Below are 62,159 nucleotides of genomic sequence, written 5' to 3'. Positions count from 1 at the left end.
AGATTTCGATAGACTTAAACTATGACAGAACATTTAATATTAAAATGGAAGGATGAATTGGAATAATAAATATAATCACAGCAATAGTAATGATCTAGCAATTACTGAAAGTATTATAATGAAATTTCTAATGGTAAACATATCTATTTCAATAACACTATATAATCTGTGCTTACACGATTTCTACTGAATTATTCAGCAATTACTAAAAATAATTGTACTCTATTAATGTAAAATTATGAAGTACTATTAATATATTCTACATTACTAATTTATGTTAGTGTAATATAACACACAATGACAATAAAACTTTAACAGAATGTTTTCTAAGTTTCTCAGAAATATTTATATAGAAGTTACGTGAGGTTTTGTTTGGCCAACAAAGAAAGTGATTTTTTTAAAGTGTTGGCATTTTCTGGTTCACTTTTTAAGTATTTGTTTAGAGCAGTTTCAGGTTTACAACAAAATTGATGGGAAGGAACAGAGACCTCCCATCTCCTGCCTGCCTGTGCACATGCACGCCCTCCCCCACTATTAGCATCTCTCACCAGAGGGGCAGGTGCACCTGCACTGACATGTCATTACCACCCACAGCCCACAGCTTACCTCAGGGTTCACTCTTGCTGTTGTACGTTCTGTGGGTCTGGACAAATATTTAATGACATAAATCCATCATTACAACACATCATTCAGATTATTTTAAGTGCCCTAAAAATCCTCTGTGCTGATTAACTTTTTAAAAAACTGTGTATTTTCAAAAAAATGGAATTATCTGGAAGTTATAAAGTCCTTTCATTTTCCACATAATAAAATCATTATGATTCACTTTATATTTATGAAGGATTCTTAATACTGGTGAATGTTCTCACTTGAAATGTTAAGTGGTCCACATTATGGCATACTGTAAATATATCATTTTCTGGTAAAGAGTACTTTATTTGAGTATTCAAGTTACTATCCACTAGACTATTTTAATCAACATCTGGCCTATGCTGTAAAAATATGTATTGTGTTTATACTACTGACTTCAAGTTTCATAATAATTGCAATCATTCAACTTTAATTGTTTTGGAAAAGTTTCCCTAAACATTCCCTAAACAGCTCTTCTGGGGCTGTGGCTCCTCTCACGGGTCTTCACTCCCCATCCTCAGTCCTCCGTTACATTTCCTGCCTAATCTCAAGTGAGGGGTTAATTCCAGCTGCACTCATGGAGTCTGGGATGGGGTCTCATAGAGCCAAAAAAAGGAACCTCGAAGCAGCTGCCCATGGTGGAGGTGACAGACGGATCAGTGAGTCACATTTCTGTGGAACTGTTAGACTCCGCTTGCATCCGTATTATATTTCTGCAGAAGTAGACGTGCACCTTCCACAAGAAAGCAGCCAAAAGGTGTGTCTGTCATGACTGCTTCTCTATTTGGTAGCAAATCACATAAAAGTACCACGGTTTTCAACATTTTCCACCCCGGTTCCACACATCATGGTATTACGAACTTCCTCTCTGGTACTGTGTTCCCTTCTGGCCAACAATGAAAGGAAATAGGCCAAGGAAAGTTGTTCGGAGTCACCACCTATTTTACGCATTTCTCTCATTTGTGAAGAGGAGCATCTAGAGGAAAGTCAGAAATAAAGATTTCAAGAATGAGAGAAGTAACTCTTCAGGGAACCCCTGAAACAAACTCCTAAAATTAGGAGGGCAAGGCTGGATGCAGAGGGGCCAACATTGCTGCCTCGATGTTCCTGGGCCCCAAATCCATGGGCAAGCTGAGGGAGCCGCTGCTTTTGTCTGTGGCCATGGGGACATTCTGTATCCTGTGGAGCTCTCCCAGCTCCGAGTTCATTTCTCCTTTGATCACAGGGCACATGTCACACCAGGAGTCTGGTTCTTTAGCTGGTGTCATCTTTTTCCATTGAGTTACAATTCACATTCCATAAAATTCACCCTTTAAACTGTGACTTTTTTTTTTTTTAGTATATTCACAAGGTTCTGTTAGCACCATCACTAATTACAGAACATTTTTATCATCCGCCAAGAAACCCTGTGCACATTCACAGTCATTCACTACTCCCTCCCTCCTCCCAGTCCCTGGCAGCCACTCCGTCTCTATGGACCTATCTGGACATTTCATATGAACTGAAGTACATGATATGTATGTTTTGTGTCTGGCCTCTTTCACTTAATATAATGTTTTCAATCTTTATCAGTATAGGAACACATACTCAGCATTTCATATTTTTTAAAATATTATTTGAGAGTGAGAGAGCACAAGCAGGGGTGCAGTAGGCAGAGGGAGAGAGAGAAGCAGGCTCCCCGCAGAGCAGGGAGCCTGACCCAGGGCTTGATCCCAGGACCCTGAGATCATGACCTGAGCTAGAGGTAGATGCTTAACCACGCAGGTGCCCCTCGACATTTCATTCTTGTTTTAATAACTGAGTAACATTCTTTTGTATGAATATGGCACATTTTGCTGATTCGTTCATCAATTTATGGACATTTAGGTTGTTTCCACTTTTTGGCTCTATGAACCTACTAAGAACACTTACATATATATTTTTGTGTGAATGTATTCTCAATTATGGATAGGTCAGTAGAAAATGAATTGCTGAGTATATGGTAACTTTTATCTTTTTGAGGGACTGCCAGGCTGCTTTCCAAATCAGCTACACCATTTTACACTCCTACCTGGAGTGCGTGAGAGCTCCAGTTTTTCCATGTTCTCTCATTCGCCTACCATCTGTCTTGTATCAGCCATCCCAGTGGCAGCATGAAGGTATCTCACTGTAGTTCTGATTTGCACTTCCCTAATGAATATCGATTCTGAGCATCTTTTTTGTATTCTTACTGGTCACTTTTAGATTGGAAAACGATCTGTGCAAGTTTTTTGCCTGTTTTTAAATTTGGATTATTATTTCAACAATTTTGAGTTGTAAGAATTCTTTATGCATTCCGGATACTATGCTCTCTTCAGATCTTTGATTTGCAATTATTCTCTCCCATTATGTAAGCAGTCTTTCAACCTTGTTAGTGGCCTTTGAAGCACAAACATTTCACTGTGATGAACCCAATTTATTAATTTTTTTCTTTGGTTGCATGTGCTATGGTATTGCCTAATCCAAGAACAAACAAATATCTGTATCTATCTATCTATCTATTTATTTTTTTTAAATTAATCTCTACACCCAACATGAAACTTGAACTCATGACACTGAGATCAAATCACACACCATTCTGACAGAGCCAGCCAGGCACCCTCAAGAACACAAATATTTGTGTCCTTGTTTTCTTCTAAGAGTTTTGTGATGTTAGCTTTTATATTTAGCTATTTTACCCATTTGAGGTTTGGTTTTTTTTAAGATTTTATTTATTTATTTGACACAGAGAGAGAGATCACAAGTAGGAAGAGCAGCAGGCAGAGAGAGGGGGGGAAGTAGGCTCCCTGCTGAGCAGAGCCAGATGCGGGTCTCAATCCCAGGACCCTGAGATCATGACCTGAGCTGAAGGCAGAGGCTTAATCCACTGAGCCACCCAGGTGCCCCACCCATTTAAGGGTTTTTAAAATATGTTGGATAGGGGTACAATTTCTTTTCTTCCTATGTGGATACCCAGTTGCTCCAGTACCATTTGTTAAAATAACTACTGTATCTCCTACTGAACATTCTTGGCACCCTTGTCAAAATTAAATTGACTATGAGGATTTATTTCTGCACTCTCAATTCTAGTTCATTTATCCAGAAGTCTATTCTTATTCCAGTACCGCAGTCATGATTGATGTACTTTGTGGTAAGATCTGAAAGTGAGACATGTTCGTACTCAATTTAATTTTTCCTTTCAAGGTTGTTTTGTTTATTCTGGGTCCTTGCACTTCCACATACATTTTATGGTCAGCTGGATTTGTTCGTTTTTGTTTTTTTTTTAAAAATTTATTTATTTGTTAGAGAGAGAGCGAGCGAGCGAGCACAGGCAGACAGAGTTGTAGGCAGAGGCAGACGGAGAAGCAGGCTCCCCGCCAAGCAAGGAGCCCGATGTGGGACTCGATCCCAGGACGCTGGGATCATGACCTGAGCTGAAGGCAGCCGCCTAACCAACTGAGCCACCCAGGCGTCCCGGTCAGCTGGATTTGTGATACAGATTACACTGAATCTGCTGGTCACACTGGGATTACTGCCATCTAATAAATTTTCAAATCCATAATCATTTTCATTTCACAAGTACTTTTTTATGGTATAGGTAATTTCTTTCAAAATATTTTGTTGTTTTCAGAGTACAGATCTACCTATGTTTAAATGTATTTTCAGTATTTTATTCTTTTTGATGCTATTAATTTTTTACTCTCTAGGATCCTATTCTGGATCATACATTGCTTTTAGCTGTCTTATCTTGATACTTTCTTGGGTTCTAGAACATGCTTCAGTTTTGTCTTCCATGAAATTGCCATTTTTGCAGAGTTTGAGTCAGTTGTTTACCACAATTCCCCTAAATGGTATTTCCTTCTGTTTTCTTATTGTGAGATTTAGTTCATGTATTAACATCATTCTTTTTTTTTTTTTTCCTCCACTTCCATTTTTCAGGAACACTACATAGTGATGTTTGGTCTTTCTCAGTAATTTACACCAGGAGCTGCAGGATGTCAATATTTTTTCCTTATGATGTTAATTTCTTCATGGAGGGTAAAAACTTCAATTAAATGCTTAAAGCATTTACCTAACATTAACCTTTCACTATGGTGGTTTCAAGTGGTGATGTTTTTCCTACCATTCCCTCTGCTTTTAGTTGATTTCTACTATAAAGAGTGTTTCATTTCTCTCCACATAAAGAGGCATGTATGTTTATGAATATATTAATCTTTTTATTTTTTATGTTTTATTTTATGTTAGTTACCATACAGCACATCATCAGTTTTTGATGTAGCATTCCATGATTCAATTTTTGGGTATAACATCTAATGTTCCATGCAATAGGTGTCCTCCTTAATACCCATCACCAGGCTAACACATCCCCCCACACCCCCGAAAAATCCTGTTTGCTTTTCAGAATCCACAGTATTTCATGGCTCATCTCCCCCCTCCGATTTCCCTCCCTTCATTTTTCACTTCCTTCTCCTAATGTCCTCCATGCTATTCCTTATGTTCCACAAATAAGTGAAACCATATGATAATTGACTCTCTCTGCTTGACTTATTTCACTTAGCATAATCTCCTCCATTCCCATCCATGTTGATGCAGAAGCTGGGTATTCATCCTTTCTGATGGCTGAGTGATATTCTATTGTATATATGGACCACCTCTTCTTTATCCAGTTGTCTGCTGAAGGGCATTTCAGCTCTTTCCATAGTTTGGCTGTTGTGGGGACATTGCTGCAATGAACACTGGGGTGCATGTGGCCCTTCTTTTCACTACATCTGTATGTTTTCCAAAGTGACTGTACCAACTTGAGTTCCCACCAACAGTGTAAGAGGGTTGGTTCCCCTTTCTCCACAGCCTAACACTTGTTGTTTCTTGTGTTGTCAATTTTGGCCATTCTAACTGCTGTAAGGTGGTATCTCAATGTGTTTTTTTTTTTGTTGTTGTTGTTCTCTAATTTTTTTTTTATAAACACGTTATGTATTATTAGCCCCAGGGGTACAGGTCTGTGAATCGCCAGGTTTACACACTTAACAGCACTCACCATAGCACATTCTCAATGTGGTTTTGATTTGAATTTCCCTGATGGCTAATGAAGATGGACATTTTTTCATGTGTTTGCTAGCCATTTGTATGTCTTCTTTGGGTAAGTGTCTGTTCATGTCTTCTGCCCATATTTTGACTTATTTGTTTTTGGGTGTTGAGTTTGAGAAGTCCTTTATAGATCTTGGATATCAGCCCTTTGTCTGTAGTGTCTTTTGCAAACATCTTCTCCCATTCCGCGGGTTGCCACTTAATTTTGCTGTTTCCTTTGCTGTGCAGAAGCTTTTTATCTTGATGATGTCCCAAAAGTTCATTTTTGCTTTTGTTTCCCTTGCCTTTGGAGACATGTCTTGAAAGAAGTTTCTGTGGCTGATATCAAAGAGGTTACTGCCTACATTCCCCTCTAGGATTTTGATGGGATTCCTGTCCACATTGAAGTCTTTCACCCATTTTGAGTTTATCTTTGTGTATGGTGTAATAGAACGGTCAAGCTTCATTCTTCTCTATGTAGCTGTCCAATTTTCCCAGCACCATTTATTGAAGAGACTGTCTTTTTCCCATTGGATATTTTTTCCTGTTGAGGGTCCATATCTAAGCTCTCTACTCTGTTCTAGTCCATGTGTCTGTTTTTGTGTTAGTACCATGCTGTCTTGTCGATTACAGCTTTGTGAGATAGCTTGAAATGAGGCAATGTTATACTCCCAGCTTTTTTTTTTTTTTTTCAACATTTCCTTGGTGATTTGGGGTCTTTTCTGGTTCCATACAAATTTTAGGATTGTTTGCTCCCAACTTTGAAAAATGTTATTGGTATTTTGATCAGGATGACCCTGAAAGTATAGATTGCTTTGGGCAATACAGACATTTTAACAATGTTTATTCTTTCAATCCATGAGCATAGAATGTTTTTCCATCATTTTGTGTCTTCTTCAATTTCTTTCATGAGTGTTCTGTAGTTCCTAGAGTATAGATCCTTTGTCTCTATGGTTAGGTTTATTCCAAGGTATCTTATGGTTTTTGGTGCTATTGTAAATGAAATCGATTCTCTAATTTCTCTTTCTACAGTTTCATTTTTAGTGTTTAGGAAAGCAACTGATTTCTGTGCATTGATTTTGTATCCTGCCACATTATTATATTGCTGTATGAGTTCTAGTAATTTGGGGATGGCGTCTTTTGGGTTTTCCACATCAAGTGTAATGTGAACTGCGAAGAGAAAGTGTTTGACCTCTTTGCCAATTTGAATACCTTTTATTTCTTCTTCTTGTCTGATTGCTAAGGCTACGACTTCCCGTACTATGTTGAACAATAGTGGCAAGAGTGGCATCCTTGTTGTGTTCCTGATCTTAAGGGAAAGGCTCTCAGATTTTCCCAATTGAGAATGATATTGGCTGTGAGTTTTTCAGAGATGGATTTTATGAAATTGAGGAATGTTCCCTCTATCCTTATACTCTGAAGAGTTTTAATCAGGGAAGGATGCTGTATTGTGTCAAATGCTTTTTCTCCATCAACTGAGAGGACCATGCAGTTCTCTCTTCTTAATGTGTTTTAACACATTGATTTGTAAGTGCCAAATCACCCTTGCATCCCCAGATGAATCCCACCTGGTCATGGTGGATAATCTTTTTAATGTACTATTGGATCCTATTGGCTAAGATCTTGTTGAGAATTTTGGCATCCATATTCCTCAGGGATATTGGTTTCATATTCTCCTTTTTGTTGGGGTCTTTGCCTGGTTCAGGGATCAAGGTAATGCTGGTTTCATATAAAGGGTCTGGATCCTTTCCTTCTGTTTCTATTTTTTGAAACCGCTTCAGCAGAATAGGTATTATTTCTTCTTCGAATGTTTGGTAGAATCCCCCAGGGAATCCATCAGGTCCTGGACTTCTGTTTTTTGGGAGGTTTTGATCATTGCTTCAATCTCGTTACTGGTTATTGGTCTATTCAGGTTGTCAATTTCATCCTATTTCAGTCTTGGAAGTTTATACGTTTATAGCTGCATCCATTTCTTCTAGTTTGCTCAACTTATTGGCATATAGCTGCTAATAATAATTTCTGATTATTGTTTCTATTTCCTAGGTGTTAGCCATGATCTCTCCTCTTTCTTTCATAATCTTATTAATTTGGGTCCTTTCTCTTTTCTTTTGGATAAGTCTGGCCAGTGGTTTATCGATCTTATTCTTTCAAAGAACCAGCTGTGTTCTACTGTATTTCTGGTTTCTGATTCATTGATCTCTGCTCTAATCATAATTATTTCCCTTCTTGTGCATGGGTTAGGCTTTATTCGTTGTTGATTCTCCAGTTCTTTAAGGTGTAAAGAGAGTTTGTGTATTCATGATTTTTCTATTTTTTTGAGTGAGGCTTGGATGGCTATGTATTTCCCCCTTAGGACTGCCTTTGCCATATCCCAGAAGTTTTGGGCCAATGTTTTTTCATTCTCACTGGTTTTCATGAATTGTTTAAGTTCTTCTTTGATTTCCTGGTTGACCCAAACATTCTTCAGCAGGATAGTCTTTAGCTTCCAAGCAGTAGAATTTCTTCCAAATCTTTTCTTGTGTTTGAGTTCCAGTTTCAAAGCACTGTGATCTGAGAATATGCAGGGAATAATTTCAATCTTTTGATATCAGTTGAGATTTGACTTGTGACCCAGTATGTGGTCTATTCTGGAGAAAGTTTCATGTGTGCTTGAGAAGAATGAGTATTCTATTGTATTAGAGTGGAATGTTCTGCATATATCTATGAGGTCCACCTGGTCCAGTGTGTCATTCAAAGCTCTTATTTGTTGATTTTCTGATTAGATATCTGTCTACTGCTGAGAGTAGAGTGTTAAGGTTTCCTACAAGTAATGTGTTATTATCAATACGTCTCTTTATTTTGGTTAACAGTTGGCTTATGTAGTTGGCTGTTCCCATGTTGGGATCATAGATATTTACAATTGTTAGATCTTCTTGTTGGATAGACTCTTCAATCTTTAGCTTAAAATCTAATTTATCTGATATGAGAATTGCTACCCCAGTTTTCTTTCGCAGTCTGTTGGCATGAAAGATGGTTCTCTAACTCTTCACTTTCAGTCTGGATGTATCTTTAGGTTCAAAATGAGTCTCTTGTAGACAGCATATGAATCAGTCCTTTTTATCCAATCTGCAACCCTGTGCCATTTTATGGGAGCATTTAGGCTGTTTGTGTTGACAGTGATTATTTAAAGATATGATTTTATTGTCATCATGTTGTCTGTGAGATCCTTGTTTCTATAGATTATCTCTAAATTTCTGTCCTATATCATTCTTGGGGTATTTCTCCTTTCATAGAATGCCCCTCCCTTAATATTTCCTGCAGGGTCAGCTTAGTGATCACATATTCTTTCAGTTTTTGCTGGTATTGGAAGCTCTGTATCTCTCCATCCATTCTAAATGACAGCCTTGCCAGGAAAAGTATTCTTCGCTGCATGTTATTCTCATGTAGTACCCTGATTCTGTCTTGCCAGCACTCTCTGGCTTGCCACGTGTCTGTGAACAGGTCTGCCATTACTCTGATGTTCCTCCCTCTGTAGGTAAGGCCTCTCTTCCCCCTAACTGTCCTCAACATGTTTTCCTTGGTTTTAGGATTTGCAAGTTTTACTATTACATGCCTGGGGATTTGTTTATTCTCCTTGATCTTGGGAGGCGTTCTGCCTCTAGGACATGAATGCTTGTTTCATCCCACATTAGGGAAGTTGTCAGCTAGAATTTACTCAAATATAACTTCTAGTCTTCTCTCTCTCTCTCCACCTTCTCAGGGATCCCAATAATTCTGACATTGGAAAGTTTTATGGCATCATTTATTTCTCTGTTTTCATGGATCCTGAGTTGTTTTTTCCAAGTCCTACTTGTTCCTTCTTTTCTATCAGTTTGTCTTCTAGATCACTAATTCATTCTTGTGCCTTGTGTACCCTAGCTGTTAAGAGTGTCTAGATTAGATTAGATCTCATTGATAGCATTTTTAAGTTCTGCCAGATTAGCTCTCAACCCTGCCCTCAGAGAATCTATGTTGCCATTAATGGTTTTCTCCAACCTAGCTATTGTCTGCATAAGTGTTACCCTGAAGTCTATTTCCAACCTTTTGCTTATATCCATACCCATTAGTTCTGTGGCAGAGGTCACAGTATTTAAATTTTTCCTGTGTTGGGTGTTCCTCCTCTTACTCATTCTGTTGAGGGGTGGTTGAGGGAATGTACAGAGCCCAGATTATTGACCACAGCCAAAGCAAGATGCACCTATTTTATAGGGACCTAAGGGTTGTTGGCCTCTTGATCTTTCTCCTGTCTTCTGGGGGAGGGGTCGGCTATCCTGTTACTCAGGTAACCCTGTTTGGGCAGAGTTGCCCTGCCCCCTGTGGGGGGCTGGGCTTAGTGAAAACCGGTTTTGGGGGGCTTTTGTTCTCTGGGGTCTTTCCCTGGTGGCTTTCTGTGTGTCTTCCAAGAGTCAGAGCAGAAGTGACATTAACCAAACTTTTGTCTCAGAACAGAGATCGCAGTCTGTTCTCCAATGAGTCCTCGAGGACACACTGCCTCTGTTTTTGTCTGTGCTGCTAAAAACCAGTGTCTTTGCTGTGTGACTCACAGCAGCATTCCCAGCCTCACTTCCAGGTCCAGGCACTTCTCTGTTCTCTGTTCTACTAAAACCTCCATCTGCCCCCATTTTGTACAGGTGCCCCCACAGATCCAGGTTTCAGTCTTGTGGGCTGCCCTAAAGTCCTTTTCCTGGCACTAACAGTCTGCAAGTCTGTGCCCAGTCTCAGTGAGGGAGGCTTTTGCACTCTGATGGTTCAGGATCCTGGAAGCTACCTCCCCCTTCTGTTTATCTTCCAATATCTGTCTGCAGAATCATGGCTCCCTGCTTCATACCATGAAACCAGCTGCCAGAGATATTCTGTTGGTATAGATCTGGATATATCTTCTTATATCTCAAGCTGATTTCATGGGTGTTCAGAGTGGCCTGGTAGATATCCAGCTTAATTCAGGGGACAAGTTGAAATAGGGTCCCCTAGTCCTCTGCCATCTTGCCCCGCCATTATTTTTATTCTTTATTTTGATGATATGGTTGTCCCAATTGGGCCATAGGGGTCCCTTTGATCTGCCCCATTTTCTTTTCACCTGTCTACCTCTCCTTTTGTGAATACTTCCTTACTTTCTAGCAAAAGATACCTTAGATACTTTCCCTACCCAAAACCAATGTTGTATTTTCTTGCCTCAATCAACCTTTCCTCCAAGAAAGTCTAGTTCCTATTATTGAGAATGAAATTTAGAATCCATTTGAGTGATATTTGTCATTGCAGTGAGGTGTCCCCGCTTCTAGGCCATTTCAGAGGACAGGACCAGGAAGCACAAGAACATACATCATTAATTCATATTAATTAAGTCTATTTCCAATCCAACGAGACTTATCTTCTCCTTCTTCCAGTATTTGTGTCTCCATTTTCCATTACTAGGTAAAATTTTGGCTGAACAAACTAAATATATTTAATCACATACTCAGTCATACAATACACAAAAAAAAACTTCAAAAACTGCTACACTCACACCACTTCAAAAAAAAAAATCAAGTAGGCATAAGGATAATTTGCAAGTATTTTTGTACTTCACTTAAGTGTATATAGTAAAAACAGTGTTAAGAATTACTAGAATTTATTTTACGGTTATGGTAGTTATTTGATATAAAGTTAGGCTCATTTGTTTTTCAATTTTTTCTTACTCATCCTTGTTGGCCTTAATTTTATTGTGGAGTGCACCAAGTGTTCCCAAACCAAAACCATACAAAGGGTAGTCTCAGAAAGCATCCTCCTCATATCACATCCTCAATACTGTGCTCCACCCTCTGGAGTTTATATTTATTGCTTATCCTCCCTTTGCTTTTTCAAGGTCAGCAGCAGACTGACTCTGGCTTCACATATCTCTCACATTCTCTGTTTCTGACCTGCAGATCCTCTTCAAAATGCCTCGCCTGATTAGGTTATGCTTATTCTGGAAAAACTCCCCTGTGATTATCTTACAATTAACCAATTAGAGACCTTAATGACATCTGCAAACCCCCTTCCCTATTGCCATATAATGAAGAGAATGATATTCCATCACATCCAAAGGTCCAAAACAGAAGCAAAGAGAGGAAATTATACAGGTGTAACCCCAGGGGACATAATCTTAGGGGCAAACTTAGAATATTGCCTAGCAAAATTACCCAGTCTGAGGTTCCAATTTATATGGAATAACTGTTTGGAGGTTTAAGGAAAGTGCTGGAAAGAAGAAAAAGACTTATTCCACCCACACCCTCTACCATTGTCCCAACCCCTTGCCTCAATCTGGACTCCTATGTCCCCTCAGTGTACCCCATATTCCCCTATCCTGTCCTTTAACATAAAATAACCCTCCCTACCTGGACCCTCTTCTTGAGGCCTGTGCACATCCTGGATCAGCAGTACCTGTCCCAAAGCCCTGTTCTTCCTCTGCTCAAGTTGCTTCTAGTAGTGTGGCCTCTCTATGATCTTGAGTCCACTTCCACATACCTCCTTCTGCATCCTCATTAAGTAACTTGTCTCCTATTCCTTTCCCTCCTTTCTGCTTTTGTCAGTCCCTAAGGTCACCAAATGCTCCCTTCAATCTATCCCTGCTCCAACTACCTGGTGTCTCATATGACAGTCATGTACTTGCTTCCTCCCCTACTTGCACTCACTTCACCCTCTGGCCCATTTTTTTCATACTCCAATGGGGTCCTGGTCTCCTGGCTTTCCATCCCCCCTCTTTTCCTCTCACCTGTTTAGACAGGAATGACTGTGGCTGTGTAAATAAGAAAATGTGGACAGGTTGGACATTTTAAAAAGAGGAGTATTATTTTAACATTGGACTTTATTTACAAACCAAATGTTTATTCTTCCATGTTTGTATTAATTTATACCACAGATTTATATATTTTAATACTGATATGATATTTAAATCACATTATTTTATATTATGGCCTTTCACTTTATTTAGGTTATTCTGTGATTGACTCAAGTCTCTGTAATTATGATTAAAGGTGCATAAAAATATACTGAACAACATTATTAGACTTTTGAGGAACAACCTGTACTGATTTCAAGTACTAATCTATTGAAATAATTTAATGTTTTAGCAATTGTTACAAATTCTTCACTAAATATTCTTGGATCACAGTGCAAATCTACAAATCTCTATTTTCATCTTACATTATTTATAATAGGTCATTTGGCAAAGTCCTGAAGACTCTGAAGTGTGAATTTCAGGAGTCTCAACAGAGTTTGTAATCTTTGCTGTAGAGTCTGCTCATGGTCCTTAAAGGGTAAATTATAAATGATGGCACTCTATGAAAGCATGGGACTGTACACATACAATTTCTCCCTATGTGAGCCCTTCGGTGTCTATTAGAGCAGATCATGAAGACCATAGGGGTCCCTTTGGTCCCTTTCTTCCTTATATTTATAATACGAGTTCTTTCATGCAAACTAAGGTTAGAGACTAATGAAGGCTTTTCCATTCTATGTGATTATTTTAAAAAGGATAGGATATTTATCTAGCATTCTAGACCCATTCATTTCATAAACAGGGTTCCTCTCTGGTGTAAAATTTCTCACACTTTAAAGCTGGAGTTTTGACTAAAAAATTCCTATGGTTTTTCTTCAGTGTGACTTCTTTTATGTTGACTACAGGAGGATGATCGAAACCTTTTCCATGTTTATCACAGATGTAGGATTTCTCTCCCTTGTGACTTCTTTTGTGTGAATGGAAGCTAGCATTTTGGCTGAAGTATTTCCCACATTCATTGCATTTACAGGGCTTCTCTCTGGTGTGCGTTCTTTGGTGCATATACAAGCTGAGTGCTCTGATGGAATCCCTTCCCACAATCATTACATTTATAGGGTTCCTCTGCTGCGTGAGTTCTTTGGTGTGAATTTAAGCTAGTTCTTTGTCTCAAGTGTTTCCCACATTCATTACATTTATAAGGTTTCTCTCCAGTGTGAGTTCTCTGGTGTATATAAAGCTGAGTACTCCAAAGGAATCCTTTCCCACAGTTCTTATATTTATAAGGGTTCTCTTCTGTGTGCAATCTTTGGTGTGAGTAAAAAATAGTTCTCTGGATGAAGCATTTCCCATATTCACATTTGTAGGGTTTTTCTCCAGTGTGTGTCCTTTTGTGTATAGAAAGCTTAGTGCTCTGGCGGAACTCCTTCCCACCTTCCTTACTTTTATAGGGTTCCCCCCATGTGAGTCAGCACATGTTGAATCACTGTGGATCTGTAAGTGAAAACCTCCCCATTTTCATTATATTCACAGGCATCCTATCCCATGTGAGATCTTAGCTGTTTAAAGGAGATGAAGAGGCTGTTAAAGAATTTCGCATATACATTAATTCATTTCTCTACTTGACTCGTACTTTGATCATGCAGTGAACATCTCCTGTTAACATCTTCCCTGTTATTTACACATGCCATGCATGTGATTTTTCTATAACACAAAGAGATTTCCTTTTTCATAACATCTCAACTGCAGAACTACCTGATTTACTTGAAAGATTTCAATAGTTTTAAAGACTAGATGCATGAGCCATGTTTATGTGGCTGTCCTTTTATAAGAAAGCAGGTGATGGTTTTGAGCAACATCTTGATTTTCTCCCTAAATTCAAACCATCCAAAGCTTTCTGCTGAGACAGAATTTATGCCCAAGTGAAATCACAGTCCTGTGCTGTGTTCTAAAATTTGTTGGCTCACATGTTTTTACTGTTGAGGAAGGGTTCACCCCCTGAAACCTACCATTGACATGCAGTTAGATGGGTCCTTTTTGCAGATGTCTTCTTGTCTCTTAAGGCTACTTTTCCTGTCTAAAATAATGTAAACAAAATGAACTGCTAGTGTGCATGAAAGGATGAAAACTGTTGAAAACATACAAAGCCTGTGTATGGTTCAAATACTGATCTTTACACAGGGGAAAATGTGAGAAGAAATGTATCAGTGAGTTGAAGTATATTTCAGGAAAGTGAAAATTATGAAGTGTTTTCAGGATTGAAATAAGATGTCTGCTGTGGACATTCCCCTGGTCCTGCTCTCCCCATAACAGGATCTTCCTGGTGCCGTGCACACAAAACCTGGAGCTCACCTGGATTCAGGCCCTGGAGAAATCCTCTTCCATCCCTCCACAGCTCCACTCCTTGTTCCAACTGGGAAATCACATCTGATTTGCAGAGATGATATCCTGTTTGCAGGAGTAAAAGGTTTATCAATTTTGGATTCTGTGCAGAGAAACATGAATAATCTTTAATTCCAAGGCATAATACCAAGAAAGAATAAGGTGAATAGTGGAGGAGAGCTCAGGGAAGAGTACCTTGAACACTGAAAATACCAAAGTCCTTCCTCAGAGCAGAAAGAACATCCTGACACTATGCCAACACAGGTAGATTTTCTTGTTGTTGATGTGCAGGGCCAAGGTCAAAAACAGAGTGAACAATCTTTAATGTTTTCAGCAGAGGAGAAATTATATGCTCCCACAGTAGGGTGATGTTAATTTTTTAAAATATTAAGTACACAGAAACTGTACCAGAACACTTAATTTCTCTTTGGAAATAGATAATAGGTATAATTTTCACAAATGGATATTTAATTACTGGTTGAGTATAGAGAACAAAGTAGTTATTTAGTAATATTTAGTGCTTTCATTCATATAAAATATTCATTGAATTCCCAGCACAGTCCTGGGCACGGGAGGTACAGAAGCAAGAAAGACATGAAAGAGGGGTCAGGAAAACTACATATTCTTTTGGGGTGACAAAATATGTGTAAGTAAGTAAGTAAATACATAAATTGAATTCAAGTAGTTTTAAGAACCATGAAAGAATTTGAATGAGGAATGAGAGGAGAGGGGGAATATGCGAAAGCTGGATACTTGCTGAATAAATAAATTAATTTTGACAGACTCACCAACAGAGACCAGATGACTGATGTTCTCCAGCATCACATCTCTGTACAGCTGTCTCTGGGATGTGTCCAGCAAGGCCCACTCTTCTTGGGTGAAATCTATAGCTATATCCTTGAAGGTCACTAATTCCTAAAACATCACAGACATTTTGATGCAGCCAGGCTCCTCCCTATCAAGAGTCATGGGAGTATACTAGACATGATGGTGCTGAGGATGGGTTGCTGTATACACAGAAAGCTTAAATTCTGTCTGGGGTCACAGTCAAATGTTTCTCTATGCTGCCTTGCCATGTGTCTTTCACACGGACTCACAGAAATAAACACACTTTGTAAACATAACTTCATTATAAATGATTATCTCATGAGCTGTGATAGAAATATCCAGGACACAGCACTGCCCAACTTCCTGCAGGACTGAATGGGGCTCCTACACAGCTTGGATAAGCAAGTGTGGCTTTGCATATCTCTACACAACGCACACGTTCATGATAAGACTTAAGACATACAGTCCAGAAGCAAAACCCCAGGGGCCCTAAGTACATAAGGAATGTCCTAGCCTGCCCCTCCATTTCAATTTTCTTAGGCACCTCTGAGCATTGCTTATCACTATCCCTCCTATAGCATCAACCTCTCAATTGAACCTGATCTTTTTAGTCCTGCAAAATATGCTACAGGACCCTAGGTTTTATTCCATTATAATCCTTCTCAATGCACAGCTCATGTTAGGAAAATAATACTTACCAGACATTTCTTAGTTTTCAAATTTGAATGAAGTTTAATTACAAAGAAGGAAATTGGATTGTTGGGAATAGGAGTGGTAAGGAGAATTTTTCTTTAAGTTAAAATTAAAATGCTCAAGCATATTGTATAAAAACTTTAGTAAGTTTAAAACTGGGAAAAATAAATTAATTATTCCTTACTGGTCTCTTGCTCCCTACCCCCAGTCTCAATGCTGCCCTGCAGCATCTGAAACACTGGATGGACTGAACTCACTTGAAGGAACCTCTACCTCACTACAGGACTGTAAGCTTCTGCTTGTTCCCATTTCTATTACCTGTGCTCACCACAGGCCTAAGCCCACTGCAGACACTAACCTGGTTAATGAGTGAGTCACTTAGCTGGGGCCATGGAATGGATTAGAAGAAATAACTATTCTGCAAGGATACCCTTAGGGGAATGGGGAATGGAACAGAGTAATACTGGATATCAGATTATTTCTCGATCAAACCCTGAACTCCCACAAGCCTCCCTGAATACTGGTGAAGTGTGACTGACACTAATATTTCATGGGGACACAAAGAAAATCCAGGCCATGAAGATAAATCTGCTCCTGCTCTAGAAAAACAGGTAACCATGAGAAAGAGCAAGTCCTACTCACCTGTGCTTGCATTGTCTAGAACTCAGTTGCCCCTTTCTTCCTGTGTATTCTCACCAAGGGACACTCCAATAACTAAGCAGACAAGGCTGAGGAAAGAGAAAGAACCCATGAGACTCATCTTTTCCAATATTCCTAGATATGCCTATCTTGAATCTGCAAATCTTCATATGGTAGTGACTACCTGCCGTAGTCCAACTCACATGTACTGGCAGAGTAAACAAGGACAAACAGGTAGGGGGGCTCCCCTCTCCCAGGATCAACAATAAGAAGTCTTTGGCTATTATGCTCATAAAGAAGATATTAATGTCCCTATTAAAGAGATAGCAAAAGCACAGAGGTATCATTTAATTAGATCTGGTATTCAGAGTTCCTACTTATTTACATCCCTGGCACCAAAATCTTAGGAAAACCTGACTCCTGGCACATGGATATTCTTGTAACAATAACTCAGGACACCATTTTGGAATTTCATAATTTATCACTCTTGGGTGAAGTCTGTTAGCATTGTTTTCCAACATCCATCCCAGTTCATGAATGACCCATGCTCTCCCTCAAGCAACACCTGCCCTCAGTCACACTGGCTCCTCCATATGTGGCATTCAGGCAGTGTTACTGCCTCAACCCAACTGTATACCTCATGGCCAAGCAACTATGGAATCTCTTTAAAGTTGGGTTGGAACATTTCGAAGACCCAACCCTTGCTCAAATGTTCAGTGGCTTTCATCATGTAAGTCTAGTACATACAATCCCTTGCACAGGAAAGGAGTACATATGTCATAATGCTATACATTAAGGATTGCTACACAATCCCCACAGAGCGGACAGGCTCATGAAATATAGAGCAAAGAGGTTCAGTTTTTAAGGTAATTTATTGATTTCTTGGAGTATGGAGTTCTAGTTATTTTAATCAACAAGATTATACCTGCATTTCATATTTTAAGCATATAAAAGAATTTGTTATCTCTACAGTAGTATCTCAGTGTTTATAAATAAATATACTGTAACATACACTGATAATGTGTCCAGAACAGGATGATTAAAACACACTAATTTTGAGGACCTGGAAAGAGGAAAAAAAACTACGGGTATTAACTGAGACTCTGTGAGTGGATGTACATATATGTGGACATACACACTGCACTTTATACTGAACAATAATCCTGCCTTTGTGGATTACTTACACATTTGAGTGATGTTAACTAGGTTCAGAAAACTATAGAACAAAACTACATGGCTAAAAATTGACAGCTAGAATTTGAAATTAGCTCTGCCTGTCTCTAAATGTCAAATAACTAACGAATTTCATCTTGAAGGACATTAGACACCAGAACCACTTTACCTGCATATCTCCAGTCACATCTATGACCAGAGACTCCTCCCTCAAAACCTCTTCCTTTCAGCCTGTTCACACAATTTCTCCCCATGTTCAGGATCTCCAGCTACATGGGAACCTACAGTTCAGTGACATCAATTTCCCAATTCAGCCCCCACATCTAATTTCTACTGATCAGTATAACATACACTTAACTCATTCCAAAACATACACACCAAGACCAACAGTTCTGATGCCCCTTAGTCCTTTCTAACATCTGCTAATCAAAACTCCAAAACTAGATGATGCCAATATCTCATTTTCCCATTGGCTGTATCTGTCACAGCTCAGAATGAAGTATTGAGCTGGTCTAATTACAGTGCCACAAATCTCCCAAAAGCTTTTGCTAAATATCTGGCATCTCACTATGACTTAACACTCACTCTGCTATGCTTAATTAATATGTTAATATTCCCTGTGCCTTTCTAATTTTCTAATCTCACAAATTCTCACCTTTTCCATTAGTTTTCTTTTTTTTTAAGATTTTATTTTTTTATTCCCTTCGTTTTCAAAAATAGCTTCACTTTTTACTGCAGAGATGGACCTGATGATTTGAAGAAATATTTCAGGTCACTAGCAAGAAAACTACAATTACTCCCGATTTCCAGTCCATCAGAGTATCTGCTCTTGTAAATACTGAAAAGTAATCTCTATTCCTAATTAAATCCTAAATTAAATCTGCTCTTGTAAACACTGAAAAGTAATCCCTATTCTTAATTAAATCCAACTTCTCCAATTGTATCTGTTTCTTTCCTCCTCCCTCAAATGTTTTGTTACTGATTATAAACCAAACTGCTTTTTACCAGTAACCCCTTCATCATTTCCCCATTCACCTCCTTAAATTCATTTAGTCTCTCCATTCCTCTAAGAAAAACCTCCTCTAAGCCAATTTATATCTAGCTGTTGACACATGACCTTTTCCCTTCAAAATGAACCTGAACAACAGTACATACCTAGTTTCTTCACATTCCCTCACTTTGACTTAGAAAAATCACTTATGATTTCCACGTTAACAAATCTTGTTAAGATCAGTTATTCCCCCATAATTAAATCCACTGAGAGTTTCTCAGCCTTTTACTTGGAACCAAAGCAGTACTGGCACATCATCTCCATTTGGGAACTTTCTTTCTTCTAGGCTTTTCTGACAGTTCAGGTTCCTAACTGCCTTTCAAACTGTCTAGCCACTTCTGAGTCCTCTGCAAGGTCCTCCTCACCTAAACACTGTCTCAAGGTTCAATTGTATCCCCTTTCTCTCCTCTTATAATAAACTATCCTGGAAATCTCAGTACACTCCCTTGCTTCCATTTCTTCCACTGGGATCTCTAAATCATAAAAATACACCTGCATTACATTTCTATGTTGTAATCTCCATCTTTGTATATTATAGGCACATAAAAGGAAATAGATTTCAAAACCAAGCCATTAACTCTTCCACAATAAAAAGTTCTTCTCTTCTAGTCTTTGAAGTCAGATAATGGTTCTACCAGATATCCAAGGATTAATCATGGACACTACTTTTAGAACCACACAAATAAGCACTGCTGTTATTTCTCCACTGAGCACTATTATCTTTCACTTCCACCCTGATGTCTACATAGATATGGCACTTCATACTCATTAGGTGTCAGTCTGAGATTAAATGCCATTTTTTAGAGATCCCTCCTCTGAACTACTAAGTTTTTCCTTCTCATCTCACTATTTTGAGTAGAACCTTACTTTTTTCTTGAGATTACTCTTCTAATTTCACTAAGCATTTATATCTTTGCTCCTTTCTTTACTGACAAGACTACCAGCAGAAAGACCACCTGCAGGATCTTAAGGCAAGGTTCTCTCTCTGATTTATGAATTATGGATTAACAGAAATTCCACATCCCCATCACCTAATCTACCCTTAGATGTGGTATTACAAATGGCCCCCATCATATTAAACAGTCATTTTAATAGTTAAAGTTCACTGGCAAAATAAAGGAGGTTGGATCTGACTGGGGAAATTTGTCTTCAGCACTTCCCGGAACCTAAGTAGATGGAAAACCTGTGAAACTTTGTGGTTATTGAGTGTGCCATCACCACAGTTCTGAGCTCAGAAGTTCATTTACTTTAAGAATAGACATATATTTGTTTTTGGACTCACTTTGACATAGTTAATAACTTCATCAGATTTACAATGCAATAGACAGACCCTATTTACATTGGATTCAGTCAAGATAAATATATACAAGGAATAACTAGTTAAACAAAAAAAAATTCCCCTCTAATTAATTAAATAATTTAGATACAATTATGGAAAACAAGAGTAATTCCCAAATCCTGTTGGGTGTTCTAAAAGCATTCAAAGGCCTCAATACTTTGTGGGTTTGGGCCTGTTCTGGAAAGCACTGCAGGGAATTTACAGCAAGTAAATTCAAGTGGGTTTAGCCTACAAAATATTCTCAGGCTGCAGTTTTCAATGTGGCAATTCTACTTCGGAATAATTTATGCAAAGGAAACAGAAACACTAACTCAAGAAGATATATGCACACTCATGTTCACTACAGCGTTTTTTAAAAAAAGATTTTATTTATTCATTTGAGAGACACAAAGAGAGCACAAACAGGGGGAGAGGCAGAGGGAGAGGGACAAGCAGAACCCCGCTGAGCTGGGAGCCCAAAATGGGGCTCAATCCCAGGATCTGGAGATTATGACCTGAGCCAAAGGCAGATGCTTAACCATCTGAGCCACCCCAGGCACCCCTATGGCATTATTTACACCAGCCAAACCATAGAGGCAAACTTAATGTCTATTGACAGATGCATGGATAAAGAAAATGCGATATGTATACACACAATGGAATACTATTCAGCTATAAAAATAAGGAAATCTTGTCATCTGTGATGATGCAGATGAACGTTATGGACATTATACTAAGTGAAGGTAGTCAGACAAAGAAAAATACTCTATGACTTCACTTTTACATAGAAGCTAGAAACAAAACAAAACACATACCCATACATAAAGAGAACAGACTGGTGGTTGCTAGGGAGGGGTAGGGGAGAGCAAAATGGGTGAAGGTTACCAAAGGCACAAACTTCCAGTTATAAAATAAATCAAGGGGATGAAATATACAGCATGGTGGCTAAAGTTAACAATATTGTATCATATACTTGGAAGTTACTAAGAGTACATCTTAAAAGTTCTTAAAAGTGCCTGGGTAGCTTGGTTGAATGCCCAACTCTTAATTTTGGCTCAGGTCATGATCTCAGGGTTTTGAGATTGAGCCCAGCATTGTCCTCTGCACTGGGGAGGTGGAGCCTGCTTAAGATATTCTCTCTCCCTCTGCCCCTCTCCACTAAAAAGTTCTCATTATAGAAAAAATTTGTAACTATGTAATTATTTTGCAATATAGACAAATATTAAATTATGTTGTACACCTGAAATTAATATATTGTTACTCTACTAAATAAAAAAGGTCTGAGAGGAAGGCAAAAAATGAGCTGGTTTTGGCTCAACTCAAACTACTTCTTTATCTTTGGTTAAACTCCTAAACTCAGACTGAATCCTTGTTTTCCCCTTACTAGTCAGAACAGGCTATTTTTGCAAGCCTGAGAAGTCCCCTTTTCATCTCAAAAGCTATTCTGAAGACCTTTCTTGGCTGCCACTGGCACCTGGGGGACAGTTCTTCTTTGTTCCCTGGGCTCAGCCTATCCATTCACTGTTGTGAGAAGCCTATCATTCACTAATTCAGGAAGCTGCTTTTGACTAAGACCTTCCCAGGAGTGACACCCCACATGAGGTGAAACAAGGTAAGATATACTTTTAAAAGGAGAGCAAAAATTTCTGTCTTTATAGAACACCTTTGAGCCTTTAGCTGGTCTCTTGTTGCCTGATTTGAACTTATTTTTTAAAAAAACTGAGATAGAAATACACTGGTGACACGTCCAAAATTAAAATGGGGCTGGGCATGAAAGAAGAAATGTTTTTTTCTCATACCTATGTATATCACAGGTCCGCGTGGGAGCCAGGTATGGAGAAGCCGGAGGCTAATGGCTTATATGGAAGCTGCCTGGCCTGAGGCCCCAGAGGGTGTGACAAGGGTCCACATGGCTGGGGTGGGGTTCTGACTGCACCCCTTGTGGGACTTCTAGGACTGATCCTCTCTGCCCACATCCTCCCTGGCTGCCCTCTGAGACACTCTCGGTGTCCAAAACGCAGGAGTGCCCTTCCCTCCCCACCATGCTCTTCCGGGTTTGCTCTCAACTGGCCAGCTCAGAGCCCACCTCTGCTACCCACCAGGTGACTCCCCCAGATTATGAAGCCCCAGTTTCTCAACTGAAGAGTGGGGCCCACGTCAAGAAGCAGAACACACTGAGGGTTCCGTGGTGTGCATGTATTAATACAAAAGAAGAGAAAGCCAAACCATCTTGCATCTGTCCAAGGACATTCAGGTATGTCCTAAGGGCTATAAATCAAGAAATTTAAAAATATTAGGACCTCTTGGGCTCCTGGTGGCTCAGCTGGTTAAGTGTAGGACTCTTGGTTTCGGCTCAGCTCCTGATGTTGGGGTCGTGAGATCCGGCTCTGCGCTCAGCATGGGGTCTGCTTGTCCCTCTCCTTCCGCTCCCCCCTCAAATAAAAATCTTAAAAATAATAAATTTTCTCAAAACATTATAAAAAAATTAGGACCTCTCAAGATAATTGAGGCACAATTAAGAAGTGATTTGAGTATAAGAATATGTTTTGACTGATTTTTTAAAAAGTAAAACTTAAAATTTAGATGTCTCAGGTTATTTCTGCAATAAAGTAGAATAAATGATTCTGAAGAAATGGGTATTCATTTCGAGCACAACCGTTCCTTCTGCAATCTGTACTCTCCTTCCCGGTCTTTTCAAGAACATTCTAGAAGTTCGGAACTGTTCTAGATTGGAGAATCCCTGTCACCGGGCGGTCCTACACAAGTCCTCCTCTCAGGAACCTGACCTTTACAATCACCCACGGCTGTCACCGCGTCACGAGACGAACGTCATCCTGCTAATACTTTGGTCTGAAGAGCAGACGCGCTGAGGGGCATCGTTTTTAACAGAGACACGACCACTGCCTTAAAAGCCCGGGAAGTGAAATTTAATACATTCTGATTTGGATGTAGACGAAATACGGCCGTGAGCTGTAATGCACCCACCTTCCTACTTCTTGGCACGTCCCGGGCCGCTTTCCCTTTCTGGGGCAAACCACCCACCGCCACGAAGACCAGCGGGTGCCGCAGCGGGGCGCGCACGGCCCCTTCCGGCCGCGGCCGGATGTGTCCTCCCGGGCCCTTCCCGCGCCCCGGCTTCGCCTCAGCACCCCGACATTTCGGCCCGTCCCTGCCTCACCGCGCACGCGGTTCCCTCTCACCGAGGCTGCAATGGGGTCCCCCCCACGAAAAACACTCCCCAACCCGTGAAAATGACCACCGCAGGCCGCACTGTCGCCCCGAAGCCCCTCCGGGAGCGGGCACGTGGGTAAAGCAAGTTCTGCTAAAACACCACACGGGAAAGGGTCAGGCACGCGGGGCAGGGCGGAGAACGAGTTCCTTCCTCACCATTTATGAAAAACCATCCCGCAGCGGCCGGGGGAAGCCCCCTCCCAGCAGTCCAGGCCGCACAGGGCTGTCACTCACCGAAGACGCGGGCCCTCGTCGTCCGCACCGTCGCCGCCTCCGTCTGTCACGAGGGAACGTCGCTCCCGCTCTCGTGCACACGCGGCGTCAAGCGCAAGGGGCGCGACGCGCATGCGTTCCACGCGGGCCTAAGGCACAGCGTGAGAAAAGACGGGTCGGCGCGCCCCCTGCCGGCGACTAGGGTGCAGCGCAGGACCCTGACAGGTGCCCTCACAGATGGGGTGGGAGGCAAGAGCCAAGTGAGGAGATGGCTAGGATGCCCACGTGTGATGGATCATAGATGGCAGTACTGGTATGAACTATTAATCTATGTTTCCCTTGATATGAGGACTATTCCTTCCCGAAATGCATCTCTGTCTGTGTGTATTGAGGAGTAGATGGGTAGACACTATGCACGTGTATGTACACAGGTTAGGATACACATAGTTTTCTTCACGCTGTCAGCAGAAAGGTCAAGAAACAAGCCTTCCCTGCAGCAGTGAGTACATGCACATCTACGGGGGTGTTTTGTCACGTTCATCAATAAAAAAGAAACCATGTTTCCCCTAGACACACACAACACCCTCGTCCATCCCTGACCTATTCTCTCAACCTAGGCTGTTCAGCCAGCGCTGGGGGTGAACAAGAGCAGGAATCTGATTCTAGGGGGTCGCTGTCAACTTTGTCATACTCCCTGAGCACTATGAACTGCGTGGGATCCCCTCTCCCGAAGAAACCCAAGCCAAAGTCCTAGATCTGGCATCCCAAACCTCCCTTCTTCTCTCTTCAGCCTCTTTACACCCTTGTGTATTTACAGAAGAGATAAGAGAAGTTTTCTTTCCCTCATTCAGCGCATGACCTTCTAAAAAAAATTTACTCATTAACCATGTCTTTGGATGCATTGGGTTTAGGATGGTGGTGACTGCAAGTGCTAGAGATGAGTGGGGACTATTATAGTCCAGTGGGGAAGATGTTTCAGCGTGTGAGTATAATTAATCTAGTGTTACAAGACCTGGTGTGAGCATTGCTCAGTGTTGAGAGGAACAGGGGGAAGGTTTAGAAGGAAGGAAGAATCATTTTAGGTTTTTCTCAATTTTAAACCCCATATAGTTATTAGAATTTTCACTTCCGAAAATTTCTAAAAAATACAACTGAAATTATCACTATCATGCTTGTCTCCAATCACATATATTACCTCTTGGTAATAAACCTTTAGTTCATACTCAATAACTGGAAGGAATGCATAGGGAGTAGTATTTGCTTAATTGCACTATACATAAAGGAGAAAGAGTATGGCAGGAAGAATAAGATTAGGTTCCCATGTAAATTATTGGAAAAACTAGATAGATTAAAACCAGTCTTGAGATCGCCTTTATCCTTTCACATGGAGACAAAATAAAGATACAAGAGAAACAGTAATAACTGGTGTCCAAGGTTCCAGAGAATATTGAGAATAGGAGTCCTCATAACACAGGAATGGTCAGGCTAGGGCTGTCCTTTAGTACAGCCATCTCAGAGGTCCCTGGGTTGTGCTGCTGAGTCATCTGACCTTATAGTTTGTTATGAACACCTGAGTCCTATAGCATTAAGAGAGATGTCTATGAATCTTGGTCAGTTCTGAGCAATGCTGGCAATTCAAGGTTCATTTTAATGATAATGTCTTGTATTTAAGATGTCTTTGCTAGACAGGAAACACTCCCTACATCAAGGCCTTGGATCTTTTGACCTTCACAACATATTATTAAACTAGTTCATAGATGAGGAACCAGAAGTTCATCTAAGGAATAATTTAAACCAATGATTATGATTTAAAAGCACTACACCATGGTTATTATTTGTCTCATGATGAATCTGTAGAATTTCTTGGAACTAATGGGGAAGAGAGTTTTAGTTATGAATTTTCAAACAAATATTTTATAATCACTTGTCTGGAAAGTTCTAATCACCAGGTTACTGAAACACATCTAGGTTGTTTTATGCCATAGTTCGTGTGATACTGCTTTACAATAACATATTATGAAGTCAGAGTGTGTAGATCTCTGTGGATGTATCCAAAGGCAGATACTATTCAGCACTGACAATGTACTGACAGGAATCTCCAAACACATATTGATCTTTCTACGACCCATCTCTCCTCTGCCCCCCTCCTCAGTGCTGTCATCTCGATGCTCCTACCTCTGGATGCTCTGTCTAAACCAGGATATCCATGATGTTTCAGGACATTTAGTCTTTCCTATTTTGAAAAGACCGAGGATTCTGCATTCTTTCTCTGAACTTGTGAAAAGGCATCAGCATCTAGCAGTCTTCTCTGTTTTGTCCTCCCGGCTGCATTTCCTCCTGGTCTGCTGAAGGACCATCAATGTGTTCTCTGTTGATGGTGCTCTTACATGGCCTGACCTTCAGATCACCTCTTTTTTTTTTTTTAAATTAAATTTTTTATTTATTTTCAGCGTAACAGTATTCATTGTTTTTTCACCACACCCAGTGCTCCATGCAATCTGTGCCCTCCCTAATACCCACCACCTGGTTCCCCCACCCTCCCACCCCGCCCCTTCAAAACCCTCAGGTTGTTTTTCAGAGTCCATAGTCTCTCATGGTTCACCTCCCCTTCCAATTTCCCTCAACTCCCTTCTCCTCTCCATCTACCCTTGTCCTCTATATTATTTGTTATGCTCCACCAATAAGTGAAACCATATGATACTTGACTTTCTCTGTTTGACTTATTTCACTCAGCATAATCTCTTTATTCATCCTTGGCAAAGCCCACCCTGGACTTGGGGATAGCAAAGGTTAATTTGCAGAGAACTCTAAGTCCGTACACTCTTTTTCCTCCACAAACAGGTAATAAAATTTGCAAAAGTTTCTTCCAGTTGGAGCAAGGAAAAGAGCTGTGGAGAGAAGGAACTGGATTTCTCCAAGGCCAGAGTTCAGGTAAGTAGCCGAGACCAGTGCTTTAGTACAAGGAGGTGCCTAGGCTGAGTGAGTATGTCCTTAGAAATAGCAACTGAAGATTTTGTCAGGTTAGTGATATTTTCTAAAATGTAAGTGAGGACATTGGGGCAAAATTCCTCATATTGTTATCATACCTTGCGTAAATCAATCACAACTCACGGGTCCTCCTGCTACTTTCTCTCCCTTTAGGGAAAAGGATATTTGTGTACTTACCACAGTTAAATGTTGACATAGTGATTCTTATCCTGATCCTCCCATTTAAAGATTTTCCAACTACTTTCTGACCCAACATCTTTCCACCATTTTGCATCTTCCCTTCACTTGCAGTTGCTCCCGTGCTGAAGGTGAACTCACATGATGCTCTCAGGTGTTTTCTAAGCACCCGTCCAGCCGTGGGCATCCGTGTGGCCTTTAGGCTGCCCAGCGCACAGAAGATTTTCAGTGCCCTTTGTCCCTCAGTTATGTCCCAGCATCTTCCCTCCTAGGTTCCTCAGTCTGCCTGCCTCAGGTTGATCTTTTTTTTTTTTTTAAGATTTTATTTATTTATTTGACAGAGCAAGATCACAAGTAGGCAGAGAGGCAGGCAGAGAGAGAGGAGGAAGCAGGCTCCCTGTCAAGCAGAGAGCCCGATGCGGGACTCGATCCCAGGACCCTGAGATCATGACCTGAGCCGAAGACAGAGGCTTAACCCACTGAGCCACCCAGGCACCCTCCTCAGGTTGATCTTTGCCCAGACAGGTGCTGCTAGAAGATTTCATTGAAATGCTCTTGAGAGTGCCACCCAGGAGCTCCTAAAAAGTTCTGAGGCAGTTGAAACAAAGGAAAGCCCCTGAGTCTGCCCCTCTTGGAGTCCCCAAAGAGGTTAGAACACACAACCACAATTCTTTGAGAACAATCAGTCTTGCTGGCCTGAGAACACTGTCTGTCATATTCCTAACCCATTGTATGAGGCCAGCAGTACCCTGATACCAAAGCCTAACAAAGATTCCACCAGAAAATAAAAGAAGGTGTAGACCAATATGCTTCATAAATATTGAAAGAAAAATCTTCAACAAAGTACTAGCACAATTAATCAACAGTATTATTGACCAAGCAGGATTCTATTACTGGAATGTAAGCGTTGTTCAACGTAGACAAAACAATTAATGTAATACAGAACATTAATAAAATAAAAATGAAGGAAGGGGGCACCTGGGTGGCTCAGTGGGTTGGACCTCTGCCTTCGGCTCAGGTCGTGATCTCAGGGTCCTGGGATCAAGCCCCGCATCGCTCTCTCTGCTCAGCGGGGAGCCTGCTTCCCTTTCTCTCTCTCTGCCTGCCTCTCTGCCTACTTGTGATCTCTCTCTGTCAAATAAACAAATAAAATCTCAAAAAAAAAATAAACGAAGACCTCAATTGATGCAGAAAAAGCATCTCTAAGATTCAATACCTTTCTTAACAGGCTTTCTTAAAGCCCTTCAAAAAATCACTAATGAAAGGAAACTTCTTCAGCATAATAACCATGTAGGTAAATCTACAACTAACTTCAGACTTAATGTTGAGAGACTGAAAGTTTTTCTTCTTTTTTCAGGTACAAGGCAAAGGTGTTAATGTTTCACATAGTAGTGGAACACCTAGCTTGAGCAATTCATCAAGAAAAGGCATCCAAATCGGAAAGGAATAAATAAAGTTATCTTTTTACACAAATTACTTAACCATATATATAGAAAACTCTAAAGGATACACACACACTGCTAGAGCTAACAAATACTTCCAAATTGCAAGATACAAAATTGACACACAAAAACCAGTTGCATTTCTATACACAAAGAATAAACAACTAGAAACATAAATCAAGAAAACAGTTCAATCCCTAGAGACAATGTTCAGTTGTACAGGACATAAAAAGAAAACAGTGATATACAGGGTCAGGTCAATTCATCTCCAAAATGATTGGCAATAGGCATTAAAGGGATTATTTAAGGAAGTGTTGGGCCTCAATAATCTTTTTCTTTTTCTTTTTGATACAAGACTCAGCTGAAAATTCTGTGGGAAATAAAAGAATATGTAATAGGATCATGAACTGCATTTTTATTAATGAACAACAGCCTAAATTTGACCAAATAAAATATAATTATCTGCTGCTAAAATAAAGGTTACAAACAGAATAGAAAAGTATCAAATGAAAACCTCACTGAAAATGAAGACTGACAAAGCATAAATCATGAGAAATATTTGTTACACTTATGGAAATTAAAGAGAATAGGAAAATAAATGGTTTACTTACCTTCCTCTTGGAAAGTCATGGTGTTTTGGGCTGGGTGTCAGAGGGACGGGTCTGAGGCACACCTTGGAGACAGGCATGATCACCATCAGGTTCGTCAGACCCCTGCCAGACTTCTGCCACTCCTGCTGCCCTCCAAACCCTGGGCTCCAACAAGGATTTAGGACATCTCTTCCAGCTGGCATGGGTATGTTGGAATAGTCATTGGAGCCTAAATAAATTCACCAGTCAACTGCGGACATCTGCAGATGGGACAATGGGCTGGAAGAGGGAAGGCTCTTGGTGGGCTGGCTCTCGGCTGCCTGAAGGCCAGGGCCAAAGGAGAAAGCATGCCCAGTGAAGTCACATGAATGAGTGTTGTGCAACACGATCGCTCCGTTGTGACATAGCAGAGCCTCAGCCTGAGACTGGCCAGTGGGGCAGGCACGAACACCCGTTCCAGGGCATGAGGCTGGACTGAGCCTCCCAAGCTCCCACGCTCTGGCTCTTCTGCTGCCCTCCTTCCAGATGCCCTCATGCCAACCCTACTGATGAGGTCGCCCCAACCTGGGCTCCTCTTCTGGGTCTCAGGACCAGGCTCATGTCATGACTTTCCAACCGTATCTTCCTTCTCCACTCTAAGGCAGGCAAAGAAGTGAAACACCAAGCTGAAACTTCTGGGTTTGGGAAGGGGATGCCCCAAAACAGGTGCTCAGGAAGAAGTGAGAATAGGATGCATCAGGAGCAGTATCATGAGGCCAGTGACCATAAAACATTATGGGGAATATCAGAGAGCCTTGGGATCTCTGGCTGACCAGGGGACTAAAGCGCAGTGTGAGAACGATGTGCCCCAGAACAGCACAATTCAAAGACAAACCCTTGAAAAACCATTTCTCAATAATTTTACAGTGTTGAAACAGATGCAGAATTTTTGCAATCCTAAATGGGAACAAGGTACAGGTGGGCAGAGGCTGGGTGAACAATTGTGGAAGCTGTGGAGAACAGTTCACTGCATCCTTCTCAGTATCCTATGTATGTTCCTGCTCTTAGCGGTTGCCCTCTCATCTGTGTAAGGAATACCTTCCCTGGTCCAGGAAGCTGATAGGACAGGGACACTAAGGGCAAGAGGTTTTCTGGTATTCCCTAAAGGCATCTGGAACCCTGGAGAATGATTCCTCATTGTTTGGTTCATTTTGTCAACAGCCTTCTCTTCTGAACATTCCAGCTACCCTGAACCTTCACTTCCCTTTGAATGGGGACCACAAAAACATTAAAGTGGGAAGGCCCTTATAAGGTTTATTCATCCCATATTTAATTAGGAAAATGTTCAAAACCAATGTAAATAGCAATGAATTTTGCATTTAACTCTCATATTCTGCTACTAACCCTTGGGTGTACTTGCCTTGTATGTGTCCGTTCATCTCTCCATGACCTCTCCACTAATCAATCTTACATTTTTATCCATTTCAAAAAAGTTATAGCCAACAGTAAATTTTCCTCAAATAATTCAGTTTATTATTAGAGTTCAGTATTATCACAACTAATTCATTTTACTTAAAATTTTAATTTCTTATGAAGTTTATATATAAAGTGATGAGTTTTAACCAATATTTGTGCTTATGTAACCCTGTCAAGTTGTAAAATATTAACCTTTACAATGTTCCATTATGCCCTTCCCAAGTCAACCCACATATACATTGATAAACACTACCACTGTTCTGATTTTTCCCCCATGGATAAATTTTGCCTGTCCTTGAACTTCATATTGATTAAATTATATAGTATGTACTCTGTTGGCTATGGTTTCTTTCAACCAGTGTAAGATGTTTTATGTACTCAGTTCATTCAATTCATTATTTAATTGACTGATCACCACAGAGACTATAAACATTCTACTGATAGAAACCTGGGTTGTTTTCAGTTTGGGATGATTATGAATAAAAATGCTATGAATATACTTGTTCATGTATTTCTGTGGAATTTGCATAGCATTTGGAGATATGTCCCATCACTTACTGGGAACCCAAGAACCAGATGGGAAACTTGCCCATAGTCACACCCACATCTTAGCAGATCCAGAAAATTTTCTGACAGCAGGGATCTGGGAACTGCTGTGGTCTTACCCTTGTCCATGACCTGGAGGGAGCCAGGTTTGTAGGGCTTTCTAAACTCATTTCCTCTGGCTCACCATATGCTTTTTACAACATAAAAATTTACTTCTAACTCAATATAGGGTGGAAAAAGTGGAAAATCTTCCAAACTGACATCTAGCCTGTGATTTGCATATGACCTATCCTGAGCCAGCTCTGCCAGAAGCCACCCCTGACCAGTGGGACTGGGTCCCCTGTCCAGCTTCCTGCCTGTTCCTCCACCAGAACCTGAGAGGGAGAACTCCTCAAGGGCTCCAGAAAGAGCATCAGAGAGGCCAAGCCAGCTGAAACGATATCAATGCATGTCGGGATAACTTCCTTTAGAAGATGTCACCGTTGAGGTTGGGGCAAAATGGTGGAAAAGTAGGGGACCTTGTTTCATCTGGTGCCTCGAGTTTAGCTGGAGAGCTATCAAACCATTCTGAACACCCATGAATTTAGCCTGAGGTGTAAGAAAATATATATGGAAACCTACAAGCAGAACAACAACTGCATATTGCAAGGTAGGAGGTGCAGAGTTGTGAATCTGGGGAAATATCAGAAGATAAATGGAAGGGGAAGGGGGCCTCCAGAAGCTGGCTACTGAAGAGTGATGTAGCACCGAAGTGCCAAATAGGACTCTCTGATGTGTGCTCCAGTGAGAGACATTCCTTTCTGGAAGGGGCTCAGGGGATAGAAATGGCAGAATTCTAGGGGAGTCACTATGGTCTCAGGATCTCAGGAGACACAGAAAAAACTAGGTGCCTGAGCTGATGGAGTTCCGAAAGAGTGGAGCAGGGAAACTGGTTATCGTCAGCGAGCCCAGGAGGGCCTCTCAGCTCGGGTTGCCATAAACTGGGAGCCGGGCTGGTAGGGACACTGCTCTGTGCCTGAGCACCTGGAAACAGACTGGAATGTGCTGGCTAGTTACCAACACCTGGGAGGGTTGAGACAGTGGCACTCATGACCAGGCAATAGCTCTCAGGGTGGCAGTGCCCCCAAAAGGACAGTAGGGCAGCACCCAGCCATGACCTGGGAGAAGCTGAGCTGGGTGCAGGCACAGTCTACAAATGCTTGCAGTCCCAAAGACACACAGCACAGAGATGCTCATGGGTCCCTGGGAATCCCCCAAGGAGGATTGCAGTGGACACAATCCATGGATTTCTGTGGAGCTTCATGCACAGGGAAGTAAAGAACATTTGACCCAGAGAGTTTATTGAAGAGGGGGGATCATGATCTTGTGGCTCTGGCCTAGAGATCTAGTTAGGGGCATTTTTGCTCTGATCCTCTGAAGAAGTGCAGAAAGCCACAGAGAGGACCAGCTCACCTTGAGCCCATCCATGGACAAGGGGTGGAGCCACTCAGCTCAGGCAAAGAAACCTGAGGAGAAGCACAACAGGCACCTCCCCCAGAAGACAGAGTGGAAGAACAGGTGAACAACAAGCTTATGAATCCCGGAGACTATATAAAACTCCAGCACCAGGGGAGACACTGTATTGAGCTCCAGGTGTTTCTTCACAACTCGTTTATCCTTCAGTCTAAAATTTTACACTTTTTTTTTTTACCTCTTTCCTATTTTAAGTAGACTCTTATTTTATCAAATTATGTTTTTTTAAAAAGATTTTATTTATTTATTTGACAGACAGAGATCACAAGTAGGCAGAGAGGCAGGCAGAGAGAGAGGAGGAAGCAGGCTCCCTGCTGAGCAGAGAGCCCGATGCGGGTCTTGATCCCAGGACCCTGGGATCATGACCTGAGCTGAAGGCAGAGGCTTTAACCCACTGAGCCACCCTGACACCCTCAAATTATGTTTTTAAGTCACTTTTTAACCCTTTTTTTCTCACATCTACATTTTATAGATTTATGCCTGTTTTATGCCTAGTCCTTTTTTCAATGGATTTATACACACACACACACACACACACACACACACACACACATTCTGCATTCTTTGCAATTTTGAGATGCAGTGTCTTCAAACACACAGACCAAAATTCAGTCAGGAACAAGGAGATCACCCTCCTTTGTCCACCCCGTGAGAGTATTATCTCTCTTCCCTCCCCCTTTTTCATTGTTTTGTTCATTTTGGCTTTGTTCACTTTTCTGTGATGTGTTCACTTTTATTTTTGTTCACTTTTCACTTTGTTCACTTTTCTTAGATTCACTTTCTGGCTTCTGACCACTTTGGGCTTTTTCTAGGGTGCATTTTGCTTGGGTCATGGTTGACATTTTGGACTCCCTTCATTTGCTCACCCATCCTTTCCTGGGCAGAATGACTAGCAAGAGGAACTCCCAGCATAGGAAAGAACCAGAGGAAATGTTCTCTGCCACAGAGTTAATTGATATGGATATAAACAAGATGTCAGAGATGGAATTAAGGATAGCAATTAGAAAGTTAATAGCGAGGCTTGAAAAAAGCATACCTGACAATACAGAATCTTTAAGGGCAGAAATGAGATCTAATCAGGCCAAATTTAAGAATGCCATTAATGAAATACAATCCAAGTTGGATGCTCTCACAGCTAAGGTGTATGAGGCAGCGGAGATGTAGATGTGATGTAGAGGACATGCTGATGGAAAGAAATGAAGCTGAGGAAAAGTGAAATAAGTCCAGCAGAGTAAGACAATTATCATACGGTTTCACTCATATGTGGATTATAAGGACTAATGTAGAGGGCCATAGGGGAAGGGAGGGAAAACTGAATGGGAAGAAACCAGAGAGGAAGACAAACCATGAGAGGCTCTGGACTCCAAGAAATAAATTGAGGCTTGCAGAAGGGAAGGGGGTGGAGGGGTAGGGTAACCAGGGGGTGGGCATTAAGGAGAGCATGTAATGTGAAGAGCACTGGGTGTTATACTCAACTAATGAATCTTTGAGCACTACATCAAAAACTAATGTACTACATGTTGACTAATAGTACTTATAAAATAAAATAAAATACATTAAATAAAATTAAAAAGGTTGAATTCCTAAAAATATTTTTTAAATAAATTATACAGTTTGATGCATTAAAAGAGTCACACAAAATTTAGAAGCATATTCTGAATGATTCTTTTTCTATGTAATTCCAGAAAGTGCACAATAAGTTTTAAGTACTTTGTTCTGTAACTTATTTAAATTTGATGTCCCAGGTGGGCGGTGGGGGGTGGGATGGGCTAGTGGTGGTGGTACGTTTTGGACTGGTTTGGAAGAAAGATGCTCTCTTGGATTCCAGTCAGGAAGGTGATAGTATTCCAGGAATCCATCCCTGATGGTCACCGAAGAATCCCAAAGATAGAGGCACCTGGATGGTTCAGCGGCTTACTACACCAGCTCTTGATTTCAGGTCAAGCCCTGATGTCAGGGTCCTAGGATCAAAACCCATGTCTTTCTCCATACTCAGTGGGGATTCTCCTAGAGGATTCTCTCTCTCCTTCTCCCTGTGCTCCTCACTCCACTCCTGTGGGCTCTCTTTCTCTGAATCGAAAAGAATTAAATCAATCTTCAAAAGGACAAGATCACAGGGACATTTGCCTGACACTAGTGAAGCTGATGGCAGGAGCATGAGAAATGGTGGAAATCACACAAAGATTAGCCAAGAGGAGAAAAGTCTAACCTCAAAAGTACCAGTTGCTTAACAGGAATAAAGAATCAAAAAAGAGAAGATGGGGGAGAAGTAGCAGGCTGAGAGGACATCAGGTAGTGGGAGATCAGCTTGATAGCTTATCAAACCATTGTGAACACCTACAAAACCAACAGGAGTTTGAAAAGAAGAAGAGCAACAATTCTAGAAACAGAAAATCAACCACTTTCTGAAAGGTAGGACTGGTGGAGAAGTGAATCCAAAGCAACGGGAAGGTAGACCGCGGGGCAAGGGGCTGGCTCCCAGCAAGAGGCGGAGCAACGGAGCACAAAATCAGGACTTTTAAAAGTCTGCTCCACTGAGGGACATCACTCCAGAGGCTAAATAGAGGTGAAGCCCATGAGGGGACAGCGTGGCCCCAGGTCCCACGGGGTCACAGAAGGATTGGTCGTGTCTGAGTGTCGCAGAGCTCACAGGTATCAGAGGAGGGAAGCCGGTGGCAGAGACAGAGCCAAGGAGTGAGCTCTCAACTAGGGGTTACCTTGAACCATAATCTGTGGCACAGGCCACTGCTCTGTGAGTAGGGCCCCCACAAGATTTGGGGAGACGCCCCCTGGAAGACCTCAGGGATCTGTGGGGTTCAGAGACTCTAAGCGGGGCTGTGTGCCAGAGACAGAGACACTTGGTTACAGGCTGGGTGAGCTCGGAGCATGGCCAGAGGTCAGGGAGACGGGAGTGATTGAGCTCTTTTCTCTGAGGGAGCCCTGAGGAGTGGGGCCCTGAGCTCTCGACTCCTCCGGCTGGAGAGAGGGCGGCTGCCATCTTCACTCCCGTCATCCGGAGCTCTACGGAACGCGTTCAGGGAACAAAAGCTCCTGAAAGCAAACCAGAGGGGATTACTTAGCCTGGTCCCTGGTAAGGGTGGTGCAATTCTGCCTCCCGCCAAGACTCTTGAGAATCACTACAACAGGCCCCTCCCCCAGAAGATCAAGAAGAAATCCAGCCAAGACCAAGTTCGCTTACCAAGGAGAACAGCGGAATTTCAGAGGAGGAGAAAGCAAAGCGTGGAATTCATGGCTTTCTCCCCATGATTCTTTAGTTTTGCAGTTAATTTTTTTTTAATTTTATTTTTTTCTTTCTTCTGCTAAATATTTTTTGAACCTTTACCCTTTCCTCTTTAACATTTTTAAACTAGTTTATCTTAACAACACTTTTCATTAAAAAAAATAATCTTTTTTGAACCTTCGTTATTATAGTCATATTTTTTTCCTTCATTGTATCTAACTTTATTTTTTGTATACACATAGGGTTTTTTCTTCTAAAAAATTTGGGGTACAACTTCTTCTAATAGATCAAAATATACCCTAAATCTAGCACAATGCTTTGTTCTAGTCTCCAGCCTGAGCAAATTCTCTCCACTTTCTTTTCCTTTATTCTCCCAACCAACTTACTTTATCAACTCCTTTTTTAGAAATTAAAAAAAAATTTTTTTTCATCTTTATAGGCGTATTCTATTCCTTCATTGTGTTTATCCTTATATGTTTTTCATTCTTTAAAATTTTGGGAGGTAGTTTCTTCTAAGAGACCAAAATACTCCCCAAATTAAGTGGATGACCCTGTTGTAGTCACCAGTCTAATATATATATATATATATATATATATATATAATATATATATATTTTTCTATTTTCTATTTTTTATTTATTTTCTTTTAAAAATTTTTTTTCTGAACTTCTTTTTATCCTCTTTCCTCCCCCGACAATTTGGAGTCTCTTTTGATTTGGTTAAAGCACATTTTCCTGGGGTCTTTGCCACCCTTTTAATATTTTATTTGCTCCTTCATATATCCTTATCTGGACAAAATGACAAGGTAGAAAAACTCGCCACAAAAAAAAAAAAAAGAACAAGAGGCAGTACCAAAGGCTAGGGACCTAATCAATACGGACATTGGTAATATGTCAGATCTAGAGTTCAGAATGATGATTCTCAAGGTTCTAGCTGGGCTCGAAAAAGCATGAAAGATATTAGAGAAACCCTCTCCGGAGAGATAAAAGCCCTTTCTGGAGAAATAAAAGAACTAAAATCTAACCAAGTTGAAATTAAAAAAGCTATTAATGAGGTGCAATAAAAAATGGAGGCTCTTACTGCTAGGATAAATGAGGCAGAAGAAAGAATTAGTGATATAGAAGACCAAATGACAGAGAATAAAGAAGCTGAGCAAAAGAGAGACAAACAAATACTGGACCACGAGGGGAGAATTCGAGAGATAAGTGACACCATAAGGCAAAAAAACATTAGAATAATTGGGATTCCAGAAGAAGAAGAAAGAGAGAGGGGAGCAGAAGGTATATTGGAGAGAATTATTGGAGAGAATTTCCTTAATATGGCAAAGGGAACAAGCATCAAAATCCAGGAGGTGCAGAGAACCCACCTCAAAATCAATAAGAATAGGCCCACACCCTGTCACCTAATAGTAAAATTTACAAGTCTTAGAGACAAAGAGAAAATCCTGAAAGCAGCCCGGGACAAGAAGTCTGTAACATAGAATGGTAAAAATATTAGATTGGCAGTGGACTTATCCACAGAGTCCTGGCAGGCCAGAAAGAACTGGCATGATATATTCAGAGCATTAAACGAGAAAAACATGCAGCCAAAAGTACTATATGCAGCTAAGCTATCATTGAAAATAGAAGGAAAGACAAAAAGCCTCCAGGACAAACAAAAACTGAAAGAATTTGCAAACACCAAACCAGCTCTACAGGAAATATTGAAAGGGGTCCTCTAAGCAAAGAGAGACCCTAAAAGTAGTAGATCAGAAAGGAACAGAGACAATATACAGTAACAGTCACCTTACAAGCAATACAATGGCACTAAATCCGTATCTCTCAATAGTTACCCTGAATGTAAATGGGCTAAATGCCCCAATCAAAAGACATAGGGTATCAGAATGGATAAAAAACCAAAACCCATCAATATGCTGCCTACAAGAAACTCATTTTGGACCCGGAGACACCTCCAGATTTAAAGAGAGGGGGTGGAAAACAATTTACCATCCTAATGGACATCTGAAGAAAGCTGGGGTGGCAATCCTTATATCAGATCAATTAGATTTTAAGCCAAAGACTATAATAAGCGATGAGGAAGGACACTATATCATACTCAAAGGGTCTGTCCAACAAGAAGATCTAACAATTTTAAATATCTATGCCCCTAACATGGAAGCAGCCAACTATATAAAGCAATGAATAACAAAATCAAAGAAACACATTGACAAGAATACAATAATAGTAGGGGACTTTAACATTCCCCTCACTGAAATGGACAGATCATCCAAGCAAAAGATCAACAAGGAAATAAAGGCCTTAAATGACACACTGGACCAGATGGACATCACAGATATATTCAGAACATTCCACCCCAAAGCAACAGAATACACATTCTTCTCTAGTGCACATGGAACATTCTCCAGAATAGATCACATCCTGGGTCATAAATCAGGTCTCAACTGGTATCAAAAGATTGGGATCATTCCCTGCATATTTTCAGACCACAATGCTCTGAAGCTAGAACTCAATCACAAGAGGAAATTTGGAAAGAACCCAAGACATAGAGACTAAACAGCATCCTTCTAAAGAATGAATGGGTCAACCAGGAGATTAAAGAAGAAATGAGAAAATTCATGGAAACAAGTGATAATGAAAACGCAATGGTTCAAAATCTGTGGCACACAGCAAAGGCAGTCCTGAGAGGAAAATATATAGTGGTACAAGCCTCTCTCAAGAAACAAGAAAGTTCTCAAATACACAACCTAACCCTACACCTAAAGGAGCTGGAGAGAGAACAACAAAGAAAGCCTAAACCCAGCAGGAGAAGAGAAATCATAAAGATCAGAGCAGAAATCAATGAAATAGAAACACCAAAAAACAATAGAACAAATCAACAAAACTAGGAGCTTGTTCTTTGAAGGAATTAATAAGATTGATAAACCCCTGGCCAGACTTATCAAAAAGAAAAGAGAAAGGACCCAAATTAATAAAATCATGAGTGAAAAGGAGAGATCACAACCAACACCAAAGTAATACAACAATTATAAGAACATATTATGAGCAACTCTATGCCAACAAATTTGACAATCTGGAAGAAATGGATGCATTCCTAGAGACATATAAACTACCACAACTGAACCAGGAAGAAATAGAAAACCTGAACAGACCCATGACCAGTAAGGAGATTGAAACAGTCATCAAAAATCTCCAAACAGACAAAAGCCCAGGGCCAGACGGCTTCTCAGGGGAATTCTACCAAACACTTAAAGAAGAATTAATTCCTATTCTCCTGAAACTGTTCGAAAAAATAGAAATGGAAGGCAAACTTCCAAACTCATTTTATGAGGCCAGCACCACCTGATCCCAAAACCAGACAAGGATCCCATCAAAAAAGAGAATTACAGACCAATATCCTTGATGAACACAGGTGCGAAAATTCTCACCAAAATACTAGCCAATAGGATCCAACGGTCCATTTAAAGGATTATTCACCATGACCAAGTGGGATTTATTCCAGGGCTGCAAATCAATCAATGCGATACAATACATTAATACCCACCAAAGAGGCAAAGAATCTATACTCAGAAAAGTATAAGCAACTCTACTCTAAAGTACTCATGAAAGAAATTGAGGAAGTTACAAAGAAATGGAAAAATGTTCCATGATCTTGGATTGGAAGAACAAATATTGTGAAATATGCAGAAAAAAACTAGACGATTTCCTTATACCACACACAAAAATAGACTCAAAATGGATGAAGGACCCCTATGTGAGAAAGGAATCCATCAAAATCCTTGAGGAGCACACAGGCAGCAACCTCTTCGACCTCAGCTGCAGCGACTTCTTCCTAGGAACATCGCCAAAGGCAAGGGAAGCAAGGGCAAAAATGAACTATTGGGACTTCATCAAGATCAAAAGCTTTTACACAGCAAAGGAAACAGTTAACAAAACCAAAGACAACTGACAGAATGGGAGAAGATATTTGCAAACGACATATCAGATAAAGGGCTAGTATCCAAAATCTATAAAGAACTTAGCAAACTCAACACCCAAAGAACAATAATCCAATCAAGAAATGGGCAGAGGACATGAACAGATATTTCTGCAAAGAAGAAATCCATAAGGCCAACAGACACATGAAAAAATGCTCTACATCACTCAGCATCAGGGAAATACAAATCAAAACCACAATGAGATACCACCTCACACCAGTCAGAATGGCTAAAATTAACAAGTCAGGAAATGACAGATGCTGGCGAGGATTTGGAGAAAGGGGAACCCTCCTACACTGTTGGTGGGAATGCGAGCTGGTGCAACCACTCTGGCAAACAGCATGGAGGTTGCTCAAAAACTTGACCTACCCTATGACCTACCCTATGACCCAGCAATCGCACTACTGGGTATTTACCCTAAAGATACAAATGTGGTGATCCAAAGGGCACGTGCACCCGAATGTTTATAGCAGCAATGTCCACAATAGCCAAACTATGGAAAGAACCTAGATGTCCATCAACAGATGAATGGATAAAGAAGAGGTGGTATATATACACAATGGAATACTATGCAGCCATCAAAAAATGAAATCTTGCCATTTGCAATGACATGGTTGGAACTAGAGGGTATTATGCTTAGCGAAATAAGTCAATCGGAGAAAGACAACTATCATATGATCTCCCTGATATGAGGAAGTGGAGATGCAATGTGGGGGGTTTGGGGGGTAAGAAAAGAATAAATGAAACAAGATGGGATTGGGAGGGAGACAAATCATAAGAGACTCTTAATCTCACAAAATAAACTGAGGGTTCCTGGGGGGAGGGGAGTCGGGAGAGGGTGGTGGGGTTATGGACATTGGGGAGGGTATGTGTTATGGTGAGTGCTGTGAAGTGTGTAAACCTGGCGACTCACAGACCTGTACCCCTGGGGCTAATAATACATTATATGTTTATTAAAAAATTTTAAAAATTAAAAAAAAAGAATCAAAAAGGAGGAGATAAAAAGACTTAGAGCTTCACTGGTCCACATGGGGACTGGCCAGCACCCACGATTTGGGTCCCAACACAAATGGCCAAAGAAGCCAGTTCCAAAAAGACATGTAGCAAAGGATGCCATTGCTCTGAATATCCAAGCACAGGCAAAATCCTAAGGACAGAAGGAGAACTGGGAGGGCGGCAGGTACAGTGAAGGGACCCTGGAAATGTGTCCTGGATCCAGAGTTTCAGTTGGGAAAGTGAGACGCTTGGACATGGAGGACACTGATGGATCCACAACAGCGTGAATGTACTTGATGCCAGGAGAAAAGATGCCTCATAGGATCTGAATAGGAAATTCTAGTTGAGGAGAGGAACAGGCATCCACATCCAGGCATGTGGGTGGTCAGTCCCTTAAGCACTGGACTCTTGATTTCAGCCCAGGACATGATCAAGCCCTGATCTGGAGGTGCACTGGACCTAGAGCCTACCTAAGATTTTCTCTCTGCCTCTGTCCCTCCTCCCCCAACCCGTGCTTTCATTTTTAATCTCTCTCTCTCTCTCTGGCTCTAAAAAAAAAAAAGAAAGAAAAGAAAAGAATAGAAAAAGATGGGGTCCCTGATCAAAGGAACGAGACTGATAGAAAGTGAAGGTTAAGCAAATCTTTATTTTTACACCAGGCATCAGAAATCAGACTGACCGGTCAGGGCCGCCTTGGAAGAGAGCGACCCCGCCCCGATCTTACAAGCTAGTTTTAGAGGGCATAACCACAGACCTCAAGGTATGTGGCTTCTATTGTTAGGGCATTTATTCCCAGAATCGATTCCCGGAATTGATACGGAACCGATACCAGGAACTGCTGGGGCATTTATTCCCGGAATGAAGTCCGTGGATGTAAACAACAATATGGCTACCTAGGCAATATGGAGTTGCTCTGGCTAAGCAGGCCCTAATAGTTACAGGTTTTAACATTAAATCGGCCCTAACAGAAAAGAAAAGAAACAGGCATGCATTCAAAGCTTTGTTATTTGTACAAAATGTATGTATTCTGAAAAGCATATCCACACATACATATGGTATATAATGCATGAAAATGCTGGACAAGAAGGGATACTTCACTGGGTCCCGCCTACTGACAGGAAAGAGGATTGGATTGGTGGGTGTCAAGTGACTGAAAGGTCACGTGACGTTGGGTCAGTAGAAAAGTCAGGGAGGGAGGGAAGTGGCCCTTTCTGACCATTCCTCGGGCATGCCGGACACAGAGGCTCCTCCAGCAAAGTCCCTCTGCAAACTTTTAAGCCTCTACTGAGAGACAGGAGGAGCACCGGTGCATTTCAGGTGGGTTTTGGGACAACTGGGGCCTCAGTTCAGCTGTCAGAGAAATAAGACAGTGAGGAAATTATGGAGGGATGTAGCTTACCTCATTGGGTTAAGCAACTTTCATTGGAAAGCATTTTCTGAGAAGAGAGACTGGTCAAAAGCAGTCCTCGTGACTCCCTGAGGTTGTAATTCTAAGAAAAATTTGCCCCACAGTCTGATGGTTGTGGGATCGGGGAAGTGCTGTGACAAAATCCCGCTCCATTTGGCTGTGGGCACTGAAAGCCTAAAGGAGGAACTTGTTCCCAAGATGTGGAAAGATCCTCATTTCCAATGGATTAGAAGTTAGTTAAGAAAGGGACTCTGAGAAGAGAACATTAAAGAAGAGATTACAGGGGCGCCTGGGTGGCTCAGTTGTTAAGCTTCTGCTTTTGGCTCAGGTCATGATCCCAGGGTTCTGGGATCAAGCCTTGCATCAGGCTGTCTTCTTCTTCCTCTCTCTCTCTGCTTGTTTTCCCTCTCTCCATGTGTCTCTCAAGAAGAGATGACAGAAACCCAGATAGGCAGCTTCCAATCTAGTAGAGGAGAAAGTAGGCTTTGTAAAATGACTTTGTAGTTGAAAATGTCTTCCTGGTGCGTCAAATGGGAAATTCAGATTTTGAGAGGAAAGCATAGGTTCTTTCCCATTTTCAACTCTGTGTACCTCATGTTGTATTGCCATAGCATGGGCTCTTGTGTGTTCATTGGGGCAGTGGCTCGTGCCACTGGGTATGAGTTGAGGCCAGTTGGAGCATGAGAGGATGTAGAAGGCATGTGATTCTGGGTGGGGCAGGGTAAGGATGAATAAGAGCATACAGGTGGGGCAGTGGCAGGGGTCCCATGAGACTGGGTGTGGCCAGGAGGAGGCTGGAGGAAGCTCTGGTAGGACTGGAAGGTACCAGGCTGGGACTGGATCACGGCGTTAGACAGGTCTGTTCAAAATCCATTCTCTGTGCAAGACACACCAGTCTTAGAGATGGGATCCATGATCAAAGGAGCGAGACTGATACAAAGCAAAGGTTAAGCAAAGCTTTATTTCCCATCAAGCATCGAGAATCAAACTGACCAGTCAGGGCCGAATCTTATGGAGAGAGCAACCTCTTCCCAGCTTCACAGACTAACTTTTATAGATCACAGGTGGCCAAGGGGATTGTAACGCACACAGAAAGTTGCGTACTCATATCAAGCCACAGGCAGGTGGCCAATTGAATTACAGTTTATCCTATAGTAGCTCTTTGAACTAGTCTATAATTCTGGTCAGAATTGGCGCCCAAGTTTGGTGGCCAAAGGGCAGGGTTTACATTCTTTGGTAGTTAGGGAGGTTGAGTTTCAGTTGAGTGCCGCTTATTGATGTTCCGGGAACTCTAGTTCCGCTTGTTGATGTTCTGGGAACTCTGAGTCACTAATTTTTCTTTGGTAAACAACAAAATAGCCGCTCAACCAATACGTAGTCTCTTAGGCCAAGCGGGCCCCAACACTTAGAGTGGGAAACTACCCAGAGGGCTAACAGGATTGGAAATGGAGGCTCTCCCCTTGGGCTAGTAGTGGTGCTACTTGTTGGACTGCTTTGGAGAAAGATGCTCACTTGGATTCCAGTCAGGATGGCCCAGGTGATCGGAATCCACCCTTCTATCCTCCATTCTCTTTGAAGAATCCCTAGAACAGGGGCACCTACGTGGCTCATTCGCTTAAGTGGCTGACACTTCATTTCAGATCATGTCTTGATCTCAGGGTCCTGGCATCCAGCCCCACACTGGGCTCCACGCTCAGCGGGGATTCTGCTTAGAGATTCTCTCTCTCCCTCTCCCTCTGCCCTTAATCCCTTCCCATCTGGCCCCTGCTCGCTCGCACTCTCTCTCTCTCTCTCTCTCTCTCATTCAAAACAAAACAAAACAAACAAAACAAAACAAAATGAAGCAGTCATAGCCTCCAATGCGTAATTTTCTTAGAGAAAAGAAATATACTGAAAAGATGATATGTGTATGAGACGATTTTCCTGTGCATGAAAATGCTCCACAAGGAGGCATTGTTGATTGGGTCTGCCCTGTTAACAAGAAAGAGGATTAGATTGATGGGTGTTAAGTGCCTGAAAGGTCGTATGACCTTGGGGCTATAGGAAAGTCAGGGAGGGAAGGAAGTGGCCCTTTCTGACCACTCCTTTGGCATGCCAGACACGTAGTCTCCTCCAGTGGAGTCTGTCCAGTACCTTCCTGAGCTGCTACTGAGAGACAGGAGGAGCACTGTTGCATTTCAGGTGGGATTTTGGACAACTGGGTCCTTATCTTAGCAGCTAGAGAAATAGGACAGTGAGGAAATTATGGGGCGATGTGCCTTTTCTCAACGAGTTAAAGACTGGCTCCTGTGAAACCATATTCTGAGAAGCGAGACTGATCAAAGGCATGACTGCCAATGCTCTCGACTCCCCGAGTTTCCACTTCCAAAGGAATTGACCCCAACAATCTGATTGGTGTGGGGTCATGGAGGTGTTGTGACAGAATCCTGGTCCATTTCGCTGTGGGACTGAGAGCCGAAAGAAGTCACAGGTTCAGGGCACCTGGCTGGCTGAGTTGGTTGTCTGACTTTGTGCCAGGTCATAATTCCAGGGTCCTGGGATGGAGCCCCTCATTGGGCTCCCTGCTCAGCAGGTAGTCTGCTTGTCCCTCGGCTCTTACCACACCTTGAGCTTTCTCTCTCTCTCTCTTAATAAAGAAAACATTAAAAATGAAAAAGAAATCCCTGGTTCATATGAAGTTAAAAGCTATTCATTTTCCCAAGGATTAGACGAGAGTTAAGAATGGGGCACTGAAAAGAAAACATGAAATCAAAGAGTTCAGACCCTTAGATGGGCCACTTCCCTCATTCCATCAAGAGAAGTGATGTTTTTCCAAGGGATCTTATAGTTGAAAATGGCTTCCTCAGGTGTCAGTGGGGAAATGGAGAGTTTGGAGAGCAAAGGATACCTGCTTTTCCATTTTCAACACTGAGTGTCCCATGGAGTATTGCCATAGCTTTGATTCTTGTGTAAATCGGGGGCAGTCCCATCCCTGGTTTTGCTTCCAGAGTGCATTGTGAGAGAATTCACAAGCATCTCTCTGGTAAGTCATTCAAGGCAACTTCACCTGCGTTTCCTAAGGGCACCATCCTGGGGGTGGGTAGGCAGGAGAGTATGGAGGACAGGAAGGGATGAGAGGTCACAGGGTGACAACTATGTTTGATCTGGTGGTCCTGAGGCCCCCTCATACCTACTTGGAGAAGAAGGGACAGGAAGGAGGCTTGCATCTGTGTGAATATGACTGTCCTTTTTTTTTTGACTCAGGAAATCCGGACACCCATTCCCGAGGCAGGCCAGCCAACTGCCATGTCCCTCAAGGAAGTAGGACAGATGGCAGGCAGTCACACCCAGCTGGAGCCCTACAGACCCTTGAAAGCCCAGACAGGGAAGAGGCCACCAAGGGCGCCCTTAGCACCCAGGGCTCCTGGGCCAGAGGAGGAGGATCCCAGGGTAAGTGGAGGCCGGCATGTGCTGTGAGCAGGGGGTCTGCCATGACTCTGGAGACAGGCTTGGCACATGGAGAGCTCTGTGTCCGTAACTCAGTTGTCCTTTCCTGGGCCAGGACCACCTGCCCTGGAATCTCGTCACCAGACATAGTGGGGCATTCAGACACAGCGAGGGTCTACCTCAGGAGTGTACAGGCTCCGGTCCAGGCTGGCATTTGTCCACGTCTCTCCAGAGGGCTCCTTCAGTTCAGCCTGACCCTTGCGATCCCTCCTCCATGTCCCTCCTGGAGAGGCCGGGGAAGCATCCCATGGTCTTCAGGAGGCTGGCAGCTCACAAGCCGAGGTGATGTCCCCTGTCCAAAACCACTGATCCTTCTTTCTTCCTCCCCAGGTGAAGTGCAGGGACTGTGGAGCTTTTGGGCACAAGGCGTCCAGCAGCAGGTGCCCCATGAAGCACTGGGGCAGGGACCTCGACCTCCAGGCTTTGGGCTCCAGGAAGCTGAAGGAGAACGTAGAACCACGGAGTCAGCAGGACCAGCAGCATCCTGGGCCCTTGAAGCAGGCTGAGAGGGAGAAGGGAGAGGGACCAAGGTGAGGAGCGGGGCTCGCTGCTGTCCCCAATCCCAAGGCTGACGTCTAAGGACACTGTGTCTCTGCCGCTGGACACTGTGTCCTGTGCTGTCCTCAGGCACAGACAGGGGTGGGGAGGCTGACAAAGGAGCTCTCCATCCTCCAGGGGTCCACACTTAGGCTACTGAGCTTCCCTTGCTGAATCGGCGAGAGTGTGTGTGTGGTGGGGTGGGTGTCCCCTTACCAGGGGACGTATGGGAACCTGGCTAATGCCAAGCAGACGTGCCAGAGACCCCGAATGCTAGTAGTTCCTGGGCAAACCTGGAGTGCTCCCTGGAGTAGGGGGAAGAATGGCAGGGGAGGGAAAGGACGCTGCTGTCTGAGGCCTCAGGCTTGTGTCCCAGTTTGAAGACATGAAACTGAGTTCCTTTACTTCCCATGCTTTGTTGTGCAGGCCAGACGCCCCTCAGAGGGAGGCTCTGCTCCAGAGATTCCCCAGGAGACCCCAAGGGGGGCAGAAGCAAACCTGGAAGGATTGCACAGAATCCTGCAGCTACGTGAGGGTGAGTGTGCCCTGCTTCCCGGCTCCTGTTCCGTCTGGGGGACCCTGATGGGCTGCGTTGCCTTCCTGGGGGAGGATAGGCTCAATTTCCGTTCTGAGCCGTGTGAGTTCGGGGGGGCATCCTCCTCCCCCATTTCCCCTGCTGTCCATCATGGTGCCTTATTCCTGGGGTGTGTGTGCACAGTGGGCTGGGTGGGGTGGGAAAGCACCGGAGGTCACCCTCCTCACACGTAGAACCCTTGATGGAAGCACAGGGTACTTTCCTTTGGGACACGTCCTCCCACACTGTCCATCAAAACTCAGTAGCCTCTGAAGTGACTCTACCCCGGCAGGACTCCTGCGCTCTCTGGAGCGCAGCGGATGGTCCGCTCGAGGAACTGTAGATGTTTTTGCAGAAGCTTTCTCTGCTCCTCCCTGATAGAAAAAGGGCATCCAGGAGATCCTGTTGAGTATTTATTCCTGGCCACCCCTGAGCTGTGGTCCCACCTCCTATGTGGACAGAACCCTTTTCTGTCTTCCACTGCTGAACTGAACATACGAAGGTCTTGGGGTGTTGTGAGTTTCTTGGTTTTCCTTCATGGCAATGTTGCCTTGGTGGTGAGGAAAAACTAATGTGCATTTCTGTGTGTTCCTTTTCCCACAGCGTCCACACACGCCGATGCCCGTCTACACCACCAAGAGGGCTTCTGTCCTGGAGCCTCCCCTCCCATGGGAGCCACCTATGCAGGCCGCTGACATGAGAGCTGGGTACCACTCAGCGTCTCTTCTCAGAAGCCCTTCAGGGAGCGTCTTCCTCCCTGGTGCACGACGTGAGGCACAGCGAGTGGTGACCCCTGACAGACCCCTGGCACGCCAACCCTATGCCAGGGAGGGTGGCCTGGTTGTTCATCTGACAGGAAACAGGCCCCGAGGGGACTCCCTTGACGTTCCCCAGGCTGTGTCCAAGGTAGATGGCGTGCACCATGCCCAGACACCAGGCAAGGGTCCCGAGGAGAATGCACGTCCTAATGCAATCCACGGTATGGGTCAGACTTCCCAAATGCACCTCAAGACAGCAGGCAAGAGAGGTGTCCAGATCTCCCCAGAGACGGGCCTGAATCCCCGAAAGAAAGCACGCTGGAGCCCCTTCCAGCACCACCACAAGAGCATTCAGGAAAGCCATCGGGGGGCTTCTGAGAGTCTGTGTCCTCCAGCAAAGAGAAGTGCATGTGGACCCCCAGCGGCACCCCCACTGACCGGGAAGACACCTGCCCCAGTGCAAGTCATCGACCTGCAGCCTGCACGCACCCGACCTCTCCTGGAAACGGTCCAGGCATGCATCGAAGCCCCACGTCCGCTTTCCAAGCCCACCCCTGGCAAGCCCCTGAGAATGGTCTTCACGAGACTGGACAAAGCCTACTGGAGCTCCAGGTTCCTAGCACCTCCCTTGCTCGATCCTCCTGAGAAGTCAGCCCCTCCTGGTCAGGGCCCTCCTGTCATTCAGAAATCCGAGGGATTCTTTGGTCACGTCCCTGTGAGTGTCCTCCACGAGGACCTGCAGGTGTCCTCGTCCTCTGAAGACAGTGGGAGAGAGTGAGACAGCCCATGGCCTCAGAGACTTGTCCTCCAGCCCAGGGGATCCCCGGGAGGTGTCTGTTGAAGGGAGGGCAAGTCATAGCCCTGGGCTGATGTGGGGAATCGGCACTTCCTCAGCTGCATTGGATGGAAACGGTGGAGTCCACATCATGCTGGGTGTCCTGCTTTTGGGGAGCGTGCCCATGCAAACCAAACACACACACACACACTCATCGTGTAAATAGATGTGACATTTCAAAAGGTACTTACCCATCTGGGATGTCAAGCTTGCTTTATTTAAAGACATTCTCTATGAAATTGAGTGAAATTATACTGATAAATGGTAAACTCAAATGTAAGTTTAACCTAGGACCTAAACCTGTATTTGGTTTACAAATATCTGAATTGGGAGATTCTGGATAAAGGCCCCACCTGCAAAGGGTGCTCTGCAAAGGGTGACACAGTGTTTTCTCCGGAGGTGAGATTTTCTTGACTCTGTGATGTGATTTTTGTGGAAATTGTCATGGGGAATATTTTACTTGGTTTGCTCCTTTTTGTGATTAAGTGTTATTCCAAAATTGTGTGTAGTTGATTTATCCTTAATAAAATTTCCCCAACTATGACTTAATGTGCATGTTTTTTTTTTCCTCATCATTTCAGATCCTTTCTGTAATGATTTTAATTCCTCAAACCTTGATTTCCTAGGAGGAAAGAGGAGGCTGGCAGGACCTAGGGCTTCTTAGACATTGAGGATCTCAGGCACACCCTGCTCTCCTGCATGAATCGATGCCTAGACCGCATGGTTCCCCTTGCTCCCTGTGTACGTGCCACATGCACTGCATGAGGCCTCAGTTCCACTTTAGTGTCTCATGGGATCAGGTGGTCAGTTTTCCTGTATTCGTATTCTGTAATCCCCCTTGCAGTAATGGACACTTTTGCTGCCTTTCTGAGGCCTGGACATTGGGATTTACTGCCCTCCAGATGATTTCCTAAGGCAGCAACATTTGACAACCCGGGTAGGTGGTGGTCAAAATATCACCAGTCCCAGGCTCTGGTTCCTCTCTCCCTCAGGAGAATCTCTGATGAAGAACAAGGGAAAAAACCTGTAGGTCTGGAGAGAGGATTTCTTTCTTGGAAAGAGCCATTGAGTGCTCCTGCCTCCCTACAGAGCACCTGTTTGGGGGAATGCTCCCCCCTCTCTCTGCAGATCTCTGCAATTGGAATGCAGGGGAACTACTGGTTGAGCACACAAGGTCATTGAACCTTAGAGGGAAGTACAGAAGCCATGGTGTGGGACACCCCACACCCTCCATACCTGTCATCCATGCGATGCAGTCTTTGTGTAACCCGGCTAGAGTCTGGTCGCTTTAGCCTGAGGCTCCTGTCTCATGCCCTGCCGGCTACCCCATTGCTGTCTCATGGACTCTGACGAAAACATAGCATCATGGCTCTTGATTTCTGGCAATTCAAGGAGTACAGGAACAAACCAAATCATTTTCTACTCTCTGGAATCCGTGGGGATCACAGGCGTCAAAGAATAGAAGGGCCTGTGATAGATGGAGCTCTGGGACTGGAACTACGGAGGTGGACTACATGTTCTTGGCTCTGCCAGTACAGGGCATAGGGCTGAGGAGGTGGACCCAGGGGCATGGATGCCAGGTTCTCTGGCTGGATGATGATGCCATTGGCAGTGGATGGGATTCCTTCAAGGGGCCCAGCAATACCAGTGCAAAAGCTCAGTTGAACAAGTCTGGCTGAGGGCTGTTCTCTGCTCCCTAGAAGCCTCTGGTGACTTTCTGCTTCCCTTGTGTCAACCAACCAAACAAAACCCATCTTCCCAAATGTCAATCCAGTCTAGTCCAGATATATGGACTAAGACACAGTTAAACGTTTGACACACTGGTATGGGCTTTGGGAATACCAGCAGGATGCCCTCACGTGGAGTCATCCTGGAGTCATTTTGGTGGCAGGGATAGTAGGATTGTCATTAATGCAATTGAAAGGCGGTGTATCTTTTTAAAATTTTTATTTAATAAAATTTTTACTTAATAATTTAAAATTTATTTAGTTAAAAAAATTTTTTTATTTAATAAAATTTTTGCATATATGACATCATGTGCATGGGTTTTATTTCTCAGCACTGAAGATCCTTTAAATATTTATTTTGTTTACTTACAGATTAATTATCTGAGAGGAGAATGATAGGATCTAGCAGTTCTTAGACATTCAGAATTTCAGGCATAACAGGCTCTTGTGCCTGAATACATGCATATTAAAAATAGTCCTATGAACAACCTGTATGCCTCACTGTGTAAGGCATGCTGCTTGCATTTCACTTTGGCCCACATTGGGATTAGTTGTCGAGTTTTAATATATCTGTATGCTGGAATTCTTCTTGAAGAAATGGACATTTTGCTGCCTTTCTGAAACATGAGCATTTGGATGTACTGCCCTGCAGGTGACTTTATAAAGCAGCAACGTTTGACAATCTGAGCAAGTGGTGGTCAAAATATGATCTTAGTCCAAGTTATGGTTCTTTTCTCACCCAGGTAATACCCAAAGCTCGTAGAGAGAATTTCTTAAGAAGAGCAAATGAGTGCTCCTTCCTCCCTGCAGAGCATCTGTTTGGGGAATGCTTCCTTCCCTCTCTGGAGATCTCTGTAGTTGGAGTGCAGCGGGTACTGGTTGAGCACACAAGGTCATTAAAAGTAAGAGAGAAGAACAGAAGCCATGCTGTGGGACACCCCACACCCTCTGTAACTCCCATCCATACATTCTTTGTATGGGAGGCTGCTCCCTTCTCCCCTAGGTTCCAGAAGGGTGTCCTGCCCACTGCCCCATTAGTGTCTTATGCCTTCTGACAAAAACACAGTAATAGGGTTCTTTATGTAATATTGATTTTATATGTTATTTTGTCACTGTTTTATTTATTTTATTTTTCTTTTTTATGTCACTATTTTACATAGTTAACCTCACTGACATTTTATAATGTATTCATTCTGTATTTATAACATATTGATTATTAACCATGATCAATTTTGTACGTTTCCTCAAAGGGATTGATATATACATAATACCTAATATCTTCCGTAAGACACTAGGAAAGGTCAACCATTATGACAAAGATATTTTGAGTTTATGATGCTCATAGAAGCTGTGTTAGACAATATTAATATCTTATTTTATATCATACACTAGACAAGGAAGCATTAAGGAGAGCAAGAAATCTCATTGCACTCCTGATTTCTGTCAAACTCAGGGAGTCATATTTGGAATGATGAAATTGAATGTAGAAAACTCTTCTTGATTGAATTTTATGAAGAAAAAATGATGCATTATCTGATAACTGAAACTTTTGTTTTTTGAAACAAGGATGTTCTAGCATAGCTGGTCATTTTGTTATCCTGAGTAATCCACATACATATTAAGGAAACTAATCTCACATCAAAAACTTATGAAGTACTGGGACACCTGGGTGGCTCAGTGGGTTAAAGCCTCTGCCTTCCGCTCAGGTCATGATTCCAGGGTTCTGGGATCGAGCCCCACTTCGGGCTCTCTGCTCAGCGGGGAGCCTGCTTCCCCACCCCACCCCCCCACCTGCCTCTCTGCCTGCTTGTGATCTCTGTCTGTCAAATAAATAAATAAAATCTTAAAAAAAACGTATGAAGTACTATATGCTGACTAACTGAACATATTAAAAAAAAAAGAAAGAAAGAAACTAACCTCTTGTCCTTTTCTTTAAATGTAAATGAAATATGTGTTATTGGCTACAAAATTGATGGAGTAGGAAAAAATTCTGGAAAACCATTTGTCTTTCTTTTTTTTTTTTAAGATTTTATTTATTTGACAGACAGAGATCACAAGTAGGCAGAGAGGCAGGCAGAGAGAGAGGAGGAAGCAGGCTCCCTGCTGAGCAGAGAACCCGATGCAGGGCTCGATCCCAGGACCCTGGGATCATGACCTGAGCGGAAGGCAGAGGCTTTAACCCACTGAGCCACCCAGGCGCCCCTTGTTCTGACATAACACTTACACACTGGGTGTTATACTGAACAGATGAATCATTGAACATTTTATCAAAAACCTATGATGTACTATACGTTGGCTAATTGAATTTAAATAAATTAAAAAAACAACAAACTAACACTTACATTAGTTAATGCATATGTACGTGTGTGTGCGCACGCACGCACGCCAGAGGAGGGTCTACCTGGAATAAATTCGAGTCAGGAACCATGCCTATCCCCTACCACCTGACCTCTGAAACTCCAACTACAGTGAACATCAAGGTTTACAGCGTTTTCTCAGCCTTGACTACCTTGTCACTCTTCCTGCCATCATCTCTACCTCACCACATTCATGTCTGGACTCCAGCTGTGGTTCTGAGTCTGGGGCTGTTGATTTGCTCCTGAATGGGTCCCTCTCTGCCCTGTAACCATGTCAGTAGTTCTGGCCTACAGCCATTTCTTAAAACTATCCATCCTCCACACCCTGGGGTCTATGAACTGCAGATCAAAGAAGACTGACCCCATACAAAAAATTCCAAATTAGGTTGCTATCTATGTTAGACACTTACCTTATTAACTCATGTGATATTTATAAAAGTCCTGATGGGGGGGGGATTTCCTATGTTTCTTGGTTCCTTTGATTTCCCAGAAGTAATGCTCTAGTCCAGCTAGTGTTGCTGACTGTGTCACAGTAATGGGGCAGATTGTAGGCCATGGGACAAGAGCTCAGGAGTATAAAGGGACAGGCTCTGGCCCAGGCCACGTGCAGCCATGGTCATTTCCGAGGTTATGGAAGGCTTTGTGGATGTCCACCCTGGGGCTCCTGTACTTTCCTTTTCTCTTCTCATGGACATGGATGACTAACCAGGAGGTGGCCTCCACCTAAGGCATGATGTTCTAGGAGAGATGGAAGTCAAAAGATCTGTGCCAAATATCATTTTCCAATGGATTTATTTACACTGAAAAACATTTTAAAACATGACAGGGATGTTTAACAGCTACAATGTACAATTCCAAAAGAACATTCCCAGTAATGGTTTCTCTAAAAATCCTTCCACAGTAACACTTCTTGTCTCAGAAGACATTTCCTCATAGAAAACACTGATCCCATATGTCACTCCTTTATCTAGAATTTCCCAAAGTTTGGTTATTGGGATGCCAAATTCAGATGAATTTTATAGCTTTCTATTGACATGTTACTATTTCCATTATTTCATTCAGGTTTAATAAAATTACTGAACTAAAAACCTGTCCTAGTCCAGTTTCAACAGTTCCATTCTAAATCAAACTTCTATGTACATAATTAACAGGACTGTGTGTCTATCTGGCCATGATGTATGGGGCTCCTTCACGTGGGCAACAGAGGTGGGTAAGACTAGCTCCCCACACAGCCTTCTTTGCTTTCCCCTGAGTGGAAGTCCAGCAGCCACCTCCGGGTCACCTAGCTGAAAGCCACATCCTCCGTCCTATGCGAGCTTCTCACTCCCAGTCATTGGCTCAAAGTAGGTGAAAGAGCAGGAAGTTATTTAAGAAGAAATTCAATGGGACATAGGGACAATACCCTTTGAACTCTCTTGAATTGTGAGGGCTCTGACCGAGAAAGTGGTTGTCTCAGAAGGGAGGAAGAGGGGAGTGTTTCTGAACCTGGAGCACACTGTCCATGGTCCAGGGCAGTAGAGACCCCTGGAAGGGATGTGCTGGGAGAGGGCTGGATGGCGGGGAGTGGGGACAGTGGAGGCCTGGACAGTCAGCAGGTGAATTCTCTGGGGGGGTGGGTGGAGGTCAATGCTCAGTCTCTGACCAGGGGTCCCCTGGACACTTGGTATGTTTGTCATGAGGACAGACTGAAGACTCTGTGTAACCTCCCAGAACAGGGCCCCGAGGGCTTTCCTGGGAGTCTGGAAATGCCAACCGTGGATGGAGTTCTAGGTAGACCTCATTTCTGGTGACAGGATACAGAATTAGGATTCCGGGCTCCATTATGAGCAGGATGTGAGCTTGGCATTGATTTCACAATAGGGTACTTGGCTTGAACCTCAGGGCTGGGGGCAGCACCAAGGCAAGATCCCATGGTGGCACCTGGAGGTTTATCCTGTGATGCACCATCAGATCTATGGTGAGCTTTACAATGAGCATACATCCTTGCCACAGTCCATGAACATAGGCTGAGGGATTCCCCGGCTTTCCTTCCCTGGCTTGTGTTTTGTCCGGCAGGTGAAAACAAGGTCAGTACTTTTCAGAGGGAACAGTCCAGGGCACGTGTATCTCATGGCAGTTTGGAGCCCAGGCAGCAGAGTTGTGGAAACAGCTTCTAGGACAGATCTCCTCCTCCTGTGAGGTGCATCTTATCCCCACGCTAGGTGCTGTAAGAGAAGATTCCACACCTGGAATATACCTTAGTGCTGCTAAGATACATCCCAGCTTCATGGTAATCAACCACATTAAAAGGCATGGAGCATAGAAACATTAATTTAACAGTAAAATGATTATAAGTGCTCTTTTTAATGTGAAAAGAAACCCAACCCAGTGGCGATAAGGTTAAATAAATCGCATTATCAAGCTATCACCAGATGGGGGCAATCAGAAAGTTTAAATACAGCGTTTTAGTTAAGTTAGAAGAAGCAACTTCATTCTCTTTTCTGGGAGTAGACAGAGCTAACGCTGTCCTCAGACAGTTTTATGGTTAGTGTGTGAGATGCACACTTTGGCATCTTTGTGAAATTAATAGATATTGTTGCATGATGGTGTCTCCTCTTTGGAGACATCTAAGTAAATCGCTTCCATGTGGTCCTTCTAGCATCTTTTGGCTCAGAATCCAGTGATCATACACAAGCATACACTTTTCCTGAAGGAAAAGTGGTTCCTGAAGGGTACACATAAAGGCAGGAAGCTCATGGACAGAATGGAATTTTAAGAAATTCCTCACACCGTAAGAGCATAGCAGTGAAGACACTCAGGGTTAAGGAGAAGAGAAAAGAGCAGTGAATGAGGAAGAGACTCACCCTCAGGGAGGAGCCAGATTCTGCCAGTTCCTTCCAGTGTTGCTGCTCTCTCACTTGGAGTGTCCCAGATTATGTCTAGATGACAGCCTCGCTGTGCTGTTCTTCTTGACTGCATAAAAGTAAAGGAAACCAACCAAAAAACATGTTGATCTCAGGGTTGTGGGTGGGGCCCCGTGTTTGATCTCATTCACAGGGGGGTATGCTTGAGATTTTCTCCCTGTTCCCCTGTCCTTCTCCCCCACTCCCATGTGTGCTCTCTCTCTCAAATACATAAGTAAGTCTTAAAAGAAATCTTGTTCACTGAAATGCACCAGTGTTCCCACATCCACATTGATTACAATTCTTGGAGCCCAGTGTTATTCAGTGTTTTAGTTTATGGGGAGTATTCAAGTCCTATGGGCTTTGTTTGGGTGACCCCCTCTGTCATACGAGGTCATCCTCCTACTCCAGGTCAGGACATTGTCACATAAGGTGATAGCAGCAAAGTATTCTGGACCAGGATGCTGAGCAATTCCCCGTGGGAGAAGGGTCCTCGCCAGCCATCTTTCCTGTCTCCAGGAAGGGAGATTGTGATGGGAACCTAATTTAATCAACATGATCCAATCAAGCTGGATGCAGTTATCTCCTGAAAAATAAGCATTTAATTGCCTTTTACCATTTCTGACCAACCACCAAATGTTCATGTACATATGTGTTGACTTTTCACAGTATATATTTTGCGCATCTAAAGTCTCTGCACATTAATCAGTTATTGTTTTCCTCCTGCTCATTACCTTGCGACACCAATAACTTCCTGAAGTCTGTCTGCTGCCATGTGTAGCTGTAGTCATCCACTTCACGGTCGTTTGTCATTTCTTTGTGTAGATGTACTGGGGTTGCATGGCGCATTTCATATATTTCCACACACATATCTACCTAGCCTCCACCCGTGCAAATGTTTGGGCATATACTCTCTCAGTATAAAAAGAAAATAAGCAATGGGATGGTGGGGCCATGACAGACAAGCATGGTCACACCAACTCCAGGCTCTTGGCACTTTTTCCACCATCATCCCTGACTGCTAACACTTCAGGCGGGGAGGTGCTCCTGTGTCTCCCCAAGGCCGATGGAGCAGAGGGTTCAACAAGACGCAGTAATAAACCCAAACCTCTCCAATGATATCCCCATAATGAGCTAGGCTTAAAGCTCAGTATCCTCTCGTTCAAGCTGAATGCCATATCCCATGAATACACCCAGATATGGTCTCTCCACATGTGCAGAACACACACACCTACACCACACAGCATACTTTCTGTACAGGACTGTGTTCAAGGTAGGTGACTGAGTGAATGAGTGTGTGTAAGTGTGTGGGGGGGAGGGGGCATGTGCATCCAAGTTAGTAGTGAGAACCCTGGACTGCTTCCCTACACTTCCGCCCCTTCCTGCTCTTCTTAGTAGCCCTGGCTCTCCCTGCTAGATGAGGGACTGTGCCCACGTCCTCTGCCCTCTGATGAGCGATGTTCTTGGCTAAAGTGTTGAGCAGGTTGATGTTTTGTTCAGGATCATTCTTTATAGTCTCGTATTTGGACTGGTGAATTATGACCGCGTGCTCAGGAAGAGCAAATTCTACTTTCCTGACATTGAATTCAGCCTTAGGTCGACTGCGCTCTTGGAGGACTCTCCACTGGTCTAATGTGATTTGTGGCACTGGTGTCTCTTCCACATGGTCCTCCAATTCAGGAGCTTGGATGCTGGAGTCTGTTTCGGGCTCCCTTTGGAACCCAACCAAGCCTGTGGGGTCAGCCTCAGGGGACGTGGCTCCTTCCCTTAGTGACTCCCTCACAAGTTCTCTTTCCAGGTCAGTCTTCTGGATGTAAAAGAGGACATAGGCATGTTGGCTCAGTGCACAAGTCACATCACAGGCGGTGACCTTAGCATCATCCATTTTATACCACTGGCCATTTCCAGCTTTTATGAAACAGAAGTAATGTCCGCTGTGACAACTCCACCCAGCATGCACCAGTACGGCATAGAGGACGTAAACCAGCGGTCCTGCCCTCTGCTCACACAGGTAGGGTTGCATGTCAAGGCACTCAGGATATTGTATTTCCTTAGCCATTTTGCTGCCTGTGAAATGTGAGAATCGTTTCAACACCAGGATAAGGACCTTCGAGGGAGTGTGCAAAGTCAACGTCTTGGAAGCAGGCACCTTCCCTAGACAAGTACTGCAATGATAGGCATTTTCACCATCCAACTTCTCGGGTTTCACCAACTGCTCCAAAGCTTGGCTCACAGTCTGAGCGGCCACGATGTCCAGGCTAATGTCCAGGTATGGGTCCAAAGTGCTTGAGATGCCTTGGCAGTGGAGACACTGGATTTGAGACCTCCAGTACCCCCCAAAGACTTGACGGATGAGGGTGATGTCCTCAGACTGACGGTCTGAAGACTTGTCCTCAGGCAAGCATGCTTGATGCATTGCGTCCAAAGTGAACATCAGAAACTCATGGGCGTCTTCCTGCTTGTGTGTGTGGAAGGCAGCAAACAGTGCTGGCAGGGGACGGATCACATCTCCAGGATGGCCAAGGGCCCGCGTCACGTGAGTTTGCAGAGCACACAGCATGCAGAATGTCTGCTTCCCACAGGTTTTCTTGTGCTGCTGGGACAACACAGAGCTGGCAAGGGGCGGTGTGTATGTGAGACACTGCAGGACCGCGTTCACATAGCAGGTGTTCCCCAGGTTCTGAAGCCCAGCCCCAGCCACCGAAGGTCCCTTGTAACTGACGAGTTTCTTTGTGGGAGCCAAACCTTTAGTCAGGTAGCAGAGTCTGTGAGATGATGGTGATGGCTTCTCAGGCAGAAAGGGTTCCCCCTGGACTTCAGCACCACCTACATTTGACCAGCATGAGTTGAGGTTTGGAAAGACCTTGAACTGAGAGTCCTCTTTGCGGTGGAGAGCAGCAGCCTCCATGTCCCCAGAAACAGTTCACGAGATCCTCCACGTGGAGCCTCTGGTTGCAGAGGGATGCTTCTCTCACTGAGCCACCCTCCAAATGACAGGTATGGCCCTCTCCTCAGCCTTTTAAGTCTCTCTCCACCCACATGATTAGATTAGGTACGAGATTACCCAATCACTTGGCTGGAATAAGGGATTTAGGGTGTGGTCACTCTCCTTAGGCAGAGAAATGCGTCAGGCCTGCGCACCTCCTTCCCCTCCCTCCCACAAAAGACAGACACACGTTTCAGCCCTTTCTCAGCCTCCCTACCTTCCATCACAGCCTTCTGGGCAGATTTTCTTCAGAGTTTCCAAGTTCAGAGGAAACCCTTTAGGAATACATACTTTGCTTTCCCAGTAATATCAAGTGAGCTGAGAAGTGTGAGACATTAGTTTTCTAAGATAGGGAGCATCATTTTCCCAAAGGAGCTCAGGGATTGCTTGGGAAGACAGTCCTCCCCACCAGCCAGAATGTATGTAGAATCATCCTGTTTTTAGAATGTTTACTGGCAGATGCTTTGCCTCTAAAATTCCATCACACTCTCTAATATGATTCACGCATTCAGGGATCATGGAGACCTTTATAAATATGTTAGTCTATCTAGATGTGGCCCAGAAATTGTAACCATAGATCCTGTGGCTGGCCTCATGCTTCTTTGGAAAACACTTTTTTTTTTTTCTTAAGCTCCATCCCTATATGTGTACCTACCAAATATCCAGTGCTCATTTTATGAACTATTATGCTTTACCTCCTGGAATTACATAAGGGATAAAGCCACAGGAAAATCAATAAATATAGCTCAGCCTGAAGGAATCTTGGTATCCAACCTTCTCTTTCTGGATTTACATCAGCATTCACACAGATACACACACACTAACAGACATACATTCGCACACACACATACAAAGTTTGAAATGGATCTCGTGAAAGCATCCAGAAGCATCCGTTCAGCTCCCTGCAAGACAGCGGCAACACCTCCTAGATGACTTTCCGCTGTGTGGTCCACACCCACATGAGGAAGTCCACACACCTGGCTTTGCAATCCGCAGGGGAGGTCAGAAGAGGGAGGCTTGCGTGGCGTTCTCCAATCAGCAGGGGGCGACGCTGGTCAATAGAAGCTTTTCCTAGGCTCCCAAGGAGACTGGACATTGCGCAGGCGCTCAGGCTGGCAGGTCTGCATCTCCATGCCCTGCCGCTGCAGCCCAGGCATTTCCTAGGGCCCTAAGGGGACAATGAATATTCACAGAAGGTCCTGGGACCTAGGATACCCTCCCTGTGACTCTAAGTTTAGTACTCCTGGACCCTGAGCTATGAGCTAAGAGAGAATTTTGAGGGTGCTCAGGCACACGGTAATATGTTTTCCAGGATTTTAGGATGGCAAGAGCCGTTCCAGGGCACCCAAGTGGCATTAGAAAGATCGTCCTAGCTCTAGTGAGCCCAGGAGGCCTGCCTGGCTCTTCCGGCTGTACAGGATATGGGTCTGACATCTGCAGGGAACGTGTATATGTTTCCAGGCTCAGCCAACTTGGGGACATTATCCACACGGCTTCCCTGCCAGCATGGGTGTGTATGTGCCCCAGGAAGGGGACATGAGCATGTCAAGAGGGACCTGAGAGGAGATCAAGCAGCGGGGCAGGGGAACTGTAGCCTCAGTGTGTGAAGGTCTTTTTGAACCATCAGAAATGGTCTCCAAAAACCAGACACCCCTCATGAATGGGAACTGTACTCAATGTTTGGTAACAACCACCTGTGAATAAGCCATAATAAGAAACATAACAATCAAAGTAGTAATCAATAGCAACGTAATGATCAGAGGATGATCACAACCACTTGAATGCTATTAAAACAATTAGGACTGTCAGTATGACTACTACAAACCTAAGGAGGTGGGAGATTCAGGTACAGAGTCCTCAAACTCCTTGTCAAATGACAAGGTATCAGGACCATCTTCCTCAGTATCTCAGACTCTGAGCCCTAGGTTTTCACTGAGAAAACTATCCCATAAGGCAAAAACAGGCAGCCTGTGATCTAGAAAGCCGAGCCAACGAGGTCAGGTCATGGGTGAACTAGGGAACTTGTGTGCACATCCCAGCAGTGGAGCCTTAAGGCATGGAGGTGGTCTGGGGGTAGCCAGCCACACCGTACCCATCAGATTTCAGGTGTTTGGCCAGCCCAAGTGCCGTGCAAAGAAGGCAGGAGCCAGACCCACACCTGGTATCTACGAACCATGCCTGGGACTCCCACTAAACCCCAAGTATTTTCTTAGCCTGAGCAACCCCATTGCCCTTCTGCCACCTTTTCCATCAGACCCCTGGGGGCAAGGTAGCCAAATCTGCATGTGGAGGCGCTGGGCTGTTGGAGTGGTTGGACAACCCACCAGACCAGCAGGGGGGCGCAACAAAGGCCAGCACGGGAGGCTTACACTGCTTTTGGGAGGACCAGGAGAGTGAGCAAGTTGTTGGAGTAGGTGGGCCATCGCCATCCTGTGCCTTCCAGAGCAATACCAGCCTTGTTTTGAACAAGGAGGGAACTTTATCTTCTTTTATGATGTTCAGTTAGCCAGCATTTAGTACATCACAAGTTTTTGTCGTAGTGTTCAACAATTCATTATTTGTATGTAACACCCAGTGCTCATCCTAACACGTGCCCTCCTTAATGCCCATCACCCATTTACTCCATGCACCCCCCTTCCCTCTGAAAACCTCAGTTTGTTTCCTGGAGTCCAGAGTCTCTCATGGTTTGTGTCCATCCCTGATTTCTTCCCAGTTTTTCCTCCCTTCCCTTGTGGTCCTCCACGCTATTCCTTATGTTCCACATAGGCGTGAAACCATAGGATAATTGACTTTCTCTGCTTGACTTATTTCACTCAGCCTAATCCCCTCCAGTTCCATACGTGTTGATGCAAATGGTGGGTATTCATCCTTTCCAACGGCTGAGTAAGGAAGGATCTTTAGACATTTCTAGGGACTGTCATTTGTCTGCAATGTGTGGTACTCAGAAACACCAGCATCACCTTCAGCATTCTCCTCCCTCCCGTTTCGACTTACTGCCATTGATAAGACACTATCGTTACCTCTATGCCTACTTCCCTCATTTCAGCAAACCTTAAGATTCCTGTTCCTCAAGACAAATGAATAAATATCCTGCTTCAAGTGTAATAATATTGCTTATGCTTCCTCGAATATACTTGGCCGGGAGTTTTAGAGACTGCTGTTCTCTTTAATGCTTCCAGTCGCTTTCTTGGTCAAATGCGGGGAGTCTGATGCAGGCTGTGGTTGGCATGTCTGGGCAGGATGGTTAAGACCGTTAGTCCCTGTTTCTATCCTGAGTGGAGAAGGGTGTGTTTGATTCTGGAGTCAGCTGGGATCTCAGGAGGAATCCATCTGAGGAGATCAGGGTTGAAACAGAACAGAGAGGGAGAGCCAAGGGTGGAATAAAGCCATACAGACAGAGTCAAGCCCAAAAGATCAGCTGTATGGAGTTAGTTCTCTTGGACTCAGTTACCCTTACAAGTAGGACCTTATCACCTCCCTCTTCCTGGGTCCGAGAGCTTTATTATGGCTCTGTCGTGCCATTATCTGAGAGTCACTGACTCTTGGAGAACAAAAGCAGAGGGGGTTTGGAGACAAAAAATTTTGAGAAAAATGCCCCCGTTTCTGTTACCCAGATCCTGTTCAGTTCCAGTGAAGAAACAAGCGGTTCTAGACACCTGGAAAGACTCTGACTGCACTGTATCTCAGTTTGTCTTTACCAGTCATAGGATGTGGGGCAC

General features: G+C 43.2%; 2 protein-coding genes across 2 annotated transcripts; one reads left to right on the top strand and one right to left on the bottom strand.

Annotated features, from left to right (window-relative positions):
- Positions 1-24,271: 24,271 nt before the first annotated feature.
- Positions 24,272-48,431, top strand: LOC308339030 (putative protein FAM90A14; the record flags this gene model as incomplete). Its single annotated transcript, XM_080797383.1, has 6 exons — positions 24,272-24,283; positions 26,812-26,901; positions 45,542-45,727; positions 46,115-46,314; positions 46,748-46,856; positions 47,499-48,431. 6 exons carry the CDS (start codon positions 24,272-24,274, stop codon positions 48,429-48,431), a joined length of 1,530 nt encoding a protein of 509 aa, XP_080653509.1.
- Positions 48,432-56,790: 8,359 nt separating this feature from the next.
- On the bottom strand, positions 56,791-58,362 carry LOC308339029 (ubiquitin carboxyl-terminal hydrolase 17-like protein 6; the record flags this gene model as incomplete). Its single annotated transcript, XM_080797382.1, has 1 exon — positions 56,791-58,362. The coding sequence occupies one exon, from the start codon at positions 58,360-58,362 to the stop codon at positions 56,791-56,793; it is 1,572 nt and encodes a 523-aa protein (XP_080653508.1).
- Positions 58,363-62,159: the final 3,797 nt, after the last annotated feature.

Source organism: Martes martes (assembly GCF_963455335.1).
Source record: "Martes martes genome assembly, chromosome: 2".
NCBI classification, from domain to species: domain Eukaryota; kingdom Metazoa; phylum Chordata; class Mammalia; order Carnivora; family Mustelidae; genus Martes; species Martes martes.
The sequence above is the reverse complement of the archived record's forward strand: the minus strand, read 5'-3'. Positions and strand labels throughout refer to the sequence as shown.